Source organism: Natrix helvetica (assembly GCF_964273705.1).
Source record: "Natrix helvetica genome assembly, chromosome: 3".
In the NCBI taxonomy this organism is placed as follows: Eukaryota; Metazoa; Chordata; class Lepidosauria; order Squamata; family Natricidae; genus Natrix; species Natrix helvetica.
The window spans coordinates 47,392,115-47,464,203 of record NC_138549.1 but is presented as its reverse complement, the minus strand read 5'-3'; the positions used below and the strand labels follow the sequence as shown (position 1 = coordinate 47,464,203).

Here is a 72,089-nt window from a genome sequence, read left to right as displayed (position 1 = left end):
TTTGGAGCAATTTCAGCAGCAAAAGAAACCCCTTACAAATTTTAGTTTGACAAAAAAGTTAAATTGGTGTTGTACTGGCAAAAAACAAATTCTTCAAGGCTCACCATGTATATTTTTCTATATATTATTAATAACTAAGTATTCAACTAGATACATTAGTGGTCTTCAACCTGGGAGGAGGAGGAGCTTCCGAGGCAGATGGCGGCTGCCGTGTGAGCTCCGCAAAATTGCGGAGGGGTTTTCCATCTGGGAGAGGTGCTGCCGACCCCTAATGCTACTCTGAGGGTCGTGCTTTGTCGACGACCACCCCCCGATTCTGCCCTGGCCAGGAGGGGCCGGGCAGGGCGTTTGGGGCGGTCAGCTGGCTAGCGAGAAGCTGAAACACCGAAGGACGCCGAGGACGCCGAACGCGCCAGCGCTTAGGCGGAGAATGGAATGGAGAATGGAATGGAGTGGAGAAGGAGAACGGAATGGAGTGGAGAAGGAGTTATGGAATGGTTTGCTGGCTGTGGCTGTGGCTTCCCATCTGGCTAGTGAGAGCACCAGATGGGGAGCGTGGAGCGTGGAGCTGATCGTGGAGCGTGGAGCGCGGAGCTGAGTGTGGAGTGTGGAGTGTGGAGCTGAGCTGAGTGTCAGGCGGCTAGAGAGGAACGGAGGAACGGAGAAGAACGGAGATACGAAGTGGGTCTCGTTTGGCTGTGGTTGCCCGTCTAGCTGGTGAGAGCGCCAGACGTGGAGCATGGAACGGATCATCTGGCACCAAACAGAGAACGGAGTGTGGGAGGCGTGAGGGAGAAGCGCGGAGAGGCTGGAGAGACAGGAAGATGATGAGAAAGATTGCAAGTATGTCGGTCTGTTGGTGTGCTGGCGTGTTGGCGTGTGGGCGTGCTAGCCGGGGCGTTGGCCATAAACCTGGAGGACTGCCTCGTTGTGTGAGAGGCGAGAAGGGAGATGGAGGAAGATCTGAACGAAGCAGCTATAGGAGGGGTGAGCCGGTTAAAGTCTCTCAGAGCAGAGCAGACACAATTAAAGGGCAAACCTAGAACCTAGGTTTGAATCCTTGATACTATTCTGATTGTGACCTTGGCGTTTGCTTTTAACATCTTTTTAAACATCTTTTAAATATCTGCTTTTTAACATCGTTTTAACATCTGCTTTGCCGGTTCCTACACCATCTTGAAACTCTCCTGAATGAAACCCGGGGAGGCGACTAGCCCATCAACTCACCCTTTTCATCTTGGGTCAGGAAAACCTTCTCGACAAACAAATGATTTTACATCTATTTCTTCAGCACCAGTTACCAACTAACTGTACCCCATGATTCCATTTCTATGTACACGAAGCCGGAATTACTGCGGCTGCGGGAATCCCCTTTCTCGCAGGTCTGGCCTTCAGCCCTTTCGAGGGCCCACCTTGAGGATGGGTTTATTAACCCTGAGAGGTGGAGGAAGCGCAAATTAAGGGGTTTTTTAGTAAAATATTTTTTAAGAATTTGTAGGGATCCTGGGGTTGGGGGGTGGGAGGAGGGGGGGGAACAGGTCAGGAGGGATGGTAGAGCCAGGCATCTAGGTGTGGTCGAAGGAGGAGGGAGCGGAGTGGGGGAGGAGAAGGAAGATAGCATTCCTGTGCAGGGCACTTTAATACCAACGGTCGTAGGGAGGGGCAGGTGCGAGGACAGTTTAAGAGCACGTAGTCGGTTGGGAGACCGGGGTTTTTGGTCATTCCCGGTCGTTTGTACCAACCCCTGCATACTAGGTGGTCAGGATCTACAGACCCAAGGCCTGAGACTGCTGTTATGCAATGCGAGGTCCGTTGTCAATAAGGCCCCCCTCATCCACGATCTAATTTTGGAGGGGGACCCGGACCTCGCCGGAATAACCGAGACCTGGTTGGGCCACGAGGGAGGTCTACCCCTTGTGGAAATGTGCCCTCCAGGTTATCGAGCATTTCACCAGCCTCGGGCCCAGGGAAGGGGCGGTGGGGTAGCAGTGATTATCCGGGAAGACTTAGAGCCGAGAGAGTTCACTGTGCCGCAGACATCCGGGTGTGAGTCCCTCGTCGTGAGATGGGGCCCAGGGAGGCAGTTGGGCCTGCTGATAGTATACCTGGCTCCTCGCTATACTTCAGCGGCCCTGCCCGAACTCCTTGAGCTGATCTCATCGGTGGCGGTTGAGACCCCCAAACTTTTAGTGATGGGGGATTTTAATCTGCCGTCGATGGGAGAAGCGTCTGAGGGGGTTCGGGAGTTCATGGCTTCCATGACAGCCATGGACCTGACCCAGTTAATTCAGGGCCCTACTCACGAGGGAGGCCACACCCTGGACCTTGTTTTTGTCTCTGGCCAGTGGACGAGTGATCTGGGAATAGGGGATCTAGACACTATTCCCCTGTCATGGTCGGATCACTCACTTCTCCGGCTGGACTTCCCTGGTGCCACCCCCCGCCGCGAGGAGGCGGAACTGGAAGGTATTAGATGGTTCCGCCCCAAGCGCCTGATGGAACCGGATAGGTTCCAGACGGAACTTGGGCCACCTACTGTGGACCTGACCCGCCCCCGAGTGGAGGACCTGGTAGACGCATGGAATAGTGCGACTACCGGGGCCCTAGACCGGGTGGCGCCTTTGCGGCCTCTCTTGCGGCGACGAACCACCCTGGCACCTTGGTTTACCGAGGAGCTAAGGGTGATGAAACGCCACAAGAGACGCCTAGAGAGTCGTTGGAGATCCTCCCGTTCCGAATTTGACCGAGCACAGGTACGAGCATATTTGAAGACGTACCTTGTGGCATTAAGAGCGGCCAAACGTCAACATTGTGCCGCTCTTATTGCGTCTGCAGATAACCGCCCTGCTGCCCTGTTTCGGGTGACCCGTTCCCTCTTGTTTGAGAGACCACGGGAAGCCCCATTACAGGGCAGAGCAGAGGAGTTTGGGAATTATCTACAGGATAAAGTCGCTCAAATCCGGATGGGATGGACCCCTTTCAGTGATTCAGTAGAGACGCCCGTTGCGAGTCTTGAGGGACCGCTTTGGGAGGAGTTCGACTCGGTTGCCATCGAGGATTTGGACAGGTTGCGTGGACGTCTGCGACCTACCACATGTTTATTGGACCCGTGTCCCTCCTGGCTTGTACTGGCATCCTGGGAGGTTACGCGCGACTGGCTCCTGGGCCTGGTGAACGCCTCGCTGGGTGAGGGTTCTCTACCGGCCGCCTTGAAAGAGGCGGTGGTGAGGCCCCTGCTCAAGAAGCCTTCCCTGGACCCAACGGACCTAGTCAATTATCGTCCAGTCTCCAACCTTCCTTTTTTAGCGAAGGTTGTAGAGAGTGTGGTAGCACAGCAGTTCCCACGTCACCTGGAGGAAAATGATTATCTAGACCCGCGCCAGTCCGGCTTCCGACCCGGGCACAGCACAGAGACGGCCTTGGTCGCATTGGTTGATGATCTCTGGAGGGCCAGAGATAGGGGTTGTTCCTCTATCCTGGTCCTATTAGATCTCTCGGCGGCGTTCGATACCATCGACCATGGTATCCTGTTGCACCGGCTAGAGGGGCTGGGAGTCAGGGGCACCGTCTTACGGTGGTTTGGCTCCTACCTCTCTGATCGGACGCAACGTGTGTTGACAGGGGAGCAGAGTTCGACCCGGAGGCCACTCACATGTGGAGTGCCACAGGGATCGGTACTCTCGCCTCTCCTGTTCAACACATATATGAAACCGCTGGGCGAGATCATCCGTGGTTTTGGGGTGGGATATCATCTGTATGCTGATGATACTCAGCTATACATTTCCACCCCGAACCACCCCAATGAGGCCGTCGAAATGATGTCCCGGTGTCTGGAGGCCGTACGGGTCTGGATGGATGGCAACCGACTAAAACTCAACCCTTCCAAGACGGAGTGGCTGTGGCTTCCGGCCTCCCGGTTCAACCAGGTGTTTCCATCTCTGGCCATCGGGGGCGTCCAACTAGCTCCCATGGAACAGGTGCGCAATTTGGGCGTCCTCCTGGATGCCCGGCTGTCCATGGATAACCATGTGACAGCCGTGGCAAGGGGGGCGTTCCATCAGGTCCGCCTGATGCGCCAATTGCGCCCCTTATTGGACCGGGATGCCCTACGCACAGTCACCCATGCGCTAGTGACGTCTCGCCTGGATTACTGCAATGCTCTCTACATGGGGCTTCCCTTGAGATGCACTCGGAGACTACAGTTGGTCCAGAACGCGGCCGCGCGGGTGATTATGGGGAGGACTAGGTACTCCCCTGTAACACCTCTCCTGCGCGAGCTGCACTGGCTTCCTGTGGTCTACCGAGTGCGTTTCAAGGTTTTGATTATGATCTTTAAAGCGCTTCATGGCACAGGGCCTAGTTATATGCAGGATCGCATCCTGCCCCACACATCCCTACGATCAATTCGCTCACACAGAGAGGGACTTCTCCGGGTGCCGTCCGCCAAACAGTGCCGGGGGGCGACACCCAGGAGCAGAGCCTTCTCTGTGGTGGGCCCAGCCCTGTGGAATGACCTCCCCCGTGACATCAGGATTACTTCCGATCTCCGCTCCTTCCGTGTACAGCTGAAGACCCACCTCTTTCAATTATCTGGCCTGGCTCAATCGTAATTATTCTTATTCCTCCTAACTGTTTTTAAATTGTATTTTAAACGTTAAATCTTAATTTTATATCGGGTTTTTACAATTGGGGTATTTTAATGCGGGTCTTTTAACTGTCTATATGATGTAAATTGTTTACCTCCTCCGAGTCCGTGTTTGTGTATCTGTATGTATGTTCTGTATGTACGCCTATGTGTTTTATATATTTTCTGTGTTTTATATGCCCCATTGTACGCCGCCCCGAGTCCTACTTGGAAAGGGAGCGGCTAATAAATTCAAACTTATTATTATTATTATTATTCTTAGGGAATTGTTTGGAAATGTATATAATTGACTGAACAACTCAATAAAGGAATTCATGATGATGTGTATGTTTCTATAAAAGACACAGAACAATCCTAGGATGTTTGTTTTTGATGATTTCTAGAGATATGTTCAAGCAAAAACTTGCGGTCTAAGAACTAAAGCTTCAGAGCTTCAAGGCAATATCTAATGCTAAATCTCAATATACACTTTGCTAGTTATATAGTCATTACATTGTTTCAGCCAAGTATGACATTTCCTCAATATAAGTTGTGCTCCCTTCCCCAATGTTATTATAACAGCAACTCTACGAAATAGATTTGACTGACAGGAGTGGCTGAAGTCACCTTGTGAACTTCCATTGCTAAAGGTAGACTTGTTATACTGTACCTGGATCTTTATAGACCTAATCTAGTTCTTATATTATATCACAATAGCTCAGACATGTTAACCTACAATTCTGTTTATTCTCATTGAACAAGATCATTGGAAAGTGAGAATTACAACTCCAATCCATAAACATCATGCTGGGATCCTTGGTACTTCCTCAGCTTGTTTGTTTTTGGCAGACTCAGAAAACATCATGAGCTGTGGTGGTGTAGTGATTAGAATGCATATTACAGGCTAATTCTGTGACTGCCAGCCATTCCAATCTCATTGGGTGAAGGTTGATTCAGCCTCCCAAGGTCAGTAAAATGAGAACCAGATTGTATGGACGCTGACTCTGTAAACTGCTTAGAGAGGGCAGTAAAGTGTTGTGAAGCAGTATATAAGTTTAACTGGTATTGCTATTAGTGCTGGAAGGAAGTGGGGTGATCATGTCAGATGATGAAAACTCCTTAATTTCACAACTCATGGACAGATAGTTTCAGCTGGGAAATTGTGAGCATCCTAGACCAAGCAAAGTCCCAAAATGCTAAAGAATTCCTGAAAGCCTGGTACTTAGACAAATCAATCATCAATAGGCACATAGAGATAAACAACATCTACATACCACCAAACAGACAATCCAGAAGCCCCAAAGAAAACAAAAAGACTAAAACATATTTTCACCAGTAATAAACACCTAATCAGCAAAGATTAAGACCTCTGCTTATTAACACTAGAACAACAATCAAGAAGTAAACAGTACCCCAATCAAGGAACTACCAACTCAAATAAACAAACTGGCAGTAAACAAGAGCCTAATCAAGGAACCACCAAGAACACTCCCACCAACTCTGACAGGGCTATCCATTAGTATATAAAAGAGACCAAACTCTCTTTTAGCACTTGTGATATTACCTAATTGGGTAATGAAATGTCTCCAAGAAAATAACTGAGCTCAGAGAGCACCAAGGACCCCACAATTGAAACCTGAGCCACAAATATTTTCTTTTATTGGTACATCATGGTAGAGAAAGAAATCTCTTTTACATCATGCATATTTTATATTTGACAGAGCTGATCCACAACAGCAAGACACATGATTGAGTAAGAGCATTCACAATGTTGAGAATAAATATTCCCTTGTTTTGACTGTTATGAACTATCACCTCTTAAATGTGAATTGCTTCAGGGATCTTCTGCCAGGTTCTCTGATGGAATATTGTCTTCAATTGCACTGCTACATATGGACATATGGACAACTATGGATTGCAGGTGACAATGGAGCAGAGATAAAAAGACATTTCCTTTGAGTCCGGTCCTTTAACATTTTTTCAGATATTTGTCTATGGGGTTGCTAACAATGTTTCCTTTCTACCTTTATTTTCTCAAGCCTACTTGTGCCACTATCTTTTGTAATATAAAGAAGCTTGAAAAAATGCTAAAGACCTACCTTCAGTAGAGCATGTAGCTAAAAGCTCTAGTGAATTTTAATTAATAAAATGTGGTTGCACAAATACTGTATATCTATAATTCCAAATGTGTCTTTTGAGTACTTTCCATTCTTATGCGTCCATCCACATTTAAACAAGAAAAGGGATTTCAGACTGTTTGGAGTTGCTGAATAAAGTGTCTGTGATATTTGACTGGCAAAGTCTGGGTAATAGCAGATGTACTGCTCCATTTTTCATGAACTAGAAAGCAGGCAAGGGTCAGGGTTTAATGAAGTCACACGTGATGAATGGAAAAGATGATCTCAGCCTCATCACCAATGTCTGCACAAATGATTCATTTCAGGCTGCTTTCAACAGAAGAATATGGGCCAGGTGCCATTGGGAAAATTAAAATATATGTAAATAGTTCAGGCCCACTATAACATTATAAGCATTTGACCAGAGGCAGGGTACAACCATAGTAACCAATTATGTACTTATCCAAATTAATTTAAAGAACTAAGGATGGTTCAGTGAAAACAGCTTGCTTGCACACTTTAAGAAGTATATTTTGGGAGGGAAGGGTGGCCTTGAGTTGTCTTTCCTAGTGCCATCGGTCCCTGATACTTGTCCTATTCAAATCTTTAGGTTTTGCTTAGAATTAGGATTTTCCTTTTCTTGTTCCGTTTTGATTCAGATCTTATTTTTTTTCTACCCTTTTCATTGTACCAAAATAATTTTTAAAACATTGATTATTTTTTCAATGCTTTGTTTAAAGTAGTTATTTTCTGCTTTTCATGGTGTGTTTGAAATTTAAAGGTATTGAAGATAAAAAAATAATATAAGAACTCATTGTGTCTAGTGCTAAAATACATGCTAAAAGAAATCCATATGTTATCCAGCTGCCCTATCATGAGCTCTTAAATCCCTTGGTGACTGATGTGTGTTTCCAATAAGTCCCTATAGGGTAATGAAGTTGCTTGCGTGAGAAGGGGTCAGAGAGGAGTCAAACTTATGGATTTCAGAAGACAGAATTTTGATGAGGTGACATGTCAGGTCAGAGCCAATGAGTTGAAATCCTGAAGAATTAAAATGTCCAAGAAGTATGGAAAATATGGTAGAATTGCAGAGAATTTCTACTGGATAGCTAAGAAAGAAACTAGGTTGGGTGAACTTTCTAAAATAATGAAGAGACAAAGGGACAGTTTAGATTAGACAAGGAAAGATTGAAAAAAATCACTTATTGTACTATCAATAAATATAAGTGCATAAATACATTATACAATACAATAAATACTTTTTGACAGATTACTGGTGTAATAGTTATGGGGAATGCCATGGACCTCTGTATTGTGTTCTCAGTAAAGCATGCAACAAATCTCTATTATTATCATCATTAATAAAAGTACCAAATACTTTTGGTACTTTTGATGTCAAACTCAATTTCATTGAGGGCTACATTAGGGTTGTGTTTGACCTTGGGGGGCAGGGGGCATGGCCAGGGTGGCCATGGCCAGCTTGACATATGTTTTTGGCTACAATGGCTTCCTGAAGCCCTCTGCAAGCAAAAATGGAGTTCAGGGCGGCTGCACATGGCCCTCCTGAACTCTGTTTTCAACCGCAACTGCCTTCTGCAGCCCTCTGCCAGTGAAAATTGAGCTCGGGGGGCACATGTACCCCACCTGATCTCTGTTTTCACTGGCAGAGGCAGTGCAGGCTGGTTCTTCACTGTTTCCAGGGCAGTCCCACGGGCCAGATCTAAGCACCACGTGGGCTGGAGTTTGACACCCTGGACTAGATGATAAAACTATTAAGATAATTGGCTGAATGACTATCCCAAGAGGACACTCAGGCATAGTTCCACATTTGCTCGAAGAGTAGTATCCTAATCCTTTGGTGTTCAAATTTCATATTAATTACCTACATAAAAAGGTTGGAGATATGATTTGATATTTTAGAAGAGAAGAACATTCAAAAAGATCTAGTGGACCAAAATGAATAGTATGCAATTTAATGTGGAGAAATATAAAGTGCTGCACTTGTGAAATAAAATGAAAGTCACAACTATAGGATGGGGAATACATGACTTGGCAATAGTAGATATAAAAAGGATCTGGGTGTTCTAGTACATCACAAGTTATGCAAGAGCAGACAGGAGATGCAGCTACTGAAAAGGTAAATGCTACTTTGGGATGTATTATAAGGAACATAGAGCTCAGATGACAGGAAGTAATTATCCTACTATATGCTTTTTTCTCTTGTACTTGGTCATACCCCTCTTGAAATAATATGTCCATTCTGGGTAACCCAGTTTAAAAAGAACACTGCCATTCATGATATGGTTACCTAGATGGTGAGGGCAAATCCTATGAGGAATAGTTGAAGGAACTGGGTATGATTAATGTGCACGAGAGAAGACAATGGTTATGCTTGCAATCTTCAGATATCTAATAAGTTGTCTTGTAGAGAAGACAGTGGACATGTTCTTGTGGTTCTTGAAGGTAAGGCCAGAACCAGCACATTGAAGCTAAAGTGATATAACTAAAGGGTAGATATTGGGAGGAACTTCCTGATTGTGAGACTTGTTAACTAGTGAAATAGTTTCTGCCATATAATGTTCTGATATCCCCGAGTCCCTTCGGGGAGAGGGGGCGGTCTATAAATCTTGAAAAAATAAAAATAAAATAAATGATATAACTCTTTTTGTGTGACAGTGGATAGTTGCTGTTGAAATTCAGAATGTGTGTGGTGTTGACTGCCTTGCGATAAACTTTGGTCTCTGGGCTTCCATTCTCTTGTCTATTGACAAGAACATTTAAAAATGGTAATTGCCTAGATGTTGCTTCCTCCATTGTGAACTGTATGTCAGGGAAGATGGATTTCAATATGGTATGAAAATCTATAAGTGTATTTTTCTTTATGAAGACATGGATGATGTCATCTATGTAGCGCCATCAAAATTTAGGTGTGTAGTTCTGAAATGTTCTAGTTCATGCAGGACTGTTTCTGCAATGACTCCTGATCTTGAGGATCCCTTTCATTTGTTCATACATTTCATCTTTGAATGTGAAGAAAGTGCATTGACAATATTGAAGTAGCTTCTTTGTGTCTTGATTAGGTTGTTCTGATTTGTGCTGTACTCTTCTTCTAGTTTTCTATCTATTACTTCATATGCTAAGTGGGGAGGGAGGGATGTAAATAGGGACACCTCATCAAAGGAGACCATGATCTCATCAGGAGCCACATTTAAACCTGGTAGCTTTATCAGAAATTGTGTGGATGATGTGACTGTGCTGTTTGAGGGTTGGGTCAGGAAGCTTAAGTGTTGTGACAGCCATTTAGCCATGTTATATGTAGGGCTGTCTCATAGCACTATAATTGGTCTGAGGGGGACTTCTATTTTGTGTATCTTGGGGAGTCCATAGAATCTTGCTGGGGCTGTTTCTATCTCTACTCTGTTGAATATAGATTCCAACACTATCTGTATTCAACAGAGTACAGATAGAAGAGCCAGATGAATATGCTATCATTGGGTTAAATTGTATAAATATATCCATTATGCTGCTTTATTGCATCCAAAACACACAGTGATATTATTTAGTCAGCTCAGCTTTATCTGCTGAAAGATGCCATTCATTCCATGGATGTACAGGCAGAAATAAACAGCAACTGCTATTCCAAACTTATGTATTTTAACCACAAGGTCATTCTATAAACGTAATAAATCTCTTCTTGAATCAAAAATCAAAACCAGACGTGTTAATGTTTACATCTTCCACTCTTTTACGGCATATGTAAAATAATTCCTGGAATGGTTTAATGAAAGCTGCTTCTGGATTGTTGTTTTTTTTCTTTTTAAGATAAATTATAGGATTAAACAGCAGCCAGAATAACAAATATCTATTTATTTTATTTTTTAAAGGACCCAGCATTTCCAAAGCAACATATAATGGGATTCATATTAAAAGTAAATATTAATCAGCATTTAAAGTAATAAGCTATTTCTTAATTCACAAATTGTAGATATTATTTGTTCTAATCATATATACGTAGAAAATATAGTAAATTCTGTTAACATTGTCATAAATGAAGGACTAATTAACTGAGCAAATGAGATATGTTTATAAATTAAGCATAGAACTATTACAATGGCAAAAAAGAAGATACATTCTAAAAAAATTCCTAACACCCATTTCTTTTAATTAGAATTGGATTACCATTGAGATATAATGGTATCTCAATGAGCCCCAGGTTATAATCACCATTACATTGGTTTGCTGACAGTCTATTTGGGAATGTCCAATGATCCAGCACAATATATTAGCCTCACAGAGTGCTGAACAAACAGTTTAGTGGATTTCAGAATTATTGCTACATATCCTAGAATTAGTACATCCATCCATTTGATTTCTCAATTTCTTGACATAATATATATGGGAATGGAATTGTAATTCACATTCCTGAATATATATTAGAGCCAACTGGATGCTGATTAGAGCGAAAATAGAGTCATTGTGAAGTAAATATTTGCAAACTACGGAGGGGGAAAGCCAGTTTCAAGTTTAGTTTCTGCCACAAAAATTCTTTGGATTATTATTTACTTCAGGCTATCTTACATGATGATGAAATTAAAATGAAGGCTTATTCCAGGAGAATCTCTTTTTGCCGGCGACAGAAGCGCAGCCATTGAAGCTGCTGAAGTTGGGACAGCTCTGGAACGGGAGGAAAATGGAAAAAGAAAGTGTGTCCATCTGGTGAGGAAATCTTATTATTATAAAAGAGACTTTAAATTTAATAAAAAGTTTTGAATGCCAGAGTGGCAGTGTTTACAAGTTGGAAGAATGACGCAACATGAAAAAGAAACCTTAACATTGCAAAATATTATGTTTGAAATTCAAAAATTATTAGAAGTAACAGAGAAAATTGAGAAGAGATTGGAGAACATAGATCATAGAACAGTAAAATTTGATGGAAAAATTGAGGATGTTCATCAAATGAAGAAAGTGGAGGTCAGTGTTCTAAAAACTGAAGGAAAAAATAAACAAAGAGACAAGAAAATTGTTGATACTGACAGTGAACTGAGTGTTGTTGGAAATAGAAAGAGTGGAATATGGAAAGAGGAGATAGATGGACTGGAGCTCTACCCCAGATTTCAAAGTATAGAAGAAGAAAAGAGAGAAGAATTGATGGAACTAAGTAGAGAAATTTTGTCAGAAGCACTAGTGATAACAAAAGATAAGCTGATCGAAGAAGCAGATGGAGGGTTTTGAGCTTATACAAGATATGCAATAAGCAATAAGTTGCAAAGAGAAGTCCATACAAAACTTACTAAGGAAATAACCAGAATACCAATGCCACAAATGACAAGAGACATAAGACTGCACTACTATTGGAAAGACACAGGTTGATGTAATGAAAGCTTATAATAAAAATTAAGTGAAATTTAGTTAAATTTAGAGCATTATGTATAAAATGAAGTGGTAATGGATATAGTTAAATAATTGATTGATAATGATAATAATGCATATATATGTATTGGTTTGATAAGAGGAAATTAGATATAAATTGCAAATGGTGTCTACAAAAGGAGGTTTAGAAACTCTTTTATTAAATATAACCAATTTTTATTTAGAACATGTTATAAAGATGTAATGTTACTGGATGATATTGGGAAGAGCTAATGGAATGCCATTATGTGGTTTTGCTTTAAATCTGGAATATTTTATATAAAAGGATGTAAAAACAATTATAGTCAAATGAAGGTTGAGGTATGATGATAGTAATATATATATATATAAATATATTTGATTTAAATATATGATTTGATATGAATTGTAGGTGATGACTGTGGAAGGGATGCACGGATGTTTTTGTAACCAATCGACACACTTTCTACAATTTGTAATGGAAGATGGTTTTTTTGGGGGTGGGGTTGTGTGTTTTGTCTGTTTGTGTTTATTCAAAAATAAAAAAATATTTATAAAAAAAGAATATGGGGTTTAATATGCCTTTGGCAGACAATGAATGTTGAATCTTGGAACCATTTGAACATTTCTGAGGAAGATGTATAGATTTGTATTCATGCACACTGTCTTAGGGTGATTTGAACAGCAATTAGACACTTTCCTTTCCATGAAGTATCAGTGCCACCCTTCATGAAGCAATATGGAAGTTATAATGGAAGTTGAATGCAGATTGCAGTGATTGGCTACTTTTCACAAGATAAAGCAGGTTCATTAAATGTGACTTTTTCAGCTGGCCAGACTGTTAAGGCTATTGATTGATGTTCTGACACCCCTTCCTCCGTTGCCCACACAGCACACACACTCCGGAACAGTACAAGGGAACAAGGTTTATTACACAAACAGACAAGAGGTTTCGTGGCAACAAGCCACCAAGACAGAACTCACAGGGACAGAACACAAAAGCAGCTATCCAGCTTGCCAGGATCCCAGACTAGAGTTGCTGGCATAAGTCCTTTGTTGACTGCTACGCAGAGCCTCTCCAGAGTCAACCCTTTTATAACCTAAAAAGGGCGTCTCCCAAACAGCACCTGAGAGCTCTTTACTGCCTATAATTACGCCCACGCTCCTTGCGTCTGTGGGCGCGCTGGAAACAGGCATCTAGAAACGCCCTGCTAAGTCCTGAGTCACTGTCCTCCCCGCTGCTCCAAGGCAGGGCATCGGGAGTCCTCCTCCTCTGGCTCTCACCGCTGCTCCATGCCTCTGGCGCCACCTGGTGGCCGACCAGACTCTCGGATTCCTGCTCAGCCTCCGAATCCTGTCCAGGATCGCCCATCTCCTCTGGAGCTGACTCGTATGGACTATCACTCTCGGAGTCTGGTGACAGCGGCACCGGCTGGGCCACAACAGATTGATAAACATTTATGTGAATAAACTTTTGTTCTCCTTTATCTGTATGGATAGGGCTACTAGATCTGGGCTACAAAATTATGTGTGAGCATTATATAGTAACAAAGAGTTACAGAATGTTGTAATACTTTAAGGCTATGAATCTAGTTGTCATTCAGATTTTGCAGTCTAGTTCTGATTAGCCCTACATATGGACTTTTCTCCATTGCTAAATTTGAAGTGCTGTCTATACATCCTTGAGCTGATAGAAAACGATGCTGAAATGAATCTACTGTCTCCATTGTTTCCCTTGCATTAAAAAGTACTACTTTAGAAGACAGCCAGTTTGATGTAGTGGTTAAAGCACTATGCTAGAAACTGGAAGACTGAGAACTCTAGCTCCACTTTAGGCATGAAGCTTTGGACCAGTCTTTCTCTCAGCCTTAAGAATATGGCAACAGCAAACCATTTCTGAAGATCTTGTCACGGCAGTCCTCAGGATTCAACCCTAACCTGAAGGTATCCCCCACTCCTTTACTTTAGCAATGGTTCTGCTAAGGGTGATTGAAGCCTGTTACAGTCATGAGGTAGGCAATGAGATTGTGCCCTGGCATATAGATGAACTTAGGGCATGATTGTGGTATAGTTAGATATAGCTGGGGAAATCGTGTAGCGTGTACATATGCATAAAAGTGATATAGAGTGAGACATATATAATGAAAGATTCTAGGAAGATTTGTTCATAGATCTCCAGCATCCCATTTTACACAATCTTGAAATGAAGTGAATTTTTTTCCTGATATTACTGTATTGGATATGATCTCAAAAGAACTTGATCTGCCCCTTGGTTCAGTTCAGTAATAAATGTGAAAGAGAAATTCTTGATAGACAGAAACTGGGAATGGAAAACAGGGAAAGCATAAAGTTTCTTGTTCATCCTCCGGGACACATTCTTATTATTTCTCAATCATTCAGCAGTATTTAAAATCCATGCAATTTTTCTTTTATTTATCTAGTTACTGCTATTTTATCTTGCTTCTAATATGCTCCATTGCAAAGGCTCAGTCCAGAAGATATCACGTCAGAATTGGATTAGGTTTCTTTAGGAATATCTGTTTGAAGATTTAATATTTTAGGCTTCAAGTTAAATCTGTTTTATTATCCTAAGTCAGAAGTAGTTGTTTTTTTGTTTTTTTTGCTATTCTCTCACAGCTTTACTTTTAGCATGCTTTTACAGCTTGGTCTCGGCAGTATGTTTTCATTGTTAATTTAATGTTATTATTGGAGCTCTTATGTGCTGACAAATGAATGAGTAACCTTTGGGGGAATTCAGGGCACCATGTTAGTTTTCTGGAAGTGAAAGGGGAGATTTGGCAGCCCAAAGAAGATATAGTCAAAGCAGAAAGTGGCCATGCCCATTTTTTCCCTACATTTATGATTTTTTGGCCATAATCCACTCTCTCTCCCATCACAAAACAGCCAGGTATAGCTGAGTAATGCCACTGACTAGGAAATAACTGGAGAGATTTCGCTTCTCCTAGAATGCATATGGGTCAATATAAAAGAAAAAAAGAGGGACCTGGGGAAAAGATTTACTAATTTTATTAATATTTTTTTTGTTTAGATTTTGTTATAAAGATGTAATCTCTCCTGGGTACTTATAAATTCTAGTAATAAATTTTTGTCTAGATTTATTATAATATAAATATAAATGATTCTAGACAAAAGCACATTTAAACAAATATAGTTAAATGAGAATGATGGTATATTGATGGTATAAAGATTTTTGATTTAAAATGTACAATTCAATATGAATGAAATATAAAGAATGATTGTAGTAATGCATGAAATTTATTTGTAACCAATCGACATGCTTTCTGGAAGATGTAATGAAGAATGAAAAGAAAAAAAGAAAAAAAGAAAAAAGAATGACATGGCCATAATGTCAGGGTTCCAAGTAGCACCCCTAATCAGGTCCCTTCCAGGCCTGACACAGGTCTATACTATAGGCCACTCAATCCAGCAGAAAAAATAGATGTCCTTTTTGCTAACCAACTAACAAATATATGTAGTACATTACTACAATATTAATGAGGGATTTCAATTACCCTGATATCAATTGGAAGACTAATTCTGTATAAAGTGAGAAATCAAATTCCTAACCAACCTAGCTGACAACTTTGTGGTCCAAAAGGTAGAGGGGGGAACTAGAGTGGCAGCCATACTGGACTTAATTCTTACAAACAGAAAAGAAGTGATAGAAGGAATTGAAACTGCAGGAACCTTGGGTGACAGTGACCATGTCATACTAGAATTCAACATAACACAAGCACAAGCAATGAAACAAAATGATACCATAGTCTTAGATTTCAAAAGAGCTGATTTTAATAAACTCAGAGAGAACTTGGGAAAGATTCCTTGGATAAAAATCCTAAAGGGGAAAAACAACTCAAGAATCTTGAGAAACTCTGAAAAATATGATCATAAAAGCCCTTATCAGCACAATACCAATGAGAAAGAAAAACAAGAAATCCAAGAAGAAACCAGCATGGCTGCACAAAGATCTCTCTGACAAATTGAAAGACAAAAAGGACAAGTACAAAAAATGGAAAGAGGGACACACAACCAGGGACGTGCGGTCAGGGGAGGCAGTGGAGGTAGGGCCTCTCCTGTCTTCATGAAATAATAGTATATTATTATATTATATTATAATATATATTATAATATTATAATATTATATACATCCGTCCGGGCGTGCCCCGGAGCTGCGGAAGTTTATTTATTTATTTATTTATTAGACTTATAAGCCGCTCCCTCTCCTCGAAGGGACTCGGGGCGGCGTACAATAAATACATAGCATGTTGCACGGAGGAGGTATATAGAAAAAAATAATTTTTACAATTTATAAAATAACACAATAATAATAGAGTTAAAAAAACATTAAAATACCCTAAAATTTAAAATTGCCAGGTGGATTAGAGGATAGAGTTATAGTTAAGCCAGGCCGGCTAGTTGGAACAGGTGGGTCTTGAGTTTCTTGCGAAAGGAGCGGAGATCAGTAGTAGTCCTAATGTCGGGGGGGAGGTCATTCCAGAGGGCTGGGCCCATCACAGAGAAGGCCCTGCTCGTGGGCGCCGCCCTCTGGCACTGCTTAGTGGATGGCACCCGGAGGAGTCCCTCTCTGTGAGAGCGAATTGGTCGCAGGGATGTATGGGGCAGGATGCGATCCCGCAAGTAACTAGGTCCTGTGCCATGGAGCGCTTTAAAGATGGTAATCAACACCTTGAAACGCACCCGGTAGACCACAGGGAGCCAGTGCAGCTCGCGCAGGAGAGGTGTTATATGGGAGTATCTCGTACTCCCCTTAATTGCCCGCACGGCCGCATTCTGGACCAGCTGTAGTCTTCGGGTGCATCTCAAGGGGAGCCCCATGTAGAGAGCGTTGCAGTAGTCCAGACGGGACGTCACCAGCGCATGAGTGACTGTGCGAAGGGCGTCCCTGTCCAATAGGGGGCGCAATTGACGCACCAGGCGAACCTGGTGGAACGCCCCCCTCGCCACGGCTGCCACATGGTCGTCCATAGACAGCCGGGCATCTAGGAGGATGCCCAAATTGTGCGCCCGTTCCACGGGGGCCAGTTGCTCGCCCCCAATGGCCAGCGATGGAATCCACTGGTTGAACTGGGGGGCTGGTAGCCACAGCCACTCCGTCTTGGAGGGGTTGAGTTTAAGTCTGTTGCCTCCCATCCAGACCCGTACGGCTTCCAAGCACGGGGACATCATTTCGGCGGCCTCGTTGGGGTGGTTCGGGGTGGAGATGTACAGCTGCGTATCGTCAGCGTACAGATGGTATCCCACCCCAAAACCACGAATGGTCACCCAGCGGCTTCATATATGTGTTGAACAGGAGGGGCGAGAGGACCGACCCCTGCGGCACCCCACAAGTGAGTGACCTCAGGGTCGACCTCTGCTCCCCTGCCAACACGCATTGCGTCTGGTCGGAGAGGTAGGAGCAGAACCACCGCAAAATGGTGCCCCTTACCCCCAGCCCCTCCAGCCGGTGCAATAGGATACCATGGTCGATGGTATCAAAAGCCGCTGAGAGGTCTAATAGGACCAGGATAGAGGAGCAACCCCTATCCCTGGCCCTCGAGAGATCATCTACCAACGCGACCAAGGCCGTCTCTGTGCTGTGCCCAGGTCGGAAGCCGGACTGGCGTGGGTCTAGATCAGTGATGGCGAACCTTTTTTGGCTCGCGTGCCACAAGTGGGGGGTGCGCAGGGGGGTCGAGTGCGGGCGTGCCGCACCCATAATGCAACGCGTGACCCCCCCAGTGCATGCGCACAACCCCCCCGCATTTTTACATTTTCTTTTGCCATCCCCATGCTCCAGGGGCTTTATAGGAGCCTGGGGAGGGCGAAAAGAGCCTCCCCCGACCCCCCGGAGGGCCTCTGGAGGCTTCAGGGACTGTCCAGAGGCTTCCCTGAAGCCTTCGGAGTGCTTAAAACCACCCTCCGAGCAAACCGGAAGTGACTTCCGGGTTGCTTGGAGGGTCATTTTAAGTGCTTCAAAGGCATCAGGGAAGCCTCAGACGGTCCCTGAAGCCTTCGGAATGCTTAAAATGACCCTCCGATGAACCCAGAAGTCACTTCCGGTTTGCTCGGAGGGTGGTTTTAAGCATTCCGAAGGCTTCAGGGACGGTCCCTGAAGCCTCTGGGGGGCGGGGGAGGCTCTTTTCGCCCTCCCCAGGCTCCTATAAAGCCTCTGGAGCCTGGGGAAGGCGAAAAATAGGTTTTAAAAAGGTGAACTCAGCTGACAGGGCAGTGCCTCGCGTGCCCTGATAAATGGCTCCGCGTGCCACTTGTGGCACGCGTGCCATAGGTTCGCCATCACGGGTCTAGATAATCAGTTTCCTCCAGGTGACATGGGAACTGTTGGGCCACCACACTCTCTACAACCTTCGCCAAGAAGGGAAGGTTGGAGACGGGACGATAATTAGCTAGCTCAGTTGGGTCCAGAGAAGGCTTCTTGAGTAAGGGCCTCACAACCGCCTCTTTCAACCGCCTCTTTCTCTGACAAATTGAAAGACAAAAAGGACAAGTACAAAAAATGTTGTCAGCGCTTCCGGATGACGAAGGCACGAAATGCCTTCGTCATTGGGAGCGCCGACAACATTTCTGCCTCTGCCCTCCGCAGCTCCCGGGCGCGCCCGGACGGAGGTAGCCAGAATGGCGCCGAGGCAGTCCGGCGGGCGAGCGACCGAGGATCAGGCTGCCTCGCTCGCTCTTTCGTCCGTCCGTCCGAGAAAGCAGGCAGGAAAGCAACGAAAGGGGCAGCGAGGGCGGGCAGTGGCTGCAGCGGCAAGGCTTGAGCAGGGTGAAAGCGCAGCCCCTTTCGTTGCTTTCCCATTCACCCCGCTCAAGCCTTGCCCGAGGGAGCTGGGGATCGGGCTTTGGGTTGGTGGGAGACCTTGAAGGAGTGGGGGGGAAGGAACTGGCGCCGGTGGAGGAAGCAATGGTACGCGGATCAGTGCACTCCGTGGTCCCCTTAATGTTAACTCAGGAAGGCGGAGAATGGGACCACGTGTGCTGGAGGCTGAGGCTGCCTCAGCCTCCTGCACACGTGGTCCCATTCCCCGCCTTCCTGATGACATCACCAGCCTCCCCAGCCATAACCTTCACCGCACGTCACTGCACACAACTAAGGCAGAATATCAGCAGATAGCCAGAATCTGCAAAAATGAAGTCAGGAAAGCAAAGGTTCAGAATGAACGAAGACTTGCAACAAAAGTCAAAGATAATTTTAAAAATTTCTTCCAACATATAAATAACAAGAAAAAAAATCAAGGAAACAGTCAGTCCACTAAAGAGAGATGATGGCAAAGAAGTAACAGGGAACAGAGAGAAAGCAGAGCTGCTTAACTTATTCTTTGACTCAGTATTCACGCAAAAAGAAACTATAGCCCAAACTACCAAAAACATAACTGTAAAAGACAAACTAGAAATAAAAGTTAAAATAAGCAAAAATAAATAAATAGTAAGAGAACACTTGATCTTGATGAATACAAATCACCAAGACCTGATGGATTACACCTCAGAGTTCTAAAGGAGCTGGCTGATGTCATATCATAACCACTATACCACATTTTTCAAATATCCTGTAGTACCAGGGAACTACCAGAGGACTGGAAAAGAGCTGATGTGGTTCCCATCTTCAAAAAGGGGGGAAAGAAACAGACCCAGGAAATTACAGACCAATCAGCCTAATATTGATACCTAAGAAGATACTAGAAAAGATAATAAAAAAACATATCTGCCAACATCTAGAAACCAGTAAAGTAATAACTAGCAGTCAGCATGGGTTTGTTAAAAACAGATCATACCAAACCAATCTTATTTCATTTTTCAACATAGTGACTAAATTAGTAGACCAGGGAAATACTGTGGACATAATAGACTTCAGCAAGGCATTCAACAAAGTAGACCACAACCTACTAAACTAGAAAAAAGTGGGATAGATAGCCTCACCATCAGATGAATATATAAATGGCTGACAAACCATACTCAAAGAGTAGTCCTTAATGGGTCTACATCTACAGGGAGGGAAGTTAGCAGTGGGGTACCACAAGGTTCTGTCTTAGGCCCAGTACTCTTCAATATCTTCATAAATGGCTTAGATGAGGGAATAGGGGGATTTACCAAATTTGCAGATGATACTAAGCTGGCAGGAATAGCCAACACTAAATGATAGGCTCAAGGTCCAGATGGATTTTGACAGATTTGAACACTGGACCCAATGTAACAAAATGAAATTTAATGTAGAAATAGTAAAGTCTTACACTTAGAAAAGAAAAACCAAAAGTACACATATAGACTGGGTGAAACCAAGCTTAATAGCAGTAAATGTGAGAGGGATCTTGGAGTCTTAGTGGCCAACCAGTTAAATATGAGCCAGCAGTCTGTAGTGGCAGCCCAAAAAGTCAACGTAATTCTAAGTTGCATTAACAGAGGGATACAATCAAGATCAAGTGAGGTACTAATAACACTTTATAAAGAAAAAACACACCTAAAATGCTGCTTCCAGTTTTGGTCACTACACTATACAAAAACTCTAGAAAAGTGCAGAGAAGAGCAATCAGGATGATTAGGGGACTGGAGACTAAAACATATGAAGAACAGTTACAGGAACTGGGCATGGCTAGTCTAGTGAAGAGAAGGACAGGGGAGACATGATAGCAGTGTTCCTATATTTGAGAGGCTGCCACAGAGAGGAATGGATCAGGCTATTTTCCAAGACACCTGAAAGCCAGACAAGGAAAAATGGATGGAAACTGATCAAGGAGAGATTCAACCTAGAAATAAGGAGAAATTTTCTGGAAGTGAGAACAATCAACCAATGGAACAGCTTGCCTTCGGAAGTTGTGGGAGCTTCATCACTGGAGGCTTTCAAGAAGAGATTGGACTGCCATTTGTCAGAAATGGTGTAGGATCTCCTGCTTGGGCAGGGGGTTGGACTAGATGACCTACAAGGTCCCTTCGAACTCTGTTAATCTGTAATATTAGAAAAGACTAAATGTGTTTAACTCTTTCAACATGGAAGTTTCTCTGGCTTTGAATAAAATACCATTCTTTAAAAAGGAATATACAGTATGTGTGTCTTTCACTTCTGTCTTCAAAAGAATTCAGAACAATGCATATAGAGCAGATGATGGTAATCTCCTATTTTGGTAGTTTACAAATTTAGACTTGTCTAGTCTCCTATGTTTATATAGAGCACACTTCCCATCTCTAGTGCTAAACAGCTGATTGCAAGTTCCCTGACCTTTTGAAATGACAATTCTTGTGTAGCTTTATAGCTGCATTTATTTTATGAGTGAGCAATTTGGAAGGAAAGGTAGTTACCTTGTGATAAAGATGCTGCGAAATTGTAATGGAAGATCATTCCAGATATTACAATATTTGATTATGTGGCTACATATGTATATATTTCAGTTTGGCTCATTTTATTCTACACTGCTACAGCAAAGGAAATCTTTGTTTTAAAAAAATAGCTATTAAAGCCTTGATCTTTGTAACTGTGATTTTTTTCTATTCTTATTAAATTTGTTTTAGAATAATTACCTAAAGTAACTTTATGTTCATAGGCTTCAGCCATAAGTTTGGTTTGTTCTATAGCACCTATGTCTGCTACTTATTGCTTTAAAAAATAACATGAGATCTAAGGAGGAATTTAATGTAACTTAATGAATATTGATAAAAGTCAAGCTCAGTGATGATGTCTTCATGATCCATGGTTAGTGAAGGAGTTTTTACCACTTTCTTCCATGAATCTGTGAGATTCTGATATTGTTGACTTTCAATTCCCAACATTCCTTTAGGAAACATGATTTACCGTATTTTTTGCCCTATAGGACGCTCCGGAATACAAGACGCACCCAATTTTAAAGGAGGAAAATCTAGACAAAAAAGATTATGAACCAAATACTATAGTAAAATATTTTATATCAACTGTATAAAGTTAACAGCAGTTTAAGAACAATTTTATGTCAACCATGTAACATATTAAGAACTATCTTTACTCTCATTAACAGTCAGAGCAAGAAACAGCAAGAAATCCAGAAATGAAAGAACTGTCAATATTACCAATATGTTCTTCATTTCCCCTCCCCACTTATATTTCATCTGGTGCTCTCTTATCCAGCCATATTTCATCTAGTGGTCTCATAACCCCTCATATCTCATCTGGTGCTCTCTAACCCCCATATTTCATCTGGTGGTCTCTAACCCCCTCATATGCATCTGGTTTGAGTGAATGCTGCTGGAAAGGGGATTGTAAAAACTCATGAATGAAACTCATTTAACAATGCTCTTGCTTAGCAACCAAAACTTTGGGCTCAATTGTGATCATAAGTTCTCTTCCTTTTTCTTTCTTTCTTTCTTTCTTTTTCTTCCTTCCTTCCTTCTTCCTTTCTTTCTTGTGTCTCTCTCTCCCTCTTTCCTTCCTTCCTTCCTTCCTTCCTTCCTTCCTTCCTTCCTTTCCTTCCTTCCTTTCTTGTGCCTCTCTCTCTCCAACATTCTTTCTTTCTCTTTCTATCTTTGTCTCTCTCTCTCCCTTCCTTCCTTCCTTTATCTCTTACTCTTTCTTTCTCACTCTCCCCCCCCCTCTCACACACACATACGTACCTTCCAGTTGGCAAAAATTTCTGTTTTGCCAGCTGGGAGGATGGCAAAGAAGCCTCGTTTTCCCTGCCGCCCGTGGCACTTCACTTGCTGCAACTCGGACAATGGGGAGGTGGGAGTAGCGCTGCTCTGCCGGATTCCCGCAGCCGATCCTTCTTCTTTAGGGGTCAGCGGATGATCGGCAGACCGGCAGAGCAGCGCGCAGAGCCCGTCTCCGCGTGGCTCCGCACGCTGTTCTGCCGGATTCCCACAGCCGATCCTTCTTCTTTAGGGGTCAGCGGATGATCGGCAGACCGGCAGAGAAGTGCGCAGAGCCCGTCTCCGCACGGCTCCGCACACTGCTCTGCCGGACTCCCGCAGCCGATCCTTCTTGCTGCAACCCGGACAGCGCTACTCCCACCTCCCCATTGTTCGAGTTGCAGCAAGTGAAGTGCCACGGGCGGCAGGGAAAACGAGGCTTCTTTGCCAGCCTCCCAGCTGGCAAAACAGAAATTTTTGCCAACTGGAAGGTACGTATGTGTGTGTGAGATGGGGGGGGGGAGAGTGAGAAAGAAAGAGTAAGAGATAAAGGAAGGAAGGAAGGGAGAGAGAGAGACAAAGATAGAAAGAGAAAGAAAGAACGTTGGAGAGAGAGAAAAGGTCTTTGCTCCCTCTCTTTTGCAGCAAGCCCCGATGCAAAAAAACACCAAGGACTTGCGAGTGAGTGACAGGGGCGGAGCTTCCGGGTTCATTGACCAACCGCAGAAACCCACCACTGCCCAGGTGGCTACATTTGGCCTATAAGACGCACCCAGATTTTCACCCTCTTTTTGGGAGTAAAAAAGTGCGTCTTATAGGGCGAAAAATACGGTACTGTGGTTCCATAACGTCTGAAGGACCAGTTTGTTTACACAATGTGCTTGTAATTTGATTTGAAAAAATACCAAGCAACCCTTCTTTAACATTTTGGTATTGCTTTGTTATAGCTTTTGTAAGAGTCAGTTTGATCTAGTGGAACAAGCTAGAAAGCAGAAGACCATGAGTTCATGCCCCTCTTAGCCATGAAAGCCAACTGGGTGACTCTAGGGTAGTCACTCTCTTTCAGCCCAACCCAGCTCACAGGGTTGTTGTTGTGGGGAAAATTGGAGGAGGGTACTAGGTTCACCATCTTGAGTTATTTGTAAAAATAATAAAGGCAGGATTGAAGTAATAAAATAAAAGCCAAATATTTACTTGTTTTAATGTTTTAGTAATCCACCTAATCAGAAAGCAGAATGTAAAGGGAAATAGCATTCCAAAAAGTAGGGATGATGCTAGGACAAAACCTAATTTTATTGATATTTAAATTAATTTTCATTTACATTTAGTATAATTGTTCTGCCATCCCATATTTATGCATTTTCTTTTTCTGTTACATTCAAAATTTATAACATGGTAACTATTTTTGGAAGTCTTGTCAGTGCTTTTCCCAGGGCTGATCTGCCCCTAGGGAATCAAACTGAGAACAAGACAAGCTTTAAGCTAGCTATTCTCCATCATGTTTCATCCTTTTTTAAATTAAAATACATGCCAGATGTTAAAAATGTTTTCACCATTGCAAAATCTGGAATTTCTATTTGTTTTGAATCTATTAATATCAAAACATTTGAACTGTATTACTTATATCATCTGGAAGTATAATGCTGCAGAAGAAGAAAAATGGTCGAGATTTTAGCAGTGATCACTTACATCATTACTATAGTCTATTTTTGAAAATGTAAGGAAAATGTGGAGATTCCTTTTACATTTGTTCACCATAACAAAACATGTATAGAGCACAATATGACTTATCTTGCAAACATTGATGCATTGGCTAAAGACATTTTTATAAAAACTTTATGACATTTGGAGAAATCAGTGCTTTACTCTCCCTGCACTCCACCCCACATATGGTAAAATGCATACACCTGTAAACATAATGAACCTTACATTTATTGAAATGGCACCACTTTTCACATTCAAATTATATACAATATACTTTTTCATTCAGATATGGGCAAGGTAGTGAGACAAACCCCAGTAAACTTAATTCTCTTTACACCTTTTTAAAAACACCATGAATTAATACTGCCTGAAAAATCACTGGGAACACCAAGTTGACAAAGTTCTTGAAAATGAACAGATCAAGATCCTGTGGAACTTTTGGGTCCAAGCAGACAGACATATGGCCCACAACATGCCTGACATCACTATTGTGGAAAAGAAAAGAAAAAGTCTGGTTCTTTGATATTGCAATACCAATAATGCACAAATTGAACAGAAACAACCAGAAAAAAATGAGATATTGTGATTTGCAAATTGGAGTTGAGTGATTGTGGAGGAAGAAATCAACGGTTGTCCCAATAGCAATAGGAGTCCTTGGAGCAAAACCCACAGGGTTGCCCAGATACGTGGAAATTTTGAACTTATTAGACCGGAATATTTTGACTTTGGAGAAAATCACCCCACTTGGAACTGCCTATATACTCAGACATTATCTTAACAGCTCTTAGGTATGTGGTTAGGACTTGAACTGTTTTTATCAGTCCCAAACTGTAAATCGAAGACTACATAATAATAGTAATGCTCTTCCACTTAGTTACATGACTCTAAACATGTTTCAACATGTTTCTTTTGAAGAAATTGTGCTTTTTTTTTAGCAATCTGGCTTACTTTTCTTTAATACAGAAAGCAAAGAACCAGGAACGTATGTTCTTAAGCTTGAATGTAGACAAATGGTGATTCTAACTGAGAGACTCTAAAAATCTAAGATATCAGCCCAAGGGAGAAGAACAATCTCCTGCTGTACACATTTATCTGTTAACTGAGTGCTAGTGCATGACATTGTTCTGCCTTGGCCTTTAGAGTTCTTCAGTTTGTCCTGAAGCTCCACCTGAACTTCCACTTAAAAAAAGAGGATTTAAATACCAATGGTGTAATAGAAGTGGGGAAGGTAAGAAGAAAAGTTCAGAAGGGAATAATAAAACGGGGTTTGCACTGAATCCTGTGCTTGTTTTTTGTACATCACAGAAAATCCAGTGAGGGACAGGCTCATTCCAGCAATAAATAAAAGTCCAAGCTTCATTATATAAAAAATAGCTTCTCTAAAATTATTTTCTTTCATTAAGGCCCCTGCCTTCGTTTGAGTTTAGAGCAGTGTTTCCCAACCTTGGCCCCTTGATGTTGTATGGACGTCAGCCTCCAGAATTCCCAGCCAATCATGCTGGCTGGGTAATACTGGGAGTTGAAGTCCACACATCTTCAAAGGACCAAAGTTGGGAAACACCATGCTAGGCCACCCTTTATCTAACAGATGTCCTCCAAATATGTTTTAATTCCAAATTTCAGAATTCCTGGCTTGTGTGGGAATGGCAGATGTTGCAGTCCCTTCACATCTGCAAAGCATCAGACTAGAAAATATGATCCACACCATGTGAATGAAAGTGTAGCAGCATGTTATAATACAAAATCATAAAAACAAAATGCAGGTATGGACAGCCCTTTAACTCTGCATTATTATTTTTCTTGCACACTGCCTAATTCACGGTCTGGTCACAGACCCATTCTTTATGTATATACCGGTATGTACATTTGTTGCTGACTACATACAAATAGGCAGCAATAGTTAGTAAGCTCTTGCAGTGAGTATTAATTTCATGCACACTGTGCATTTTCTTCATGGCAGTTCTGGTTGCCATTAATAAAACTGAAGGTGATCATGGACTGCTGGTTGGTGCTCTTGAAAGATGTCATCCGGGTGGTGCTTCTGGCTGTACTCTGGGATCGAATGAGAAGACGGGTTTTATAACAAGATAACTGGTGATTAAACTGTTTCCGAAAACTTTTGCTCAGCAAGTACAAGGCAAAAGGGTTTATGCAAGAGTTAATAAATGCCAATATTCGAGCACAAAGAGAAGTGATAAAGTGCAGGACAGATGTATCCACTTCTGAATAATGGTACGACCGATATAAGTAGATGATATGGTTAGGGAGCCAACAGAAAGCAAAGATACAGACAAAAACTAGCACTGTCTTGGCGAGGCGTTTCCGAGATTCCATCTGAAAAGAAAAAAGAGGTATTAGCTGAACAATACCAAAGATAAGATGGAACCCTATGTTTAGTTTTAGTTATGTAGACAGTAATACATGGATGCTCACACTGACTTCCAGTTCTCTTGTCATTCATTCATTTATTTTCTTATAGAATTGTTTTTCTTTTGAAATTGGTCATTCTAAATAACACTCATGCTCTGCATCCCTGATTACAGCCATTTGAAGTCCCACCCAAGTACTAATGTTCTATAGGAATATGACTTTTATCTCCTTTGTATTTTAGGACCAGATTGTAGTATAATTATGTAGACAGAGGCCTACATAATCTGACCCAGGGTACGTTTTGAAATTAGTGCTCCATGTTTATGCTTGCTACTTGATACTCAGCATGAGAAGCAGCCATGTTTTCTGCATTAAATCTCATGTGCTACAAGACCAGATTTTGACCCTCATAACAGTCACTTATTGGCCGCTATTATACAGTATACAAGCTTTACTGCAAGGGGCAGGGGAACTATAGTTCAATATGTTTAATGATGGCAGTCTTTGTTTTAACCTGATACAAACTAAGCATTACACCAAATCATAATATGATTTAGTATTTTTTCCACCTATGTTTAGAGGCTCTTGTATGGTGGCAGCTTACCTAGTCAGTATGCTTGCAAGTGTGCTTCCATAATGAAAAGAGTTACAGGATTTGTGAAAAAAACACCATAGTCATTTACAATGTATAAGTCCTTGCTACCTGTTTCCCACATACAGTATGCTTCCCTGAAGTCAAGCATTTGAAACTATTTTTACATACAGTTTTTATAATATTTATAGGCATCGTAAGCAATTACTGTTACAAATGGTTCTATCCTTCCCTGTATCTACTCAGATATATATGGTATAATGCAACCATGATTGCTTTGATTTTCATCTCCCTCTTATTTTAATCTGGCATTCTTTTGTTCTAGGTTGTATTTCCTTGCCTTTATATACTGCATTGTCTTGAACAAAAGAATGCTATTGGAGATGAGGTCAGCACTGAATACTAAAGAGACTTCCTCATAGCAATTCAGAGTCACCATTTGTAAAACTCTCCTTTGTCCCTTTAAACTGAGATACAATATTTTCTTCTGTTAGCCTCAGAGATATAACTATTTTTGAAAATGGTCCTATATGAGAGAAAGTATTGCATACAATTATGAATACAACAACGCCTAATGGCTATTATGGTGTGTAACATAACAACAAAAGTGCAATGTGCAAGAGAGACTCTTTCTCATTACACCATCATCAAACCAGCCTCTTCTCTTAATGCAAGAAGTATTAACAGAAATGAACATTTGTGAATCAAAAGTCTTTAGGCAGGGGTGTCAAACTGGCGGCCTGTGGGCCAGATATGTCACACGCAGGCCACGCCCACCCCAGCTCTGTGAATAGGAAAAACATCATGAAATGTCACGTGACAGTAATGTGACGTGGTGAGTTTGACACCCATGTGAAGCCTATGAAGAAATGAACAAAATGGGGGGACAACCTCCCATTGAAAGCATAGTCAATACAGTAGTGAGTTGATGCTTTTGACATGTGCACTTTCTCCCTTAACCAACACCAGCACTCAGAAGCAGCTGATTAAACAACTAGAAACATTTTTAATTTTTTTAAGGCGGCCCAAAATAGGTAGGAAAACAAAACCTGCTAGCGATTAACCAATCATAGGTAGGATTAACAACATAGAAAATCTGTAGCAGCCTCCAAAATCCTGGATTTTGTAGTTTTCTTTTTAATTAAAGCCTACACGAAGCTATGGAATGATAGGTGAACATACTTCTAGTCTTCCTAATGCATGTTCCACCACATATTTATAGAAGTTAAAAATAGAGTGCTAGATTATATAATTCCATATTATCCAGCTAGCTAACAAAGGGCTTTATAAGCCAAACATGTACTATATTATTATACAGTATTATATAACTATGGTAACTATGCTCCAACCCCTGAGGATGAGGATGAAATTGACCGGTTCTATGAAGCCCTACAACACGTTATAGAATTAACACCAAAAAATGATGTTCTTATCAACATGGGGGATTGGAATGCTAAAATAGTAAGCCAAAAGATAATTGGAATAATAGAGAAGTTTGGCCTTGGAGTACTAAATGAAGCAGGGCACAGGATGATAGAATTTTGTCAAGAGAATATGCATGGTCATAGCAAACACTCTTTTCCAACAACCCTAGAGATGACTCTACACATGGACATCACCAGATGGTCAACACAGAAATCAGATTGACTATGTGCTCTGCAGCCAAAGATGGAGAAGCTCTATACCATGGGTCGTCAACCTGGTCCCTACTGCCCACTACTGGGCGTTTTGGGATTCCAGGTGGGCGGTGGGGATTTCGGAGGTTAAAACCTCCTTTTGAACTAACGCACGCGAGAAGCGCCGTCCCATCGCCAGGGAAACAGTGAGGTGAATCACGTGGTTGCTCAGATCACATGGGCGCAGCCCGAGAAGACATTTCTGAGAAAAGAAACTTCTCTGGTTGGGCTGCGCCCGTGTGATCTGAGCAACCACGTGATTCACCTCACTCACTGTTTCCCTGGCGATGGGACGGTGCTTGCCTGCACTTCACCAGCTCAGGCGCGACCGGAGAAGTTTCCTCAGCTCCTCACCGCTCCACTGAAGACATTTCTGAGAAGAGAAACTTCTCCGGTTGTGCCTGAGCTGGTGAAATGCTAGAGGGGGGGGGGAGGAGCAGAAAAGACAAAAAGGAGAATGAAAGGGAGAAAGAGGAGGTGGGGGATAGTGGAATCCTTGCTGCTTTCTGAGCTTGGGGGGGGGAAGGAGCAGAAAAGACAAAAAGGAGAATGAAAGGGAGAAAGAGGAGGTGGGGGATAGTGGAATCCTTGCTGCTTTCTGAGCTTGGGGGGGGGGGGAAGGAGCAGAAAAGACAAAAAGGAGAATGAAGGGGAGAAAGAGGAGGTGGGGGATAGGGGATCCTTGCTGCTTTTTGAGCTTGGTGGTTTTCTTACAGACATTTCATTACCAAACTAGGTAACATCATCACTGCTAGAAGGGGGTGGGGTGGGGAAGGAGCAGAAAAGACAAAAAGGAGAATGAAAGGGAGAAAGAGGAGGTGGGGGATAGGGGATCCTTGCTGCTTTTTGAGCTTGGTGATTTTCTTACAGACATTTCATTACCAAACTAGGTAACATCATCACTGCTAAAAGGGAGTGGGGTTGTGGGGAAAGGAGGAGGAGGAGAAGTCGAGTAGAAACTGATAGCAGGGACAGGCAGAAACGGAGCAGAGCAGTTGCAAAATAGGAGAAAGAAAAGGCAGGAGAGAATTGTTGCTGGCTAATAATAATAAGTGGGCTAACTAGCTCAGCCTTACTTTTGTACATAGCCCTAAGGAAGATAAAAAAAAGGAGATAAAAAGGAAAAGCACCGAAAGAGGAGACCTTCGTTTGTTCCTTACGAAAATCGAACCAGATATCAAATATTTAGTCTCGCAGCATCAGCCTCAAAGATCTCATTAATCACTAATAAAGCTAATTTCAATTTACTTTATTGTTTTCTAATTAAACTTTATAAAGTTAAAAACATTATAAACATGCATAAAGTAGAAATAAAAAGATAAATGTATGTACATTTCTTTTTTTTAAAACACCCTCCTTTCTAAAAAAATATTCTGCACTTGCGCAAAAACTGGTGGGCGGTAAGGAAATTTTTCCATCAAGAAAGATCCATTAGTGGGTGGTAGGTAGAAAAAGGTTGACTACCACTGCTCTATACAGTCAGTAAAAACAAGACCAGGACCTGATTGTGGCTCAGATCATGAGCTTCTGGTCACAAAATTTAGGCTTAAATTGAAGAAAGTAGGGAAAAGCACTAGGCCACTCAGGTATGAACTAAATCATATCCTTGATGAATATACAGTAAAGGTGACAAATAGATTTAAGGAATTAGATCTGATAGAGTGCCTGAAGAACTATAGACGGAGGTTCGCAACATTATACAAGAGGTAGCAACTAAAACCATCCCAAAGAAAAAGAAATGCAAGAAAGCAAAGTGGCTGTCTGAGGAAGCTTTGCAAATAGCTGAGGAAAGAAGGGAAGCAAAAGGTAAGGGAGAAAGAGAAAGATACGTCCAATTGAATGCAGAATTGCAGAGAACAGTTAGAAGAGATAAGAATGCCTTCTTAAATGAACAATGCGAAGAAATAGAAGAAAACAATAGAATAGGGAGGACCAGAAATCTCTTCAAGAAAATTGGAGATATGAAGGGAATGTTTCAGGCAAAGATGGGCATGATAAAGGACCAAAATGGCAGAGACCTAACAGAGGCAGAAGAGATGAAGAAGTGGTGGCAAAATTACACAGAAGAATTATACAAGAATGATCTTAATGTCCCTGATAACCATGACCTTAATGTCACTGACCTCGAGCCAGACATCCGGGAATGTGAAGTCAAATGGGCCTTAGGAAGTCTGAGCAACAGCAAAGCTAGTGGAGGTGACAGTATTCCAAATGAGCTATTCAAAATCTTAAAAGACAATGCAATAAAAGTGCTACACTCAATTTGCCAGCAAATTGGAAAACCTAACAGTGGCCACAGGATTGGCAAAGGTCAGTTTACATTCCAATTCCAAAGAAGGGCAATGCCAAAGAATGTTCAAACTACCGCACTATTGCACTCATTTCACATGCAAGTAAAGTTATGCTCAAAATCCTACAAGCTAGGCTCCAGCAGTATGTGGATCAAGAACTACCAGAAGTACAGGCAGGATTTCGAAGAGGCAGAGGAACTAGAGATCAAATTGCCAACATATACTGGATCATAGAGAAAGCTAGGGAGTTCCAGAAAAACATCTACTTCTGCTTCATTGACTATGCTAAGGCCTTTGATTTTTTTTAAAAAGAATTTTATTGGTTTTTACAAATATTTATAGGAAGGGGATAGGTAGGTATACAAAATTTTGACAGCTACATCGTGCGAAAGGTAGAAATCCCCCCAAATCTCACAACTTTTACAGAAAAAAAAGTAAAGATCAAAAATTAAAAGATAAACATTGGCAGCTTTTTGTTTTACGTTATATCAACAATATATTCAATCATCTTATATGTCACTTCCAACAATTACATTATAACAACAATTGCAATAATATTTCAAACTTATTTTGCTAAGGCCTTTGATTTTGTGGATCACAGCAAATTGTGGCAGGTTCTTAAAGAAATGAGAGTTCCAGACCATCTTAATTGTTTCTTGAGAAACCTACATGCAGGTCAAGAAGCAACAGTGAGAACTGGATATGGAACTACTGATTGGTTCAAAATTGGGAAAGGAGTTTGGCAAGGCTGTAGACTGTCACCCTGCATATTTAACTTATATGCAGAGCACATAATGAGAAAGGCGGGGCTAGATGAATCACAAATTGGAATTAAGATTCCCGGGAGAAATGTCAACAACCTCAGATATGCAGATGATACCACTCTAATGGCAGAAAGTGAAGAGGAACTAAAGAGCCTCTTGATGCGGGTGAAGAAGAAGAGTACAAAAGTTGGCTTACAACTCAACATTAAGAAAACTAAAATCATGGCATCCAGGCCTCTCAATTCCTGGCAAATAGATGGGGAAGAAATGGAGGTAGTGACAGATTTTATTCTCCTGGGCTCCAAGATCACTGCAGATGGGAACTGCAGCCAAGAAATTAAAAGATGTTTGCTCCTGGAGAGAAAAGTTATGGCAAATCTAGACAGCATACTAAAAAGCAGAGACATCACCCTGCCAACAAAAGTGTGTAGAGTCAAGGCTACAGTTTTCCCAGTTGCAATGTATGGCTTTGAAAGTTGGATCAAAAGAAAGGCTGAGCACCAAAGAATTGAGGCCTTTGAACTATGGTGCTGGAGAAGACTCCTGAGAGCCCCTTGGACTACAAAGCGATCAAACCAGTCAGTCCTAGAGATCACCAACCCTGACTGCTCTTTAGAAGGCCAGATCCTGAAGATGAAACTCAAATACTTTGGCCACCTAATGAGAAGGAAAGACTCACTGGAGAAGAGCTTAATGCTGGGAAAGATTGGCAAAAGAAGAAAGGGACGACAGAGAATGAGGTGGCTGGATGGCGTCACTGAAGCAGTCGGTGTGACCTTAAATTGACTCTGGGGGATGGTACAGACAGGAAGGTCTGGAGGAACATTGTTCATGGGGTCACAATGGGTAGCACATGACTTCACAACTAACAACAACAACAACAATAGTATTATATAAGTAATACAGGACAATATATTATATCATATAAGGTATTATATGAATGTTACTAAGTGTGATGCGCATATTTACAGACACAGAAGCACTGAAATTTATTGGTTCATATGGGAGGACATACTGAGGTTGAAAGCATTCTGGTGTTTCCCTTTCCAGTAATTGCATCGTGACTGGAATGATTCAAAGCCTTTTGTTTAAAGTTAAAATTCTTTGGAATTAATGCATAACCTTTTATATAAATGGATAGATGGCAATTAGCCAAATATAAGTGGAAAATGTGTTACAGCAATGAAATATAAAATGAAGAAAGAAGTAGGAAGGAAGGAAGGAAGGAAGGAAGGAAGGAAGGAAGGAAGGAAGGAAGGATGGAAAGAAGGAAAGAAGGAAGGGAATTCAGCAAAGGATGTGAATGTGATTGTTCTGCCACTGTAATTATAGGTCTTGATGGTAATGTCAGGATTTATGTCTGGAAGGTGACACAGCATCTTTCAATTCCATCTAGAGTTGGAGACGAGAACAGAAAAAAACTGCTGTGATGGAAGCAATTCACCCCTCAGTTTACTCTAGTTTCCTTGTAACATAGGGCAATGATTGTCCTTTTGAAAGCAAAAGTAACTCATTTTCCAGTAATCATTCAGGCATATAATTTATAATACATTCTTATACAAAATATACTTAAAACGCAATAGGGTCTAGCATTAATGTTCAAATTTCTAACTGCTAGGTAACCATTTTTACTATATGGATATTGGCTGTCGCATCACTAAAAATTGCCACTGGAATGCTGGAATGAGAAAATCAGCAGTATCAATAATTTTTTTCTTGCTGTTCTAAAGTTATTTTTCCATATCTCATCATCCCTTATGTACCTGTAATGAAAGCCTTTCACCATCTAGAATGGTAGAAATAGAACAGTGGTGGGTTCCGTATTCCATTCCAACCAGTACAGTTGGAATGGCCCTGGCATCACCCAAGTGGATGCTCGCAGTGTGCGCGCACGCGTCGTACTTGCCTGCGACGCTTCCACAAGCCTCCGCGACGCTTCAGCTGCTCGGCGGAGCATCGTGCAGGCGCTGTATGTGCCATGCATGTGCACGGAAGCGCCAAAAGCTTAAAGCACAGATAAGGAGTCTGGGTGGGCGGGTGGGCCCTCCGGAGCACTGTACCGGAACGGTACCTGGTGCTCCGGGCAGGATCCGGTATGCCTGTACAGGGGTGTACCGCCTGCAACCCACCACTGGAATAGAATAACCAGAACAAAGAAGTCAGTGCCCATTACCATTCTCATTGAATGAATAACTGTGCAAAACCATTCTATCTTGATTGTTGTATGACTGTTCAGTCACACAATATGAGCTGTGCTTCTTCTGCTTCTCCTCTATCTCTCCAAATGGCTAGAAGTGTTGTCAAAATTTGGAAAATTGCTAGAAGCTACACAAATTGCCCAACATTTCTGGGAGTCGCCCAAAATATATTATATATAATATATTATTATGGTTAGTTGCACAGTCAGCCAGATGTTTACACTGGATTGGGATTTTTATCCACTTGTTGAATCATTCCCAAGGACCTAAGATAGGCAGATGTAGTTGTTAAAGGTATTGTTGCAAGATAAACTGTTTCGAGTAAAGCTGCCTTTTGCAATTGACTGATGGTGATTTTGTCAGTGCTGATGGTGTTCAAGTAGTGCTTCAGATGTTTTGGAACTGCACCCAAGGTGCCTATTATTATTAGCACTTTCTTTGCTTTTTTTTAACTATAGTTGTTCTACTTCTATTTGAACATCTTTGTATTTTGTGATATTCTCCTTCGCCTTCTCTTCAATTCAATTCAAAGGTATTACAGCCCTAAGGCCAGACACAAAGAAAATACTGAATAAAAGAAATATTACCTCCATCTCTATCTCTATCATTTTCATTTGTATATTTGTATCTGTATTTATCTATGCCTATGCCTATCTCTGTCTGTTTCTGCCTCTATGAATCTATCAATTTATCTATCTATCCATCCATCTATCTATCCATCTTTTTATCTATCCTATCATCCATCCATCCATCCATCCATCCATCCATCCATCCATCCATCCATCTATCATCATCATCATCATCATCATCATCATCATCATCATCATCATCATCATCTTTCATCTACAATCTACATTAGTGTGTGTAAGAGAAAACCATTAATAATGGAGTCAGAATAAGTAAGAACACAGTAACTAAAATAAATACAACTAAAATACTATTATAAGATGTTCCAATCCCAGCATATCATACAAATGGTAGCACAGAACTGGGTGACTTGTAAGGTTATTTTTTGAGGTTTTGTCTGAGACTAATAGCATAAATAGAAATTGCACTCCCTACTTGGAAATTTCTTCAGGACAAGATACACCTTCTATTCTGCTATCTCTAGGTACTGCAATATCTACTATTCAGACATTTTTGTCTATCTTGTCAACAATTGTTAAGACTGGACTTTTGTGTGGCAGGTGCTTATCAGCTTGAATTCTGAAGTCCCACAGTTCTTTAGCTTCTTCTTGTTTTTCTCAATTATATTAGTTGCTGCTTTCAAGAATGCTCTGCAGAACTGTTTTCAGAAATGAAGGGAGAATCAGATAAAGTGGTGGGAAGGAAGAAGATAAATGACTAATGTATCCATTTTTTAATTTCCATATTAGTATGCTTGGGGGTGGGAAGAAACCCAGGATAGCACTATGAGAAATACATGTCCACTGGACATGTAATGCAGAACTAACCTAAAGCATCCCAAATGGGTGAAAATCAAGCATAAGAAGCATAATGTGGTAAAACTCTATATCCATTCTTTGTTCCAGACTTGTGCCCTGAAGATAGGACATAGCCTTCACCAAAATGACACCATCCCAATGTGTTATCTATGCTGTCTGGAATAGTTCAGCCCCAGTAGGGCTGAATAAACTATTCTGAATATCTGGATACAGCACACAGTTTTATGCTAAACTATCTTCAGTTTGGAGCTGTGTAATTTGGATAGTGGGTATGTATGTATATGTCCTTATAAATCAAACATCACATACCTGCTTTCTAACCTGAATGGTTCCTTCTACTGGTAGATTGTAAGCACTCCGAATCAGATTTTTTGCAATGAAATAATAATATACTGAAATAACAGACAGGGGGATTACGTAAAAGATGAGAAAGGAAGCCATGGAGTGAATTTTGGGATGCAATTCATTGGTAAGCGGGTAAGGTGTGCAACTAATAAATGTTTTATTAGCGCCCTTGTCATAGAAATGATGCAAGTCTGAAAACACAGCCTCTGGAATGGCAAGCAGCATGGAGAAAATCCAGATTGTAGTGGCTTTCAAACAAATCTTCAGCAGGGCATGTGAAGCTTGGATGTCCATTGGCCTCACTATGGCTTTATACCTAAAGACAAGATAAAGAGTTCTGTTATTGACCAAATCAAAGGATGTTTACTAGGACAGAATCATATTGAGTAGTGCTTTTTTTTGTAAAATGTGTACAACTTTTTTGAGTGGTGGTGGTGGTGATGATTCCTTAAATATTGAAGCAGGATTGCACCTTCTGCTGCATTTCTCCACCCTAGGCATTGAATCTACAGTATATTGAATTGTAGTACCTCTTTCGTTGAACATGAATGAATAGTTGTTTATTTACAAAGACACTAAATCTTCTATGGGAACTCTGCTGGTCAAACTAGAGATAACAATAGGATTCAACAATTAAATAAAAATTGCAGAAAACTCTTGAGCTGCAAGTATAAACAGGGAGAGTTAATCCTTTTCTTTGCCATAATCAATCTTTATTGAAAGGAAAGCACATTTTTTCCATCTGCATATAATAGCTTGGATGTGTCTATTTCCAAACCACAGAAATAAATGTTTATTCTTGTCTTTGACTTCCCATAGCTGATATTACATATTGCTAAGTGTGCATATTTATTCTATGTATGGTTAATTTTGGAGCTGTGTTTAACATCAACATATGCCAGCGAATGTTTAACTTTTGTTTCTCACCCAGTTTCCTTCCATGTTTCTTTGAATTACAGTACCACAGACTGCATTGTAAATGTTGTTTCCTCAATTATGTAAAATTACTTACTTAATTACTGGACATTTTGTGAAAAAGGTACGCTTCATTGACAAATGAAGCAATTTGTTCAACAAAATTTTCCAGTATTTATTTATCCATTCAGATTGATGCAAAAAGATTTGCTTTGGGAAATACAGGGAGTTTCAGGTAAATTGTCATGGTTGAATTGCACTTATGTCATTATGACATAGCCAAAGGTTCAATGTAATATTCTCCAGCAAACTGCGCTTTCCTGGTTTTCCACACTTCAATTAAATTCCCGTGGAAGGCCTAGGGCTTTTTAATATATCAACACTACAGTTACTGCCAAAGGGGAGATCCACTATCCATGTTTTCCGCTCACAAATTTGGTACAGAATATTGAAAAGATTTTTTTGTGTGTGTGTTCAGAATTAATTTAGAACTATGGGTGATAGCCTGAGACCAAATCAACTATCAACTCTGGGTGATAGCCTGAGACCAAACAGAAAGAAGTCTATTAAGAAAGGACGCAGCAAACTGTTAGTGTTCCATGTTTATCTTCCCCCGACGAGGGGGCAAGCCGATATCAAGGCTCAACGGGGCATGCTGAAGAACTATATTTCTTGTATGGAAACTAAATTCCCAGCGTTGTACATCCTTATAGGGGGTGACTTTAATGCCGTTTGGGAGTTCAAGTCCCCCCCAGCGATAGAGGCACTCTACCCCCAAGAAACCCTCCAGGCCATAAGTCACCTGACTTCAGCCAGACATTCGAAGGAACAATTAACAAATTTTGCTGGCATTCAGCTAGCCCTTCTAGCAGCCTAACACATCAAGATAATTCTTAATGGGTGTACCCTAGGTGATCTGGCTGGCGAATTTACTTTTAGTTCTTTACATGAGAGTAGTGTTATTGATTTTGTGCTGTTATCTCAACCTTTAAGAGAGGCAGTACGTGCTTTTTACGTGGACTGCCTTACGGAGAGCGACCACTAACCCCTGGTTACAATTACTGAGCTTCTTTCAAATATACATCTCCCTAGGGCCCTCAGTTATTAGATTCCTATGTGGCCTCGTGTACAAGGAGGAGCAAATGGTCTCCCAATACTGAAAGAAAGTTTCATTCCTTTTTATCATCTCCGGAATGCCTCAACTTGTATAATCAGGTACTAGCAAGCAGTGGCTCGGAGATAGTCTTGGCCTTTGAATCACTAATTAACAGTGTCCAAAGGGAGCTTGGAGCCGTCTGTGGGCCGAGTGGTTCATATCAATCACGAAGTAATACTTGGTTTGACAAAAATTGCTTGATGCTTAGGAACCAGATTAAATGGGTTTACCTGCTCTACCGCAACTGAGGGGACAAACGCCCACCAGAGGACTACTACTGCCTGAAGCGGGAGTACAAAGGATTAATTGCCCAAAAAACGAAAGCTAAAGAGAGAGAGAAGTGGGATTTACTTCTCCTCTCTATCCAGCAGAAGGACACCCGATTATTTTGGCAAATTGCTGCCAGCTCTTTGCCGGGCCATCGGGAACTCCCTCTATCCTGCATCTCTAACAGAGACTAGGAAAACCATTTCTTGGCAATTTACCAGGCATCAGCAAGATCAACCGTGCCTGACCCACAGCTGTCTCCTGTAGCCCCTGACTGGCAACCTGTGACCCATGCTGAGATCACCGAGTTTATCTCCGAACTCAAGTCAGACAAAGCTCCTGGCCCTGATGCTATTCCCCCTGATCTGCTAAAATCCAACCCTGAATGGTGGATTCCTCTTTTGGCAAGACTCTTTACATATATTATTTCCTCTGGCAGGGTACCTTCCTCCTGGAGCTCAGCAATTATTGTGCCAATCTTTAAACAAGGAAATAGAAACAACCCAGCTGACTATCGCGCCATAAGCCTGCTCTCTATTATTGGGAAATTGTCTGCTAAATATCTCCACTGCAGACTCCTCTCTTGGGCTGAGGAATCCAATATTATTGGTGCCGAACAAATTGGGTTTAAAGCGGGTTTTGCCACACTGGGTCACTGCTTTGTCCTAGCGCACCTGGTCGACAAATATACTACTATACCAGGTGGCAAACTCTTCACTGCTTTTATCGACCTAAAGTCAGCGTTTGACTCAGTCCCTAGGGGTTTGTTGTGGTCAAAACTGCTTAAACGTTCCATCGACAGATGGTTGTTGTTCTTAATTAGATCCTTGTACAATCAGACCTCCAGCCAGGTCAGGTGTGGTCTGCAGGGAGAACTTTCTAATCCTATCCCGATTAAGAATGGAGTAAGGCAGGGATGTGTTCTGGTTCCTCTTCTGCTTAATATATTTTTATCTGACCTGGCCAGTTACATTGGACATATTGAGTCCCACGCCCCGAAGCCGACAACTACAAAGATCCCATTTTTTCTTTATGCTGATGATGCGGTTCTCCTTTCATTGACAAGGCCAGGACTGAAAAGATTACTTTCTGCATTTGGGTCTTACTGTGTTGAAAACCATTTGGTTATTAATTATAATAAATCAAAAGTATTAATGTTTACTAGAGCCCAGAAATTGTATAACTGGGATATCAGTGGCAATGCTGTCAAGCAGGTTTTACATTTTAAGTATTTAGGTATTCTATTTCAGAGCACCAGTGCCTGGACCAGACACCGAACCCAGGTGCTGAACTCTGCCTCCTGTAGTCACCAGCAGATTTTAAGATTCTTTTATACCCAGGGTGGCCAGTTCATTCCTTCTGCCCTACGTATTTACAAGGCCAAAACATTGGCCCAAACTCTTTATGGTATTCCCATATGGATACGGGGCTTCAAGGATTGCATTGAAAGAACCCAGGCGGCTTTTCTTAGAAAACTTCTGGGTCTTCCCCCTTGTGTTGGTTTTGCCCCGATGTACCTGGAACTGGGCATTTGATCGCTGGAATGTATGACCTGGATTAACACCTTTAAATTGTGATTTCAGGGGCTTTTTCTGGCAGTTCCTGGCAGCTACCTCTCCCTGGCGTTTGTGAACTCCCATATTTCTTGCTGGGAGAAAGAGCTGCTGAAGAAACTACATATGCTCGGTTTCACGGAGGATGCCTTGGAAAACTACGACCTCAAGGACGCCCAATTTAGGGTAGTCCAATGGCTTGTGGACATTGATTTACAATATCTACGAGCCAGAGCCAACAAAACTTGCTGCCCCCTGACTTTTAACCAACTTAATAATTATGGATTGAGGATGGCTTCCTATTTTTATTCTTTAACCATTCCTAAGTATAGAAGAGCTTTTTCCCTAGCTCTCTTTAATGTCTTGCCCTCAGCACTTCTGGATGGTCGTTTTAAGAGGCTCCCGATTAACGAGCAGCTATGCCCTTGTGACAGAGCCGAGGTTGAAACTGTGGAGCACGTCCTTCTATTTTGCCCTATGTATAACACAGACAGATCCAAGTTACTGTCTCTTCTTGAAATCATCCCTTCTAGACCTAATGGCTGTAATTTATTTGTATATTGCTTTGGAGATGGCTCCTCATACATCACCTCTCAAGTTTCCAATTTTTTCTTAAGAGCTGTAACCATTAGAGGAGAAAGCTGTAACTTTCCTTAGTTAACCTTCTGGTGACTGATTGCTATGATGCTACGATCAATTCTCTTATGTCTCTTTGTAGTACTTGTGTTTTGGTCTGTGACCGTAAATAAAAATTTTTATATTTATATTTTTTCGTGTTCAGAATTAATTTAGATCTATGGGTGATAGCCTGAGACCAAACAGAAAGAAGTCTATTTGTCAATTTTGCTCTTAATGCTACTGTCATACTTTTGGTAGATCTGTGTATTGAATGGTTATGATAAATATTTTCAACACTCAGGGTTGGAATTTATTTTTTTCTTCACAAACTGATAAAACCCTACATGGCTATCATGCTCACAATTGTTAATCAATGACTGATGTTTTGAGACCAAACAGAAAGATGCCTATTTCTCTATTTTGCTCTTAATGCTATTGACATATTTTTGGTAGAGCCATGTATCGAATGGTTAATGATAACTACTTTGATCATTTGAGTCTGGAATCTATTCTTTTTGTTGATAAAAAACTACATGGCTATTATGCGCACAGTTGTTACAGTTGTACCTGCTTGCCTAGGTACACTAGGCAAGCAGTATGTCATAATGAAATTTACCATGCACTATAAAAATGCATTGCTACAGGATTCAAGGTACCTAATGTATGTCAAAATGAATCTATGATGTTGAAACAAGTCTGTGTGAAGCACATCTTGGTCAATGTCAAACCACAGACTGATTTATGTTTGTTCTAGATGGCCATTCTTTGATAAGAAAAAGCAATATTCTAAAAGCAATATTTTTAAAATGAATGTCAGTGAAAAGTTAATCAATCCTGTTGATCAATAGCTTATGAAAGGCTTATCTGTGTCTCGATATTGCTCACTTTGGTTATTCCAGAATTTGAGTAAATAAAATCATGAAACAACTCAGCTAGATATATTTTTAGAAGATATACAATGAAAATAACTTTACAATTATTTAAAATACAGGTAGTCCTCGACTTATGACCACAACTAAGCCCAACATTTCTGTTGATAACTAAGACATTTGTTAAATGAGTTTTGCCCCATTTTATGACTTTTCTTGCCATAGTTAAGTGAATCTGGCTTCCCCATTGACTTTGCGTGTCAGAAGATCACAAAAGGAAATCACATGACCCTGGGACACTGCAATTGTCACATATATGAAGATCACAAAAGGAAATCACATGACCCTGGGACACTGCAATTGCCATATATATGAATCAGTTGCCAAGCATTTGAATTTTGAACATATGAACTACAGGGATGCTCCAACGGTCATAACTGTGAAAAACACTTTTAAGTCACTTTTTTCAGTGCTGTCGTAACTGTGAATAGTCACTAATCAAACTGTTGTAAGTCAAGGAGTAGCTGTAAGGTCCTTCTTATTAGAAAAAGAATATCCTTCTGTCCCATCGCTAAAGTAAAAAGAGAACATGACTATGTGGGGAAAAATTTTTGAGAGAAAAGAATGACTGAGGCAACATGATAGCAGTATTCCAGTATTTGAGAGGTTGTCACAAAAAGGAGGGGTCAACTTATTTTCCAAAGCACCAAAGGGCAGGACAAGAAACAATAGATGGAAAGTAATCAAGGGGAGAAGCAACCTGGAGTTAAGGAGAAACTTGCTAACAGTGAGGACAATTAACCAATGGAACAGCTTGCCTTCAGAAGTTGTGGATGCTTCCTCACTTGTCTGAAATGATGTAGAGCCTCCTGCTTGAGCAGAGGGTTGGACCAGAGTTGGACTAGCTCTGTTTTGATTGATTTAAAAACAATGGCTGTTATTTATATGTATATATTAAGTAGCAACCTCTGGAGTAAGAGTAATCTTGTAATTTGAGGATTGGGGGAACATGGGTGCAAACTGAAAGTTATGAGATGTATATGCAGATATCTATTTATGCAGTTCTTTAAAAATAATTAAAAAATAAGATGCCAATATTCCTGAAAAGCAGAACTCCTAAATTAGAACTCTCTTCCTCTATCCCCACTACAGGCTGAACCTCAGCTATTTTTATTTATTTATTTTGCTTTGTATCAGCTCATAACTTCTTTTCTTTTTCAGGAGCAGCCTTATTTTTGCCTCTGTTTCTTCTTCAGGTTGGTTTAAAAATGTGAAGAAGAAACAGAGGCAAGAATAATGTAGCAACTGGATGATCTACCACCAAATGAAAATAATAAGCTTTTATATCCATAACAATGATACCGTGTATTTACAGCAGGATATCTGTATCTGCATACCTCAGGACTTATTATAACCTGCTTTCTAATGAATCTTAGATCTATGTCTTAGTGATGTCAATGAGTAGATTGAAAATAGTGGAAGAAAAGCAGCTAGTGGAACTCCTCATGAACTCTCACTTAAGATGTTACTATTCATTCAGGGATGGGAACTATGCCCCCCTTTATGACCTGTGGACTTCAACTCCAGCCATGCTGGTTCAAGAATTCTGGGAGTTGAAGCACACAGGTCATAAAGGGTCCATATTTCCCCAACCCTGGCCTGGTTTTATATGAACACTCCAGATTACTTTAGAAAGTATCATTTTTTCCCTAAAATGAAATAGAAATGTCAGCTGTGGCAAAAAATTTCATTTACTTAGTCTAATATGGTCTAAATGAGAGGTGAAATTTTCCACTTGCAGGATTTTCCTGACTTTAGTTATGCAGTTATAGCACTCTCATTCTCTCAAATACACACTCTTACATGCACAAAAACACACATACACACTGAAATAAAGGTGATAGAATTGGGTTTCATCACATGTAATTGCTATTGTCACATTTAAATTAGTCTTAGGAACTCAAACTTTGCAACTAGTTGTAATCCTACCCCATCTACTAGTTTGATTTCTTCTGATTGGTAGCTTCTTTTCAAGTTTTCAGGTTTTTATTCAGGGATCAGGGGTGGGTTTCAACTGGTACGGCCCGGTACGGCCGTACTGGATAGTGAAATTTAGCATACCTTCCCGTACCCGTTGGTCAGGAGGCTTTGTACCGGAACGCTCCCTCCCCTCATTCGCTCTTTCACTCACCCTACCCATCCTCACCATGCTGCCAAAAAGTTCTCAGAAGAAGAACCAGAAGAAGAAAGAACTGGTGAGTGGCTGGGGTGGGGGGGAGGATGTTCGGGAAGAGGGAAGAGGCAGAGGGGCTGGAAGAGTGCGCGTGTGCACAGGCTGTGAGTTTTAAAAATGTCTGAGTGAATCCAGGAAGAGGGAAGAGGCAGAGGGACTAGAAGTGTGGGTGCTGTGCAAAGGTTGTGGGTTTTTAAAAAGTCTGAGTGAATCCAGGGAGAGGGGAGAGGCAGAGGGGATGGAAGTGCATGTGTAAGGTGGTCAGTAATGTTGAAGACCGGCAAGGACAGCCATATTTCCTCTGTAAGTAGCTGTTTTATTGTTTTGTGTACTTATTTTATTCTTATTTAAGTAGTAAGTGCACAAAATAATAAATTTCCTTTTTTATATCTTCTTTTTGTAGGTCATTCTTTGGGGCAAAGAATTCAGTGACATCGGCTTGGCCACTCCCACCCAGTCACATGACTGCCAAGCTACTCCCACCCGGTCACATAACTACCAAGCCACTCCCATTCAGTCACATGACTGCCAAGCTACTCCCACCCAGTCACATGATCACCATCCACTCCCACCCAGTCACATGATCACTAAGCCACTCCCACAAAACAGGCCACACCTACAGAATAGGTTCTAAAAAAATTTGAAACCCACCATTGACAGGTATTGAATGTGGTATCTTCAGCTTGTAAGCACCAGCTAAACTACTGATCCGTAGTCTGTTCACACCAGCCCCATAAGCCAATTGCACACCTGGTCTTTTTTGTTGGGATGGAGCTTGTGCTACTGAAGATGCACAGGAAGTAGAGATTCTTAGACTTTGTGTACAATATCTCTCTTTAGGTAAACAATCATACCTGCATTGCTTTCCATAAAATTATTTACAAAGTCTAAAGGATGCTTGAGGCAGAGCCTTGGATGTGACCAACAACTTAGTGTTTACATTTATGTGATGGCGAATTTATCCTAAAAATGGAATTCCTGTTTTGCACTGCTTGTCCCACTTCAACTATATTATTCAAGTATCTGAATTAAATGCATATTAACTCATTAGTAAAACAAAAGAGTAGACACACTTAAATCTATAGGATTAATTTACTTGATGCTAACTTAAATTCTATGTATTCTATTATTCTATATACAGTGTATAGGTAAGCTTCAATGTAGCTTTTAATCCAAGAAATTTTTTTTAAAAATATTTCTATTTATTTCCTCAATCAGCTCTGAAGTTTAATTAATGTAGAAAAATACCATATTTTAATTGTCACTTTTTAGGTGACCATCAGCATTTTTTTCAGTTTCCTAGAAACACCTACATTTTTTTCTAATACTTCTAAAAAAAAATATTTTGAAAAATAGAATATTGGAGACAGACAGAAATCTCTGCAAGGAATTATTGTTTGTCTTGAAATAAATCTTAGGTGAATTCACATGGCTGCAAATTAGCATGAATGCATTTGCTTCTTGCAATAAAATGATTATTGCAATTGCTTTAAAGTGAAACCCTTAAGAATTGCTTAAATCACTTTGTGGTAAGATTTTATAAGTGAGTTCTGAATTGCTTGAACCAAGATAAGTTGCTAGAGCAACCATCAGTCGAGAAAACAACATAATTTGTATAATAAATGAACAGCACTGAGTATCAAGATATATTAAATGTAACTGTTTTAATGTTTCAAGTTCATATTACATTTTTTCTAATTATTTCATATTGTATCAAACGATTAATATAATTATATTTCTGTAACTTTCTTCACTTCTATTACTGTTCTTTAATCAACTTTATCAAATATTTTCTCTCTATGCAAGTGATATTGCAAACAAAGCAGAAATAATGATTTTTTAAAAAAGATCACAAGGATGATTAGTACTACCTATTATTCATGTAGTCTAAGAAATTGAATACAACTTGAAAGGAATCTTATTTTTTAACAAACCAGTGGGATTTATTTCCAAAATATGCCTGATCTTACTAACTTTTTGAAGATCATCTAATGGTGATACGCATTTGTTGGGGATCCAATAGCACTCAGTCTTTAGTGCCTCATGATCCAGTAATGATTGAATTTATAATGTTACATGATCACAAGTATCAGTGGGCTGTAATATGCACCATTAAGTAGCTATACCCTGTCTTCCCTTTGTCATTCATTTTGCCAACTTTATCTAAGAGATTGCTAATCCCAGGTTATTTACTTCTGCTTCCTTCTAGCTATGCATATGTCTTGACTCTTCTGGTATGATGGACTTAGCTAGGTATTAGGCTTTGTCTGAAATATATTTCTTGGAAATAAATAAAACTCTCTGTTGATTCATTAAACAGTGCTGAGATCAGATTTCTGCTTTCAGGGGTGCTCATGTGTGCACCCAGAATGCTTCAACCTCTGCTAATATTTTAGCTCTTTTTCCCCCTTGACATAATATGTAGACATTGTCAACAATATATTTGAAAGCAAGAACATTAGTTTTTTTATTTATTTATGAATCTCACATGGTCCATAAATTTTACAATACGTCTAAGAATAATGAGATATCAGTCAAATAAATAAATAACGAAATATGAGATACATGTATTTTTCCCATGGAACAACAACTAATGGAGCAGAATTGTTAACAAACATAATCAGATTCAACTAAAAAGACATCACACTCTCTGGGTCCCAACTGACTTACAAACGTACAAAAATTATGTTTATCCCTGTACCTGTAGAGATCTATCCACTCAGTACTTTTTGTTTTAAAAGAAGAAAACAAAGAAATTGACTCCATATTTTCTTTAGGGTAAAATGACAAACATATAAGGACTCCATCATGGTATATTTTTCTCAGCAAAAATAATAATAAAGAAGAAGCAACACATGTTTAAGAAATCTAAATATAGAACAAGCATATATTTTAGAAAGCCAGATGAAAGAAAATTCAGTGCAAATTGCTTTTCTCTGACAAAGTTGTAAAGAAAATGCCTAATAAATTTGTAGGTTGGGAAACAAAGACTTCAGAGCTTGCTAAAGATGTGGAAAATATGATAGATTTAAATAATAATTGGACACGTGTGACAAGGGATTTAAGTGCTGCTAGGTCAGAGTAGTCAGTGTGCTTCAAAAAACTCAATTTGACAAGACCTCTGGCCTTTAAACCTAATGAATAATACAATCATTGATCAAACCTCATGAGCTAATAAATTAGCACTTTTCAAATCATTTTAAAAAGTCTCCCTAACCTAAAATTTTTAGCAAATGGATTTTCTCTTGTTCTGCACAATAATCCAATGTGAATTACTTGGAAATCACAGGACATTATCTCAATTAAAAAAAAAACAAATTTCTAAAAGAAATCAAACTGTTAACATAGTTATACAAATATAATATTTTTCAAAAGCAGGATTTCATTTGAGTAGCAGAAGCAAACAAGAAATAACTTTGATAATTTGGAATTTTTATTCATGAGATGGGAGTTGGGACAGGAGAAATTTTAATTAAAGTAGCCCCTGCTCTACCCTAAATTAAGAGATTACAGGGTTGTAAAAAGGGAAATTACAGATTGCAACGAAAATAACTATGATATTCTGCCATTGGAAGTTTCATAGTGCCAGATGTCCTTTTCCAAGTTACCTGAAAAATAGCTAAGAGGGACCAGGTATACTGATATAAACATGACATTTCACATATTTTCAAGCATTCAATTTGCATTATTCGAGACAAATGCCTTCTTGACAGATGCTTCTAATCAAAATATTGATGCACCTAAGCACTGTTTGTAACTGGGAACTTATTTATGATTGTTACAGGGCACTTTCCACCCTCTGCTTAGGAGAAGTGATGACCTTAAGAAGATAGAATAGGAACTGAGCAGATGAACCAAGTCAATTATAACACTGGGTATGGTGTGTTACAAGTTCAAAAGGAAGAGTGACTCTCCCTAGGAGTTTTACAGTTTCAAAATCTATGTAAAGAGAGAAATAGAGGAAGGAGAGGGAAGGAGAAACAGATAAACAAAGCATTATCTACACTCAGGCAAAAATGTACAGTATAACAAATATAAGGTTGCTAAGAAAATGTGGATTTTGTAACAAGGAAGACAAGAGGCACCACAGGAATTCTAAGAGATTGTCTACTAAAGAGGATGTGCAAATGCATAAATAGCATAAATACTGTAAGTTCCGAGCAATAGATATCTCAATCGGAGAGAACAGTAATGAAGATGGGTGGAATAAGGAAAGAGAAGGGTCATCTTGCTGCTCCATTTGAATCATTTAAAGGGGCTCAGGAGAGGTGGGAGAGTGTGGCTATCAGCAAATGCCAGGAAAACTGCCAGGGAAATTCTATTTCTACTTCTTGATCTGGCTTCTTTTTGCTCTCCTTCAAGGCAATCCACAGCCACAGAACAAATGGTGGTGGCAGTCGTTGCTCCTTCCTATCTTCCACATGGCTCTACTCCTATATCTTCTAATGAAGCATTGCCCATGCTCTACTTCTTCTGAAGGAACAACCTCCTATGCCTTTAGTCCCCAGAGTGGCCATCTTTCTGCCTTCATTCTTTATGCACAGCTGAAACATCATATATTTGTGGAGAGCATATTCATAGTGATAATACACAGATTTTCTCCATGACAATCTAACACTCCAGAAACACAACTAGATAAACTGATTATGCTTTGTTGTAAAGCTGCACTAACAGTTCCCAACTGCATTCATCGCCACTAAAACTGAGTCCATTCACCTTGCTGCCAAATGTCTTCTTCTCTTTTCAACAACTTTTCCCAATATTAGAGCTTTTTCCAAAAACAATAGATCTTTACATGTATCCAAAGTAAGATAATTTGAGCCAGGTTATTTGTGTCTCAAGTGGGAACTCTGGGTTGATTTGTTTGATGATCCATCAACTTGTTGACTTCAGGAGTCTCAGGAGTCTTCACCAACATCAAATTTCAAAGGCATCAATACTGATCCTATCCTGCTTCTTCAAAGTCCAAATTTAATTTCCACAGTGTGTCACAGGATATACCATGCCTTGCATGAGTCTGATCTTTGTATAATAGACATATCATTTGAATAATTTCCCCAAGGCTTTCACGGATGCTCTACCAAGTGCTAGTTTATGGTATATTTCTTAACTGCTAATTTCTTTATTGTTGTTCCTATAAGGCAGAAGCTATCTACCATTTTGATATCTTCATTGTCAGTTCTAAGGCTTATTAATCTACCTATTGTCATTAGTTTGATTTTCTTTATATTTAATTTTAGTCTGATTTTTAAAATTGTGCTCTTTGATTTTACTGCTAGGGTTGCAATTTTCATTTTTGGCTATCAGAATAGTGTCATCAGCATAACACAGGTTATTGATGTTTCTTCCTCCAATTTCCTCTCAACTTCTTCCAACCCTACTTCTCTTGATATATATTCAGCATATTAGTTGAATAAGTAAGAGGAGAATATGCAGGTTTGTGGCACTCCTTTGCCAACTTGGGGCCAAATGTTTTGCCATATTCTATTGACACTGTGGTTTCCTCACCTATATATAAGTTTCTCATGAGAATATCGAGTTACTCCAGGTTTCCCATTTTTCTGAGTATTTTCCACTTCTGAACAACAGAAGGCCTTTGAAAAACTGCTGATGGTGGAGTTGGAAAAGCCAAGTGGAGCAGCAGGGATGTAGCAGGATAGAAAACAGAAAAGTAAGTTGACACATCCTTGCATTTAGTAGTGGATAAAACATCTCTTTCCAATTCTGTTATTCTGAGATTTGAAGAGATGTCAAAGACCTTATGCTGGAAAATCATATACAGACCTAAGAAGTGGTACCATTGATGGGAGGGGGGTTTATAAAAATATAAAAGGGGGAAAATGACATTGCCACAGGTGTATACTATAGGCAATCCAACCAAACAGACAAAATAGATGAACTTTTTGCTAGTCAGTTAACTAAGGTATGTAGGAAGCACATCACAATAGTAATGTGGGACTTTAACTATCCTGACATCAACTGGGAGACAAACTCTGCCCCAAGTGGAAGATCAAACATGTTCCTGACAAACTTAGCAGACCACTTTGTTTCCCAAAAGGTAGAGAAGGGAACTAGAGGATCAGCGATATTGGACTTAATTCTCACTAACAGAGATGAAATAATAGAAGGTGTTGAAGCTACAGGAACCTTGGGGTGGGGAGTGATCATGCAATATTGGAATTCAACATTATGCAAGCACAAGCAATAGAACAAAGTCAAACAAGAGTCTTGGATTTTAAGAGAGTTAATTTCAATAAACTTAGAGAGAACTTGGAAAGAATTCCATGGATGAGAATCCTGAAGGGAAAAACAATTCAAGAAGCTTAGGAAATTTTGAAAAATGAGATTATAAAAGCAGGGAGCTGCAGCTGTGGCTGCAACCGTGCCTGCTTGCTAGCCTCGAGCATGCTCAGAGAGCACCAGCAGTGTCTTTTGTGATAGCAGAGGTCAGAGTGAAAGCACCATTTTTGGCTTTTCTGGGACGCTGAGCTGCCCTGAAGGGTAGGGCCAAAAAAAAAAAAAGCAAGACACCCCAAAAATAAGCCCTGGCACTTATTTCAGAGGCCAAATGAAAATAAGACCAGGTCTTATTTTTGTGGAAACACAGTATCAGCAAATAGCCCAAGCCTGCAAAGATGAAGTGAGGAAACCTAAGGCTCAAAATGAGCTAAGGCTTGAGACAAAAGTCAAAAATAACAAAAAAAGCTTCTTCCAACATGTTAAAAACAAGACAAAAGTCAAGGAGATGATTGGTCCATTGGTGGGAGAAAGTGGCAAGAAGGTGACAAGCAATAGGGAGAAAACAGAACTATTTAACTTGTTTTTTGCATCCATCTTTACACAAAGGGAAAAAACAGTCCAACCTATCAAAAAATAGCATCACAAAAAACAGATTAGGAGCACAAGTTAACATAGGGAAGAAAATGGTAAGTGAGCACCTGTCTATCCTAGATGAGTTCAAATCACCAGGGCCAGAGGTGAAATCAACTTACCTTCGCTACCAATTTGCAAATGTGAACTCACATGTGCCACCTCCATGCATGCACAGAGCATCAAAAACGGGACATGATGACATCCAGGTAGGTAGGCAGAGCCTACCACCACCACCACCACCGCTACCAGTTTGCCCAAGCCGGATAGAACCAGCTGAATTGCACCACTGACCAGGATCAGATGGATTACACCCCAAGGTTCTGAAAGAACTGGCAGACGAGATCTCAGAACCACTGAACTATATCTTTCAAATATCCTAAAGCACCAAGGAACTACCAGAGGACTGGAAAAGAGCTGATGTAATTCCCATCATGTAGTTCCCCAAATTTCCTAACACCTCTATGAGAAAATCTCAACAGTCCTGGATGAAACATCAAAGATGCTTCAGCTCCTTGCCTGGTAATTAGCTGACATTGCTATATAATTACACAGAAAATAAAGGCTGAAATAAGGTATGAAAACACAACATAAACTAGTTTACACAACTTCTCCACTTCTGCCAATGTTCTTAATTGCTTTACAACTAGATACTCTTCATACATTTCTTTTATTTTTTTTAGCCTTACAGTCTTCTTTACATGTTAGAAAATCTATACACCTACAATTTTCTCATTCTTTCCCTTCCACCTGCCCTTCCTTTATATATTTCTTCTGCAGCGGAATTCTTATTCATTCTTTTTCAATGATCAAACCTATTCCATACCAGTACATTTTGTATACCCTAGTTATGGAATGTACCCTAGTTATGGAAAAAACACATGATAAAATAACTGTTATTTTGATGTAGCTATTTGGTTGATTCTAATTTTTATCATCATTGATTGATCATTACCATAGCATCTGTACTCATTAACTAGTAGGACCATATGCTGCTTCATATTCAAAGTCCAAGGGAATAGATACAGGTGTTAATCTGTGTATAATTTATTAAAACAGCACATATGCTTTCAGATAGGAGCTGCAGACACTCACTGAGTTCATTTTCCTGTCGAGTCTGAAGCTTTTTTCCTTTGAATCCTAGCTACCACATACCCCTGTTGATTATCTGCACTGACTATTCCTAGAAAAATCTGCACAATGCACTGTAGATATTTTACAATATGAACTGAGAACAAATGAGAAAATGTATAAAATCCAGAAAAATGGGCATGAGAGAAAGATCATAAAGATGCAAAGAAAAGAAAAGGGGGGGGGGAGCACTGAGATTTTAAAAATAATGTGCTATCTATGGGAAGGAATCATATAAACCCCAGCCAGATAAGGCCCAGGAAGAAATAAATTACTAACGTTCAAACAAATGTTTACAATGAAAGCCAGGGTTAGTCAGGAACTAATACCACTCTGTAAAGCCTTAATAAGACCACACCTGGAATAAAAAAATCTATAAAGAATCTATAAAAAAGATGTTGAGACTCTGGAAAAAGTGCAGAGAAGAGCAACCAAGATGATTAGGGGACTGGAGGCTAAATCATACGATGAACAGTTACAAGTACTCAGCATGGCTAGGCTAGCGAAGAGAAGGACCAGGGGAGACATGATAGTAGTGTTCCAATATTTGAGGGGCTGCTACACAGAAGAAGAGTTCAACCTATTTTCTAAAGCACCTGAAGGCCAGAAAAGAATAATTGATGGAAACTGATCAAGGAGAGATTCAACCTAGAAATAAGGAGAAATTTTCTGACAGTGAAAAAAATCAACCAATGGAATAACTTGCCTTCAGAAGTTGTGAATGCTTCATCACTGGCAGTTTGAAGAAAAGACTGGACTGCTATTTGTCAGAAATGATGCAGGGTCTCTTGCTTGGAAGGGGTTTTTGACAAGATGACCTACAAGATCCCTTCCAACTCTGTTAATCTGTTAAATCTATACCCTTAGATTCTTATTATAACTTGGGGTAAGGTAAGGTAAAGGCTCCACTCGCACATATGTGCTAGTTGTTCCTGACTCTAGGTGGCGGTGCTCATCTCCGTTTCAAAGCCAAAGAGCCAGCACTGTCCAAAGACATCTCAGTGGTCATGTGGCCAGCATGACTAAACACTGAAGGTGCATGGAATGCTGTTACTTTCCCACCAAAGGTGGTTCCTATTTTTCTACTTGCATTTTTATATGCTAGGTTGGCAGAAGCTAGGACAAGTAACAGGAGCTCACTCCTAGGGATTTGAACCGCCAAACTGCCAACCATTCTGATCAACAAGCTCTGCATCTTAGCCACTGATCCAGTCATGTCCCTTGTTAAAAGTCTAGAGAAAACAAAAGAAGGACCTACAACCCAAATGATCACAGCAGCGGACAATACAAGTGGGAAGTGATTGACAGTTTATAAGATGCTTGCCTTGCTAAATTTAGGTCCATTATCCTGCAGCTGTGATTATAATGCATCCAGCCATTGCTGTAGGAATATAAAGCCTATTCTTATTACTGCAATATTGGCCTAGTGATGGTTGAATGACTCTAGAAGATACTATAAATGACTTCATATACATGACTGGAGAATAATCATATTCATTGTATTTAATTTTAATTACATTTCAGTGTACATGAAAAGAAACTAGATACAGCTTCTGACTTGGTCACGCTCACTCTTTTTTAGCTTAAAGCAAATCTATAAGCAAATCTCCTTGGCTCTGCTCTGTGATATACTTACTGGATTAACAGTTCAATTCTACTATCCAATTTGTTAATACAAATAAATGCATAAGGTAGTGTTAAAGATTACAGGGCAACTCTAAGAAAGAAGGTGGAAAAGAACGGATAAATAGAAGAAAAGGCAGATTTTAGAAGAAAATAGAAGATTTCATTAAAATCTTCATTCTAAAAAAAAATCAAATAAACTGTAATCCAAGTTGTGCAAAGTTAATTTGCAATTATAAGAATACAGAAGGCAGAAATCAATATACAATTTAATTTTTAGCTACAGGAATCAGTGCCCACCTCCAGAAATTAAATGTTTGCTTCAGATTATCTGTAGGATCAGTTTTTAAATGATTTTGAATGTATCATTTTCACAAGGATATGGAGACATGTGAGATAGGTAACTAAGCAACTGTGGATTCCAATATGACCATAGATGCTCCCTTTATATCTGTCTGACTTTCTCAGTCAGGAACCAATCAGATTTCAATTTATTTAAGCAGGAGTGGGTCAGGGGTTGAACTGTAACCAAAATGGGTTTTTGGTTACAGTTCAACCCCTGACCCACCCCTGCTCAAGAAAAAAAAAAAGGACAAAAATGAACTGGGCTGCTTAGATGTTGTAATAATGGCGGCTGCTGGGCATAATCTCCATTTCTATTTTACATATTAAGAACTAAGTGCAAAACTATTATTATTTTAGGAACAGAATGTTCTGAGGAATTGGGGCTTGTGGAAGGAATTTACTGATTCCCTCTTCCTTGGAAAAGTGATTATTATACCTGCCTTTATTACTTGTTTTTTTGGACCATTTGTTCCAAAGAAGTGGATTTTATGTGTCTTCCTTTCTCCAATTTATGTGTGTGTGAGAGAGGGGGGGTAGGCATTATGTCTCCTGAGTGCTATTTATATGCTTCACAGGTGAAGTGATAAAGATCTTAAGAGGTATGTTACTTTTCTTTAACAGACAAAATCATAGCTTTTGTTTTCCAACAGTATAAAATATGATTTTATTAAAATCCATAGTATGAAAATTCTATACCACTTTGCATAACTGATGCATAAAATTGCTTCCTTCTCTTTTGGTACATCTTTAGAATTGAGAGCTGCATTAGAGAGAGATCATCACGGTCCAACAGGGGTTTTCATGACCTTAATTTAGCCATGGATCAAAGTGAGATAAATGAAGATAAGAAAGGAGAAGCAATGGAAGTAAGACATTCAATTCGAAGTCTGTCATGTGATGATTCCATGGAGAAGGATGAATTTTCATCATTTTTCATAGGTTTTATATGAGTGGCCATCTAGTTGACCATCTAGAATGATCATTCTAGTAAAACCTGTTTTTGCATTCTGAAACTCCAGTTACTCATGTCAACTGTCTGTCATGTCCAGATTTGGTTTGGCAAACCGAAGCTAATATATGACTTTTAGCACCACCTTATTAAAATATTAATCCTGTGTATAATGGTTAGTGCTCCTGTTTTTTGCTGCTGCTAGAAACTTAAATGTCTACTAGAAACTTAGATGGCCAGAAATTGACACTCTGGTTTTCATAGCTTTTCTTTTCTACTTAAAACTGTCCTATTCAAAAAACTATTCCTTTCTCTAATTACTGTTTACAATTATTATTTAATTTCCTCAGAGGTACCATAATATCCAACAGTCTAATGCCTGATAACTTTTTACTTGGTATTATTTAAAGCCTTTCCACTGAAAAAATATATAGCTTCCAGGAATTTTGATTGCGTGCACTTTATTTAAACATTTTATGCAGATGCAAAAAAAAAAAAAAGAATATTCTAGTTTGAATCAGATGGAATAATATAAATAACTGCTAAGAGCTTGAAAGTTAAACACCAGCAGAATTAAGAATCAGAAATAATTCTACAGCAATGGGAGGTATGTGATTGCTTCTATATGAAAGTAATCTTTGTGGTGTGAAGAAAAAAAATGTGTTCCTTTTGTTCTGCTACAATCAAAAACCATGTGGCCAGTGACTTGAGTGTAGAGCTAACCCTGCTTGAAATCCGTCTTGCAAGTCTTGGTTGGATGAAGATGTCATGATAGCCTAAAATGTGGTTGACTTATTTATTTCACTTGTATAAACCAGTGCGGTTACTGAAAATACAGGTAGTTCTCAGCTTATGATCACAATTGAGCCCAAAATTTCTGTTAAGTGAGACATTTGTTAAGTGAGTTTTCCCCTATTTTACGACCTTTCTTGTCATAGTTGCTAAGTGACTCACTGCAGTTGTTAAGTTAGTAACACAGTTGTAAAGTGAATCTGGCCTCCCCATTGACTTAGCTTGTCAGAAGGTTGCAAATGTGATCACATGACCCCAGGACACTGCAACCGTCATAAATATGAGTCAGTTACCAAGCATTTGAATTTTGATCTTGTGATCATGGGGGTGCTGCAATGGTTGAAAGTGTGAAAAAGGGTTGTAACTCACTTTTTTCAGTGGCATTGTAACTTCGAATGGTTACTAAATGAATGGTTGCAAGTCGAGGACCACCTGTACAGGCAGTAGGTGAATTCCCTATTTCACATTCCATTAACCACAGTTTAGCTTGTGTTCTTTTCATATATTTCTTAATAGATCTATTTTTACTGCAAAATAATGAAGGTCTCAAAGTAGTTTTCCCATTTTACAATACATTCAGTAGAAATATAATAAAAATAAATTCAACAAAACATATTGTAACTGAAATTACTTTAAAAAAATAAACACACAACTATCCAAAATAAGAAACTAATTGGTTAAATTGGTTTATTTTGGAAAGTGGAAATTGGTGGCATAATGGTGGAGGGCCTTCTGATATTCTTGAATTCTGATATTCATTTTTCATTAGTGCCTGCTCTGTATTTCTGTTATTTGCTTTTTTCATATGTCATTTTTTTTGTTATTTAGATTTATAAGCCCACCCAACACAGTGACTCTCTGGGCAGCTCTGAAAGAAAAAAGAAAAGCATTGCACAAGAAACAGATAAAAAAGGGTCCATAGCAGGAGATGAGACATCATAAACTAATCACACAGTACCATTCAGGTGGTCACACACCCCAAACTATGCTGGGGGAAAAGCCATATCCCCAAGGTCCATTTAAAGAATAGCAGGGTGAAAGCAGGTTGATCCTCAGTGGGGATGCTCTTCCAGAGGACAAGTTCTACTACCCTCCTGTCAGAATTCACTTGTTCTCTTTATTTACTTCTACTGTGGGCCTCTGACTTTGCTGTAATATGAGTAATTCTTTTCTTCTACATGTTTCCAGATCATTTGCTTTCTTTTAATCATAATGATGGCCGGTGTCAAATGGTCATTGCATAAAGATTGTCTTTCAGTGGCATAGCGTGGGGGGTGCAGGGGGGGCCGGCCGCACCGGGCGCAACATCTGGGGGGGCGCCCGGACTCGCCCCACGCCGTCCTTTGCCGGACTATGGCCGCCTCTTTCCGCGCCCGGCTTGGCCCGCGAACTAAGCTCCCCAGCCCGCCCAGGGCCCTCCTGCGCACCGCCTACCTCCCAGCGGAGCCGGCAAGACCCGCCCCGCCGCCCCCGCGGGAGCCGAAGGAGAGCGGCGCTGCGCTCCGTCTGCCCGCCGCTGCAACGCCACCGCGTCCTCCTGCTCCGCCTGGAGCGCCCCGGGGAGCCGGCGCCTTCCCGAAGCCCCCGGTGCGCCTCCCACCCCCGCGGCACCTGCTTCCCTTCAGTCGAGCCTTTTCCCGCTGCCCTGTCGAGCTCCTCCTCGGGAGGAAGGCAGGAGGCCAGCATGGAGAGCCTCACTTGACTGATGCCGACCCAGGGGCAGCTGCAGTCGGGCCACCCTCGGGTTAGGGGGCGCAAATTACTTGCCCCGGGTGCTGACAACCCACGCTACGCCACTGTTGTCTTTATTAATTTTTTAAGCCTGAAGAAAGATACTTGCATTTTCATATACTCTACCCTATCCGACCTGATTTTTTTCTTTATGCTAATTAGATAATGGGACAGTTGTGGATGATGAAACTTGAGAAATTGAGATTCAATCCAATACTAATACAACAAGTGTCATTACAAGAATTACACTACAACAGTCATAGAAAAGAGAGATAGTGTCTTATTCCTGATATAGAAAATTGTATGGTCAAGTTAACTACGAGACTGCCTCTTTTTGAAGGTATCTGCACCAGGTCAAAAAAGATACTCCAGGTCCCTTCCCTTAAATGTTGTCAACTAGTGGGACCTATATAAAGTGCACCTTCTTCGTAGTGGCCCCTCTTCTGTGGAATACCCTCCCCCAAGAGTTGGCAAGGCCCCAGCCTTCTAGCCTTGCAGAAGATCATAAAAAGTTGGCTCTTTCTTCAAGGATGAAGATAGGATGAGGCTAGAGAGCTGTTTCTTGCATCATGGATTTTGGTTTTCGTTGTTGTTTCTCACATACATTTGTATTGTTGCTGTGAGGTACCCAGAATGTTATATGAGATGGGTGGTCATATGTCAAATAATATTAAGAGAACAAATTGTAGCAAAATATTAGTTTTGGAAAATACACAGCACATGAGTCACGGATTACCCACCTCTGCCTTAATTATTAAAGACTTTTAAACCCATCATAAGCACCATTAATTGGGCTAGAAATTATAGCAGTTCTGACATGAATACATGTGGGAACTCCTATATGCCACAATTTCTGGCCAGTTGCATTTTTTATATTATCTTCAATCTATCTCATGAATGTGCCTAACAGTAATCTAAACATAAAATCACTAGTACTCTATGTTACTGCAGCCAGGTCTTCTCCAGGCAAGAATGCACCCAGTTTATATACCCAAAGTAGACCAAAACTTCTTTTTGCACCCAATATTATATTGCTGTCTGGTATCAACGACCAATTGAGGAGGATCCTTAGGCACAGATCTGATTCAGAAGAGGGGATGCAATCTCATTCAGAACACATCCCATTAATTCCCCAAGTCCCCAAAACTATTAACAATTAAATCTTGCCTTATGAAGTTTTCGGCTCAGGGCACCTATTTAGGGAATATTGCCACAAAATAAAATGACTATATAAATGGGTACATATAAACTACTTTCATATACCGTATGTAAGTCTCTTGGCACTTTTTATTCTGGTTTTGAACTTTTGGACTGAAAATAGTACTTTGGAATAAATAATAGTAATAATAGCTTTTTCAAATAAGGCTAATTCTATCCATAGGTAATTCTATTATCCATGTCCTATGGATAATTCTATCTATAGCCCTCTCCAATTGTACTGTTTTATGGGAAACAGGATGGCATTATAATTCCATTCCATATTTATTTTATTCTGGCAGTGAAGTTTTGGTTTGTTCTTGGGATTGGTAGACATTTTGGATAATCTCTCAATCCATCCATTCCTATTTTGTCAACATAAATATTTATTCCTTCATGCACAGTGCACGCAATGAAGCTTTGGCCCACACTCACAAATGTCATACACTTTGCAGAAGGATAAATGTGTGATTCAAAATAGCTCTGGGAACTGTTTTCAATTCAGAGCACCCTGATGTTTGTGCTGTGACTCTTAAATCAGAAAGATGAAACAGTGCAAATCCAAAGACCTCATCCACTAGTGAGTGTGAGGGGTCCTTGGTGCTCTCTGAGCTTGCTTGTTTTCTTGAAGGTATTTCATTACCCTAACTAGGTAACATCATCAATCTAGTAAGGAGTGCTGTTTGTGGTCAATTTATATTCTGGTGTCTTGCCTGTCTGTGTGGGTGGGGCAGTCTTAGATTCTTTGGTTGGGCTGTTTGCTGTTGGTTTCTTTGGCAGTTTCTTGATTGGGGTATTGCTTACTTGATTGTTGGTCTGAAGATAATCTATGCTGATCTGAGTGCTGATTACTGGCAGATAGGTGCTAGAGTCTTTTTCTCTTTTGGGCTGGTTGATTGCCTCTTTTGCATAATCTATAGATGTTGTTAATGTCTATGTGTCTATTGATGGCTGATTTGTCAGAGTGCCAGGCTTTTAGAAATTCCCTGGCATTTTTAGAATTGGCCTGGTCTAGGATTGTCACATTTTCTCAATTGAAACTATGGTTAAATCTGTCTATATGTTGTGAAATTAAAGAATTTTTGTCATGTTGTCAGTTGGTGTTCATTCTCCTTTACTGGTACTAGTGAGTGTGCAAGCAATGCAGGATGTCAGTTTCTGAAAGTTAATCGCGTCTAGCTGAACTTGGACTAAACACAGAATGCAATAAATACTATTAAACAACAATAACTGGAAAGCAATTTTCTAGGAACTTATTGTAACAGTCTCTACTGTTGGAGGAAGTCTGTTTTTATTCAGAACTTTAAGAAAATTGCCCAGTCAAAAATTCATGTGGATTCAGGATTTGTTTTGAAGGCAAAATAAAAATGTATTACATTTATATTCAAAAGAATCCAGTAAGATAGTGTAGGAAGTTATCACCCAGCCCTCTCCCAGAAAAATGAAATATCCTAGGAATATTGAAAAGGCAGAATATTATATTTTCCTGGATGTGAAAAAGGGAGAAACACATTTTAAACACAAAGTAAATTCCTGCAGCTTCCGGCCCATCCCCACTTTGTCAATGGGCCATTAAGAAGGCCAAGCTAGTCCACTTTACATAATAAAGAGTTCTCCTCTTCAGCGCCAGAGTGATGGGATTAAGGCAGGATAATATTGCCCTTTACTCAACTGACCACATGGCATCTGAACTCAATCAAACCTGGATTCAAAACTCAGCCTAGATTGTTGCCCTTGCATGGGCCCATGGGTGTCTGGCAACCAATCAGAATACATTTCTTACACAGGAACAGGAAACAGATAGGTGGGGCAGAACAGATTATAAAAAGCCCTGCAAGCCCTTCTTCACCCTTCTTCTCTGCTCTTCTCTTCTCTTCCCTTCCCTTCTCTTCTTCTCCACCAACATTGAAGCATGTGATCACCTTTTCTGTTCAGGACTCAAGCCATGCGGTCCTGTCCACCATTAAAACCATCTTTCCAAGCAGCCTCTATGTCTCCAGTGTCTTTTTCCCCACTTGGAGCAGAACCCAGAAAGACATTTCTTACAACAATAGGATAAGCAGAATGAAAGACTAGCCCATGGATCACTCAGTAAACATAATGGGTGAATGAGGATTTCAATTTGCAATGGCCAACGTCTAAACTCTAATCACTTATAGAGAAACACAGAGAAGATCTTGGAGGAGCTATGCTGAGATAGTTTCAACATATACAAAAAGGAAGGAAGGAAAGAAGGAACTAACTAACTCAGTCTGGCTCCATCCTACATCTTTGTTAGAGGGAAGAAGAAAAATGAAGCCAGGCTTTTTAAGATTCTGTTACTGTAGTCAGTGGTGGGTTCCTACTGGTTTGGACCGGTTCGCCCGAACCGGTAGTAACTTGATGGCCTTGGTCGCTGGAACCAGCAGCAACCCAGGCCTGACACGCCCCCAAACCAGTTCTCCCGGCAGCGCCATAGGCAGCACCATCTTGTTTTTTGTTTCTGTGCATGCGCAGAACAATTTTAGTTATAGTGTGCATGCCCGTGGCGCATCCCTGAGCGAACTGGCAGTAGTCTCTGCCGGAATCCATCCCTGACTGTAGTGTGTATTAATAAAGCACAATTCCAGACAGACTTGTGGAGTTATATCTAGTCCGTCCTACCTGACATTACTACATCAGATCGGCTGTAAACATTGAAATGTAATATAGGTAGTCCTCAGCTTATGACCACAACTGAGCCCAAAATTTATTTTGCTAAGCAAGATAGCTGTTAAGCTTATTTTCCCCATTGTATGACCTTTTTTTTGCCACAGTTGTTAAGTGAATCATTAGTTGTTAAGTTAGTAACATGGTTGTAAAGTGAATCTGGCTTCCTTATTGACTTTGCTTGTCAGAAAGTTGCAAAATGTGATCACATAACATCAGGACACTGCAACTGTCATAAATACATGCCAGTTGCCAAGTATCTGAATTTTGATCACTGGAACACAAGGAATTTGCAACAGTCATAAATGTGAAAAATGGTCATAGGTCACTTTTTTCGGTGCTGTTGTAACTTCAAACAATCACTAAATGAATGGTTGAGGACTATCTGTAGAAAAATTAGCCCTGCTGTTCTCCTGTCAAAGTAATTATTTAAAGGATTTTATCTCTATAGATAAAAGTTATTCAGATTGCAACAAACCAAATTGAAATTTTCTGGACTAGACTGCAGATTGGAAAGCAATTATGTTAGTAATTTCATTTATCTTGAATTTTGAATTCCAGCTGTTGAATCCAAAATTGCACAGAAATGAGCATGCTAGGAAAATATATGCTCAGAGAGATCTGAGTGCAAGTCTAAATGAATGTTTTTGTGCATTTTGAAAAATCATATACTAAATACCTGTGCAACTGAATCAGAATAAGAACAGAAATGGAAAGGACCTTGGATGTCCTCTAGTCCAGTCCCCAGCTCAAGCAGGAGCTCCTATACCATTTTTGACAAATGACTGTCCAGTCCCTTCTTAAAATTCTCCAGTGATGAAGCACTCATAACTTCTGAAGGCAAGCTGGTTCCACTGGTTAATTGTCCTAATTGTTGTAAAGATTTTCCTTAATTCCAGGTTGCTTCTCTTCTTGGTTAATTTCCATTCATTGCTTCTTGTCCTGCCCTCTGGTGCTTTGGAAAATAAATTGACCTCCTCCTCATCATTGTGACAGCCTCTCAAATACTGGAATACTGCTAACATGATGGCGCAGTGGTTAGAATGCAGTACTGCAGACTACTTCTGCTGACTGTCGATTGCCATCAATTTGGCAGTTCAAATCTCACCAGGCTCAAGGTTGACTCAGCCGTCTATCCTTCTGAGGTCAGTAAAATGAGGACTCAGATTATTGGGGGTAATATGCTGATTCTGTAAACTGCTTAGAGAGGGCTGTAAAGCACTATGAAGAAGTATATAAATTGAAGTGCTATTGCTATCATATCCCCCCTAGTCCTTCTTTTCTCTAGACTAGCAAAACCCAAATCCTGCCACCATTGTTCTCCAGGCCTTTAATCATCTTAGTTGCTCTTTTTTGCACTTTTTTTTTAAAGTCTCAACATCTTTTTTGTAATGTGGTGACCAAAACTGGATGCAGTACTCCAGGTGTGGTCTTACTAAGCCTTTATAAAGTGGTACTAATACTTCACATGATTTTGTTTCTATGCCTCTGTTTATATATACCTTCATATAGGTAATGTAGACCATGATCTAGGAAGCCAACATTTTGTTGATGACACCAGTTTTTAAGCCAGTAGTTTGTTTCTAAAATCCTTTGCTTCCTCATTGGATGTTGGCCTTTTGTTGGAAGTATAGATTAATTTTTGTTTTCACCAATTGTAGGCTCATCCTGTAATTTCTTGTATCAGCTGCTTTGGCACATCATAATCTAGCTGCTGCATGTGTGTAAGTTCTCCATAGGTAGCAGTTTTACAATGGAAACCTTAAAAGCACTCAATAGTGCTTTGAAAATGAAGTCAATAAAGTAACTTCGAAGCAGGAAGTAATCAAATTGAGAAATGACTGAAAAGGCAAACTCCTAGACGTTTTTACAGCTTCACAATATTGATTCTGTTCTGTGTGTACAGTACCAAAAAGGTGCTTTCAATATTGATCTTCTGTTGATAGGAGAAGAGAGGTAACTGATTTCTGGCATCCTGCCTCTCTCCTCAACAGGTAATCCCTGTTTTTATCCTTTCAAGGGATATTTCCCTTGCTCACTACTGAACATTCATAGCCTAGACCCAAATCACTGAATTAGAAAATTACTCTCTTCCAAAAGCATTAAGTAGTACCATTCATTCCACTCCCTTAAATGACTTGCTTTTTTTCCTTCCCTTTTCTCCATAACCTGGCATAATATGGTATGCCATACTCAGATACTGGCAATGCCATATCAAGATACTAAATATACTACATTGTGCTCTTAGAAGAAAAGTACAATATTATTAAAATAAATATATAAATGATAAATTTTAAAGACTTTCAATAGGAAGTGAGTACAGGGCAATACAATACAAGAATGATTGTGTGATTATTGTATATCAAGTATTTCATTCTCTCTCATCTTAATTCCTTTTAGATTGTGAATTTGAGGACAGGGACTATTCATGTTTTGCTGACCGCTCAACAGTGATGTACAATCCTTCATTAACAGCAACAACTAGGACTGGCAACTACTGTTCCTGAATCATGGCCTCGTCACCTCCAGATTGGACTTCTGCAAACTGATGTACAAGATTTTGTCCTTGAATAGTATCTGGAAGCCTCAGCTGGTATAGATTCAGAGGTGGTATTCAGCAGGTTCACACTGGTTCGCACGAACCAATTGTGGAAATTTGGCCTGGGTCGTCGAACCAGTAGCAACCTCTGGCTGGCCACCCCACAAACCGGTTGCCAGATTGCTACTTGCTCAGACCTCCCACTTGCTGCTCGCTCACTCCACCCGCTCAGCACTCGCTCACCCCACCCACCCGCTCACCGCTCGCTCGATGCTCACTTTCCCTGCCTGCCTGACACTCGCCCCGCCCATCCCAACACTATATATGTTGTCTTCACTTTGCCATGTGGCCAAGCTATGCATCTCACCAGTCGCCTCCGCACCTCATCCACTCTGCTCAGCTCACCAATGGTAAGTAAGCATGCCTCCTGCTCACTCCTTTGCCTTGGGCCCCCAGGGACATGCAATTCCCTGACACCATGGAGCCACTGCCCACCTTGGCTGGCTTGGGGAATGCACCATTCCCTGGCCTTGCCCTGGATTGCCACCAGCTCACTGCCTGCTCTCCACCTGCTCTCCCTTTGCCAGTCACACACGTCACCCCATTTCCCCTCCATCAGCAGCCCCAGCCCTAGCCCTGGGCAGAAAATAGTTAAAGATAGGTAGAAATTTATTTTTCCCCTGCCTTTTTCTGTGGGTGTGGCTTGGTGGGGGTGTCATGTGACTGAGTGGGCATGGGTGTGAGCAATGTCAAGTTGGCCATGCCCATTCATTCACATGATCCCCACACCCACAAAACCAGTAGTAAAAAAACTTGAATCCCACCACTGTACAGAATGCAATGGTGTGGGCAATTATATGAAATCCTAGAACAGCACGTTATCCCTCTGCTCTGCAGTTTGCTAGTTTGCTTCCAAGACTAATTCCAGATGCTGATTTTGACCTTTAAAGCCCTGCATGGCATGGAACTGGGATATCTGAGGGACTGTCTCTTTCTGAGTAGAATAGTTCACCCCATTAGATCCGTCAGAGTAGGCATGCTATGCCATTGGCTAGGGACCTACATTTTGGACTCTCCAGAGACATGCCTTCTTTGCCATGGCACTTTTTTATGGAATATTATTCCACTCCCCAAATTACATTAGTTCCATCCATACTCCAGAAGGTCCTCAATACCTAGATATGTAATCAGGCCTGGGGCTCCCAGAGAATCAGAGATATGTTCAGATGGCTCCATTGCTAGGTACCCATTCTTTCGTCCCTTTACCAAGGGCTGGTATATTTGTTTTTATAGTTTTTATTTTAATCTGGATTTTATATTTTTGTATTGCCTGCTTTTACATTTGATGTGATTCTAAGCCACCCAGAGTCCTGTATTGTGAGATTGTAAATTTGATAAATAAATGAACTTGGTTATTAAGCAACAGATTTGTTAAGTGAAACATCATATGGCAGTGCCTGACTTTTGTCAGTTCTGCTGTGGTGATTAAGTGAAACATCACATGACAAAAACTTACAACTTTCTCCCCGCTTTCCAATTGACTTTGCTTGTTGTAATGGATTGTGTGAATGACCTTGGAGAAACAGGGGAAGAGATGCTCCCTAGGAAACAATCAAACAAGAGGGGCAGAAAGGCCATTAAGCCTTTCGCTTAATGGCAAGAGAAATAAACTTAGGAAGAAGCCGTCCTAATGGATCAGGCACTTAGAAGTAGAGGTGGTAAACCTGTGCCTTTAGATTTGTAAGGTTCTTTAATTGCAATAAAGCAATTTAGTTCAGACTGTCTTGTTTCCTGTCTGGTTTACCTGTGCTTCTTACAAAGTGCCCAAATCACAATCATGTGACCACTATGATGGTCATAACTTCAAGAATCAATCATAACTCTGTTTTTTTAGCACCATTGTAAGTTTGAACAGTTGCTGAATGAGGCAGCCATTAGCGGACTACCTATATATTTAAAATGCTTTAAATAATACCTGTATTGCCTTATCAGAGTCCCAGCAGTCAAAATTCAGGAGAGATGTATGGTAAAATACGGTATGCTCGGATTGTTTTACTGAATGCCTAGCAATATTTCTACCATCTGTGGCTTGCAATCTTGCTGATTTTAATGTGCAACAATGCTTGTGTTTCCCTTGATAATTAGGGAAATGCTAAGGACACATGGATATTGTTTTCTGCACCATTTCTATTCAGATGGCAAGGTTAAGTTTAATCGTACTTCTTGCTTTTGTTTAGCATCATTTTTTAATTTCCAGAGTTAATTTCCCTTTTAATTATAAGATTACTTATGTTAAACACTGACTTTTTAATTATACTTTTTTTATTAAGCATATTAATATATTAATAATGTTATTATTATTTTTTGCAATTTATCTCCTATACTTCTCTTGCTTGCTTCTTTGCTTGAAAAATAATTCAATATTTTTGATTCTGAGGAAGCGTTATTGTTTGCATATTCTGTCCTCATTTGTTTGAGTCCATCGAATATGATCTATGCATACAAATACGGTTTAATGCACAAACTATAACTCTCTGTATATTCAATGAGGAATTTGCAAAAGGGTCATCATAAACACATCTATAGCACATCTCTTCCTCATTTTATTTTTGCAATTCTTGAAAAATAAATTCCACAATTTAAAACAAATGTATGATTATGTTAATTCAAATTCAGTTTCTCATTTTTTTTCTCCAAAGTGTGGATAACATCATTATATGCATATAATATCCATTTTATTCTCTTATACAAGAATGTCTGATATTTTCAACTATCACCTTCATCAATGCTGTCATTTATAATTATTTATCTTCTTTTTAATTTCATAGAGCATTTTCTTTTGAAAACTCTGTCTGAACTGTATTCTAAGTTCTAATTCTCTAGTGGCATCAGTTTATGTGCAGCAGTTTAGAGTACAGACTCAAGGGAATTTTGCTTCCAATATGAGATCCCGGACTATCAACTTTTAGTACAATTTTGCCAGAACTCCTTTTCATACTGTTAAAACTAGTACTTTCAGTGATGCTAAATTTCTGGAAATAGAAGGCTCAATTCTCTTCATAAATCCCTTTAAGTTGATTAAGATGCCTCTCCAATTGAATAAATACATTTGAAATCAGCCTATAGAGAAGGTCAGAATGAGCAGAAGACTAAGGGCTTCTGTCTCTCCTCTGTGTAGGCCAACTGGAAATGAAGTTGGTTTAAGAAATCCTTTCACATATTTCAGTTCCTTCCATCATTTTGGCTACTCTAATACCCACTTTTTTTTCTGGATTCACCTAGCTCCCAATGTGCTCCTTTTCTCCTCCTAAGCCAGGGGTTTCCAAACTTGGCAACTTTAAGACTTGTGGACTTCAACTCCCAGAATTCCCCAGCCAGCTGGCTGGGGAATTCTGGGAGTTGAAGTCCACAAGTCTTAAAGTTGCCAAGTTTGGACACCCCTGTCCTAAGCACACAAGAAAAGCAAGCAGCAATAACTTCTCAGATCATGGGGGGTTGTCTTTTGAGGACTGGTTAAAAACAAACAAAAAGCCAGAACATATTTACAATTCTTCTTCTCACTTCAATTACAAAGTCCAGCTTTTCCTGGCAGGCAGCCCGGTACAAAACGGCCATTGAAGGCCAAGAACACTAGAGCATACATCAGGCAACTGGTACAGGGGCATTTATTTAAGATAAAAAGTAGTTCAGCAGATGGACTGGATTGCTCCAGTTATGCCAGCTAAACATTGCTTTTTAGACAGAGGGGAAAAAAACTCAGTGGAGATCACCTTTCCAGCATGCTAAAAGTATGCAGGGCATGAGATTATCCATTAAGGCCTTTTGAAAATGGCATGTGGCCCATCCTGGAGCTGAGGCAACCACAAAGTTCAGATTAGTCCTCTTTTTTACTAGTTGCCTTGCACACAATGCCCAACCCAGCATATTCCCTAAGCAAGAGAATGTGTCTCCAGTTGAATAACTGAATGGAAGCTCATTACAATGATAATAAGACAAACAATGAATAAACAGAAGGTATAGGTGCTTTCCATATGGGTATTACTCCCATCATCCCCAGTCAGATATCCTATAGAGAGAGAGAATGGAAGGTTTGTAAGCCACCTGAAGTCACCAGAATTGGGCAGCTATATAAATTTGTTTAATAAACAAACAAACAAATAAATATAGGTAATCCTTGTCCTATGACCACAACTGAGCCAAAATTTCTGTTGGTGAACAAGACAATTGTTAAGTGAGTTTTGTTCCATTGTAAGACATTTCTTGCCACACTTGTTCTGTGAATCACTGCAGTTGTTAACTTACTAACACAGTTGTTAAATGTATCTGGCTTCCCCATTGACTGTGCTTGTTAGAAGGTCACAAAAGCAATCCCATGACCCCAAGATACTGCAACTGTCATAAATACATGCCAGTTGTCAAGTGTCCAAATTTTGATCATGTGACAATGGGGATGCTGCCATAATCATAAATGTCAAAAATGGTCATAAGTTCCTTTTTCAGTGCCATTGTAACTTTGAACAGTCACTAAATGTATGATTGTAAGTTGAGGACTAGCAGTAAAATATGTTTTAGTCTGAAAGGCATTGTATTGGAGAAGCTTAATCAGAAGATCCCTGACTTCCATATATAGATAGATATTCAGTCCATCTAAGGGAGCCCAATGTATTATGCATAAAAGTTGCACTTCATAGCTCTAAGGAAACTAAGAATACAACATGGATTTGTGAAAAACAAACCATACCAAACAAATCCTATTGCACATTTTGGCAAAGTGACTAAAATTAGTGAACCAGCAGAATGCTGTTGGACTCCAGTAAGGTATTTGACATAATCCATCTTGGTAAGATAGAAAAATGTGGGAGAAACACAGTGGTGGATTCCGGATCCCGTTCCAACCGGTATGGCTGGATGCGTGCATGCATCTTACCATCCAGCAATGCCTCCGCTAGCCTCCGTGACACTCCAGCTGCTCAGTCGAGCGTCACGCAGGCGCTGTACGCCCTGTGTGCATGTGCGGACGTGCCGAAAACTTTAAACACCAGTAAGGAGTGTTGGCGGGCAGGTGGGCCCTGCGGAGCACCGTACCGGAGCAGTAGAACCACCACCACTGGAGAAACAGCATCACCACTATGCATTTGTTACTGGCTTACAAACTTCACTCAACATGCAGTCCTCAATGCAGTGGAGTACCACAGGGTTCTGCCTTAGGCCCAATACTCTTTAATATCTGCATAAACAATTTAGATGAGGGGATAGAAGGTGAACTCATCAAATTTGCAGATGACACCGAGCTGGTGGGAAGAGTCAACCCACCCCCCCCACCAGAAGATAGGCTTAAGGTACAGAAGGATCTTGACAGTGGGCCCTATCTAACAAAATGAGATTCAATGGTGAAAAAAGTAAGGTTTTACCCTTAGGCAAGAAAAAAATAAATGCACAGGTACAGAATAGGTTGTACCTCATTCAATTGCAGTAATTGTGAGAGGGACCTAGAAGCCTTGTGGACAACCACTTAAATATGAGCCATCAGCCATCAAAAAAGCAATATAAATGTTTGGACTGTGTTCCTCATATGTCAATATTAAATATTAATTTTATACATTTCTATACAGCATTTTTGCAAGTTACTGAAATCCATGCATACATTTATTATTTTCTACAAGGGGTTCTGTTATACCTTATCTTCTGTTTGGACCATGGGAAATTTATGTTGCTACATGATCATTATGTTTGTAGAAGCCACTCAGAGACTTATTATGTATATTTGAAGCTGCCTATGACCAGCTAGCTGGGTGTGGCTGTTTTTCATATTTTTAGATAACGGTAACTTGCCCATGGGGTTATTTTTTAAGACAGCTTTTCTAAAAAAAAGTAATTTCTCCTTCCAAAGGACATAGTTCAGTACAAAATTCCTCCACCTCATTCTGGATAATACGTATGTGAAATGGCTTTGTAACAACTGTATTACATCTCTATTATCTGTGTCCTTTTACAGAACTTTATTATATAGAAAGCAAAATCTGCTGGCTTTGAGACATTGGGGCTTTCAATGTCACAAATTCATTCTTCATGTTTAAAAAATGTACTGTGGTCAGATGACAAGACGATGGGATTAAGTAGAAAGGATTTTTAATCTTGTTTTGTTTATGAATCTCTTCAAGCTGACTCTGTAGCTAATACTAAGTGAAGATTCTCTTTGGTGCAAGCCAAGATAATAATCTTTCCTTACAATTGTAATACTAGTCCTCACTTTGTTTGAATGAATTCTGCATTATGCAATGAAATCTTTAAGTTGGATAAAAGGACACAGATAGATGTACAAATGTGGTACAAAATCACAGCATTGGGGAAACACCTATGGTTGTTCTTTTCACTTTCCTCCCTAAATTAGTTGTTTACATACTGCCCAGAAAGCAACCCCAACCCCAAAATAATCATGTAATTTACTTTGAAAGTATGCCAATTGTCAATTCTTTGTCATATTTGTTTTGGACAAATAATTCTAGATTTTAGACAGTTAATGTATATTGGTAAAAAGACATCTTGTGTTTTAAAAAATAATTTTAAACCAAAATAAATGTAATTATGAAGTACTTTTTAATGGTTGCATCTAATTCTTTTTAGAAGAAGTGAGCTTATTTAAGCAATGAGTTTATATATAAAACTAAATGGGAAAATTATTAGACAGACTATTCGTTTCCTTTTCTAAGTGGATGCCTAGTGAATTGATTAATATATATATTTTTCTACAGTTAATCTAATCTTAAGCAATTTTAAAAATCTGTGCAAAGTTCTCTTTTGTTCTGTATCATCATTCTAAATAATTGAAGCAAAAGGATTTAGCACCAAATAAAGCCGTTCCTTCTGTGACAATGAAGGTGTTTCATTAAACTCTTAAGATTTGCATAAAAATAATTAAATATGAATTTTGAACGTGTTTTACCTCAATTCATCACAAAGAAATACAAACTACAAAAGTGTTAATTGTAAATTATCTTAAATAGATTTATCACTAGGAAACCTTATTTTTTTCAATACAAAACATTTTAATGTTACAAACATGCTTAGAAAATTTCTTGAATTTTTAATTTAAAGTTTAAAGGATGTAAATCCCATTGAATTCAAAGAGTTTACTTTGAATAAACTTGTATCAAATTTTATTATAATAATGGTTCAGCACAAAAAAAAAGATTACTGAAGTTAAAAGATATCACAGCCATCCCCCTTGGAAAGTTAACTTTCTTACCATATTTCATATGTAGCTTTAAGTGATACTAAGCATGATTTTCTCGGCTTCTCATTATAAATTAGTCATAATCTTTTCCTTGGTTACATTTCAGCCATGTTAAAACTGCAACATATGTTTGCCTTCAGACAACACGACTAAATCTCAAGAGATGTTCAAAAAGGCACTTACCTGTCTGCAGAAAGAGCCATGAGGGTGAAGATTGATACCCCCACTGAAGTAAGCTGGATAAAAGAAATAAGTTTACATCCAACTCGACCAAAAAGCCATTCAGGAGACAAATATCTGCTGGCATCCACAGGAACACAGGTGATCAAAAGAAGCAAGTCTCCAAAAGCCAGACTGGAAATGAACAAATTGGGGACATTTCTCATGGACTTTACTGTACAAAAGATTTTAATTAGGGTGATATTGCCAATTAGCCCAATCAAAATGATGATCCCATAAATAGCTGGAATCGCATATAGGAATCTGTAATAAAACAAGTCCTCACCCGAGAAAGAGAAGTTTGTATGTTCATCAGTAGAGACGTTACAAAGAATAAAGTCACTGAGTTCTGTATCTAGAAAAATGCAGTCCTCAGCCATTCTTGGGATTTGGCTAGGAAATGGATGTTCAGTTTAAAAGGAAAAAGCATGAGCAAATTGCTTTGAATGGTTTGCTTTCCTCTCAGTAACTATTGACAGAAGTGGATATATGTGGCATTGCTTATCATGAAAGACATTCATAATAAAAAAGCTCATTCAAATGAGCCAGTATCAATCTAGTTTCATTTCCAAAACGCTTCTCTTTGTCAGTTAGCTAGAATAGTGAATAAATATTTTCCTAGTTTGTCAAGAGCAAAAGATGCCATTGATGCAAAGCTATCCAGGTCCAAGATCTATGCAGCTTTCACTGCCAAAATATATATCTCACATTTTGCAAGAACAATTGGTCGTTGCTGCCTGCCTCGTCTTTTCAGCCTGCATTTGTAGGCTGTGCTTACAGCAAAAGTAAGGAGCAGCTCTTTTAAACACACAAATGTTAGAGGCAGGATCTCTGGGACGTCAGCACTGCTTGCTTTACTTCACACAATATTGCAAGCTTCCTTCAATGGATATATATATTTAATAGAGGTAGGAAATTTCCTGTCTGTTTTTTGGGGCATGCCAGCCACCTACTGGACAAGTTCATCATTGCCTCACCAAATAGAGTCAGAATCTGTTTGGAATATTTTTGTTCTACTGTTTC

General features: G+C 40.1%; 1 protein-coding gene across 2 annotated transcripts; it reads right to left on the bottom strand.

Moving 5' to 3' along the window:
- Positions 1 to 24,101: 24,101 nt before the first annotated feature.
- On the bottom strand, positions 24,102 to 71,833 carry GRPR (gastrin releasing peptide receptor). 2 transcript variants are annotated; one of them, XM_081947338.1, is made up of 4 exons: positions 71,353 to 71,833; positions 71,031 to 71,201; positions 36,102 to 36,453; positions 24,102 to 26,790 (listed from the first exon to the last, which is right to left on the bottom strand). In XM_081947338.1, exons 2-4 carry the CDS (start codon positions 71,048 to 71,050, stop codon positions 26,386 to 26,388), a joined length of 777 nt encoding a protein of 258 aa, XP_081803464.1. In that variant the 5' UTR covers positions 71,051 to 71,201; positions 71,353 to 71,833; the 3' UTR covers positions 24,102 to 26,385. The 2 variants fall into 2 exon arrangements, with proteins under 2 accessions (XP_081803464.1, XP_081803463.1); XM_081947337.1 differs by having other exon boundaries at positions 71,031 to 71,833.
- Positions 71,834 to 72,089: the final 256 nt, after the last annotated feature.

What these genes read in the sequence shown, in the direction of transcription:
- GRPR (XM_081947337.1), bottom strand. Translation starts at nt 71,446, where the DNA reads ATGGCTGAGGACTGCATTTTTCTAGATACAGAACTCAGTGACTTTATT. An exon ending in ATGGCTCTTTCTGCAGACAG is followed by an intron (nt 36,454 to 71,030) that starts GTAAGTGCCTTT and finishes TCTTGTCTTTAG; the next exon opens with GTATAAAGCCATAGTGAGGC. An exon ending in CCATTCAGGTTAGAAAGCAG is followed by an intron (nt 26,791 to 36,101) that starts GTATGTGATGTT and finishes TTTTCTTTTCAG; the next exon opens with ATGGAATCTCGGAAACGCCT.